This window comes from Crinia signifera, chromosome 4, assembly GCF_055691185.1.
Source record: "Crinia signifera chromosome 4, ASM5569118v1, whole genome shotgun sequence".
In the NCBI taxonomy this organism is placed as follows: Eukaryota; Metazoa; Chordata; class Amphibia; order Anura; family Myobatrachidae; genus Crinia; species Crinia signifera.
Window position 1 is genome coordinate 131772687 of NC_139220.1, and position 72089 is coordinate 131844775.

The 72089-nt window shown below is 43.9% G+C and overlaps 1 protein-coding gene across 1 annotated transcript; it reads left to right on the plus strand.

Moving 5' to 3' along the window:
• Nucleotides 1-9363: 9363 nt before the first annotated feature.
• Nucleotides 9364-41364, plus strand: CAND1 (cullin associated and neddylation dissociated 1). Its single transcript, XM_083182494.1, has 15 exons — nucleotides 9364-9836; nucleotides 15707-15850; nucleotides 17403-17557; nucleotides 28327-28450; nucleotides 30149-30405; nucleotides 30488-30593; nucleotides 31434-31579; nucleotides 33199-33491; nucleotides 34119-34260; nucleotides 34423-35916; nucleotides 36561-36656; nucleotides 37683-37852; nucleotides 37938-38102; nucleotides 38891-38998; nucleotides 39553-41364. Exons 1-15 carry the CDS (start codon nucleotides 9769-9771, stop codon nucleotides 39775-39777), a joined length of 3693 nt encoding a protein of 1230 aa, XP_083038620.1. The 5' UTR covers nucleotides 9364-9768; the 3' UTR covers nucleotides 39778-41364.
• The last annotated feature ends 30725 nt before the right edge of the window (nucleotides 41365-72089 follow it).

Consider the following 72089-nt stretch of genomic DNA (forward strand, 5'->3'; position numbering starts at 1 on the left):
TTGGTGTTGAACACCCTGATGTTGTTGGTGGATTTTGCTCTGTATCTCCTTCCCGATTATCGGGAATGGTGTTCTCAGGTATATCTTCTCCTCCTGATTGATCGACAATTTCTCCCTGTGTGAAATTTTCTGCTGTGCCCCTAGTAATAAACAATTTTTTTAAGAATTGCATTTGGTCATGGAACACATATTTTTTGGTTTTAGATGCCCCTGCTCCAGATCTTTTAGATTCTTCAATTCTTTTAATACTTTTTGCAAAAGAATCACGGATGTTTGTCCATCGTCGTAATACCTCTTTGCCTAAAAAAAGGGACCATAAATTTAGCATGGTTATCAGCTTGTAATATTTTTGAAATACCGAATTAATAAAACTACATTTTTTGCATTTTTCCTTACAGATATTTAGCAAGCGGTTGCACTTTTACAGATCTACACTATACTTTCCGTATTGGGATTTCAACGGCAAGTATGATAATCAAAGAAGTTTGTCGGGCAATTTGGACAGTCATGCAAGCAGAATGTCTACCAACACCTACAACACAACAGTGGCAATCGATTGCTGCCGGTTTTGAAAAAAAATGCCAACTTCCCAAATTGCATCGGCGCAAACGATGGGAAACATATTCGACTAATATGCCCATCCAGAAGCGGCTCAATGTTCTTTAATTACAAAGATTACTACTCTGTTGTATTATTAGCTATTGCCGACTCCAAATACCGCTTTGTATATGTGAATATAGGTAGTTTTGGTAAAGACTGTGACTCTGCTCTCTGGAAACAATCAGAATTATGGAGGTCAATTGTAAGTAACACACACCAACTGCCACAGGCGAAATGTCTACCAGGAACAGAAAGTCCAAAAGTCCCATATGTCTTAGTAGGTGACGAAGCATTTGCACTTCATAAGCACCTACTATGACCTTATGGGGGTACTCAGTTGACGGAGGAGAAAAGAATATTTAACTACCGCTTGAGCAGGGCCCGTAGGTATGTTGAATGTTCATTTGGCATTCTAACTAATAAATGGCGCATTTTCCATCGACCAATTAATCTGAATCCCGATTTTGCTGTGGAAATTGTGAAAGCATGCATTCTCCATAATTTTGTACGTGAAAGAGATAGGGTACAGTTTGAGGATACTACAACAATAACAGGCTTAGAAGATTGCCCACAAGATGCCAGGGCACGAGGAGGCTTAGAAGCAAACAACGTGAGACAAATTTTTGCTAATTACTTTGTAACGGACATTGGAGCTGTGCCTTGGCAAAGGTCACATATTTGAATGCGGGTACTTTCAGTAAAGGCAATTACAAATCTGGCCATTTCAACACTGTTACAAATATGGCAACCGTCAAAAATGCTATACATTAAACTGGTTATGTTTTCATGTGTAAATTGTGTTTTTGGCCTCGGTATTGAATTCTGCATTATTTTGTGGACTCGAAGGGAATCTATGTATCTATCTATGTCTAGCTGCCAAATTGGCGTCAGTCAGGGCTTTGTGAATGCATAAATGGTTTTTATTCCATTTATGTTTTCTAAATTCCCTGAGAGATGCCTATTTGCCAACAGTTATGCAGAGGGCAGCAAGGGCCGAAAGGGTGAGAAAATTATAACCAGCATTAGTGGAGTATAGAAATGAATATGGTTAGGGGGGTCACCAGAAATATTTGTTCATCCAGAGAGGTGAGGATACTGTGACAGCACGGGAGATCCAGGCTGCTGGCACTACATATGTACAGGGATGGCCATCGTACATTACTCATTTGCAATGGTTGATGCTCGATGTTGCAAACTTTTGTCATTGAAGGTGGAGAACCAGACAGTTTCCCTCCATCGATAGAACTGCATTACTCATGTTTTAATTGTGTGTCTCTTTCTAATGCAGGAACATGGATCATATGTAGTTTTACATCTTGATGGTCATCCATTGCATAGTTTAACAGGATCGATGGTCGGTTGAACTATTGGCATCAATGGCAATGGCAACGATGGACATCCCAACATATGTTTAACCAACAAGGGGGGGAAGGCCCACCAAGTGGGAGTGTCAGCGAGATACGGTCTACATGCATTACTTCGACACCACTAAGTCTACATGCATGAAGGTCGACATAAGTGTAGGTCAACATGTGTTACGTCAACCGGGTCAAAAGTTGACAGGCTCATTTGGTTGACTGAAGTAAGGTTGACAGGGTCATTAGGCTGACATGGGTAAGGTCAACAGTGATAAGCTGTGCTCGCCACACTATGTTATTCACCCACGACACCCTAGAGCATGGGTCTTCAACCTGTGGCCCTCCAGATGTTGTGAAACTACATGTTCCAACATGCATTGCCACATTTTTTCCTATGAGAGCATGCCAAAACTGTCAGGGCATGCTGGGACATGTAGTTCTACAACATCTGGAGGGCCACAGGTTGAAGACATGTGCCCTAGAGGATGGTAGGGCATGAAATACCGCCTGCTGCCACATGTTGACTCAAGAAAACAGTAACAAATCCACATTTCCACCTAATGACCCTGTCGACCTAATCCAGGTTGACCTAAAGTCTTGTGAACCTTACTGAATGTCACCCTAAACTCATGTGGACCTAAACTCGTGTCAACGTGTCTACATGTCGACCTAGTGGTCACCTACAATGAGCATATCCCAGGGCAGGAGGGATAGCAGCATGGATCATAGATTCCTGCTGTGGGCCCACCTGATACCTTTGGGACATATTTAGTATGTTTGTGGGTAAACCCCAAGAATGTTGGTAAAAATTAAAAAATGGTCACCATTATGTGCAATATAAATTAGAGCCCTGCAACAATAGGTGAATATGTACATAGGTCACAGGGGATATTCGTCAACATTCTTTGACGAATATCCCTGTGCGGCCGGCAAGGGGGATTTAGATCCTGCACCCTTCTCCTAAACTATGTTTCGGGGGGAGCCTCGCCCTCATAGGTGCAGCAAGGAATCCCTAGAACGTCAGAGCTCCCAGCCGCAATCGCCATTACCACCTTGCTGTGAAAACGAAGCAAGGTGTAAATGGCGAACGCAGGGGAGGGGGTGGGGAGTTGAATACCACCCCCCTGCCCTTGTTGCGCAGCAAATGCTGCCACCATTATGGGCCACATAATCATGGATATAGAATACATTTTAAGAAACAAAATAATTTTAAAAACATAATTACTATAACTAACCAAACACATCTTTATCTAGGTCTGCAAGCTCATTGAAATCTTCTTTTAAATTCATGCAGACTTCTTGCCAGGCTTTTCTAGTGGCATTTCGATCCTTGTAGATATCAAGGGATTTATCCCATAGCACTGGTCTGGCTTCTACTAGACAAATCATTTTCTCCACATCCACATCAATGTCACACATTTTGGGCACAGAAATTGTCATTGTGATATGCAGTGTAGCAAACACAAGTGACTTTTCTGTTTAAATAGCCTGGGTTGCTGTAGTCCCGCCCCTCTCATCACATGGGGGTGTGTTAAACCTGTTTGACTGGCATGCGCAGCCAGACTCACTGTAGCCCCGCCCCTCACATCACATGGGGGTAGGTCCAAACAGTTTGACTGGCATGTCCAGTCTGTCGGGGTGTACGCCCGCCCCACTCGTCACATGGGGGCGGGCGTTAGTATACGGCAATTTCCGTGGTGTGTAAAAGGCGCCCATTGCCTTCCACACCACACTGAATGGGCAGGACAAGATGGCCACGGCACGGCAGCCGGACACTGCAGTGGTAAGATCCGACTGCTACCCGCCGGCCGCGCCGTGACCGTCCCGTGTGAATGGACACAGAGCTGTCCATCACACACTGTCGGGGCTGCACGGCTTTTAAGCCGTGCGGGAATTTCCCGTCCGGCAGGAGCCGGACAGTGTGAAACCGGCCTAAGTGTTTACAGGATGGTAATCATAAATTAAGAGGGAAGTCCAGGAATAGAGTATTCTGTCCCTCCTGCACGGGACGTAAGGGTACACACTTCACTAATTGGTGATCCATGTTGACAAGTATCAACAATGATATATATATATATATATATATATATATATATATATACAAAAATCCAGTAGACCGGCACCCTCCTTCATATGCTGCTGCCGCGGTGCTAGGAAGACAAACTTAGTATATCATCTCCAACATCCTGCACCCACGGTCTTCTTAGGAATAATTCATACCACACAGGCTCTTTTCATCGACAAGCTTTCGGACTTTAATGTCCTTCGTCAGGTCAGCAAAACAGAATAATAATAATAATATTCTGTTTTGCTGACCTGACGAAGGACATTAAAGTCCGAAAGCTTGTCGATGAAAAGAGCCTGTGTGGTATGAATTATTCCTAAGAAGACCGTGGGTGCAGGATGTTGGAGATGATATATATATATATATATATATATATATATATATATATAAAAAGGTAGATAACTGATGTCTATCTTTTTATGTCAACATTGGAATTTTTACCTTAGCCAATGGTTCGATAACTCTTTTGAATCACAGCACCCTATAGTATTAGAATTATTTTCATGGCACCTCTAGGTGTTTTTTTTATTATTAAGAAATGTAAAGATAAATAAATATTAAACCAAGTAAATTGTGTTAATATGTCATCCTTAATATGTCATAATGACTTTTTGTGCTGTAACAAACTCTGCTGGTAACTTGGAATCATACTCCTAACATCCCTGCATATTGATTATTTTATATTTGTAATTATTAGTCTTTATTAAGGCAGGAAATGTTTGGGTATTAGTGGGGGGGGGGGTGTCTATTGTACTTTTCTTATTCACACTTCGCAGCAAGCCTTCTGCTCTGGGTGGGGCTATCAATTAAGTTCCAGACACAGGTCTAAAGGCCCCCTTATACTATGTGATTTGGGCATGATTTCACCCGATTCGGATGAATCAGGTCGTGAAAACGGGCCAAATCACACATGCAGACATCCTGTCCGACCCGATGCGTGGTCCCGTGCGCGGCAGGGAAGGAAGCCTCTGTCGTCAGCGCGCCAGTAGGAGCAGGGGGGGGGGGTGGCGCATGCAACCAGGCAGAAGACGCTGCCAGGCAGCAGCGCAGCGCAAGCAGAGAACTAAAAAAAAAACCCTATACAAATGAATGGGCAGCCATTGATTGACTGAGACCTCTCATTCATTTGTATAAACTGAATATATATTTCTGAAGAGCTCTGCTCCCACCGCTGGTGCCGCGCCGCTACCCAGCAGCTTCTTCTGTTGCCTGGTTCCCTGCGCCGGCAGCTGCTTCCTCCCCTTCTCCCTCCGCCTGGCTCTCTGGTCGCGGGCTTCCCCTCGCTGCCGTCCCCCGCTCCCTGGTCCCCTCGCCGGCATCTGCTGCCTGCAGCTCCCTGAGAGTTGCATGTGATAAATCACATGCAAAACTTGACACATGAAGTGCCTAATCACGTGATCCCTCCGGGGGAGTAGCCAGCACAATCAGGCCACACAAATGTATGGGGCCCGAAGACATTTCTATTTAACCTGAATCTGGATGGCTGGTTGCCTTGTGTGGCTGTGTTGTGTGCAGCAGTGAAGTGTGGTAGCCTAAAGTGTTAGGAAATATTAATTAGATTATTGGAGATATACCGGAGAGGACAGGTGGACTCCCATTTAACTTCTAAAATCCCCCAGACTGCTACAGTATCAATATAACAGTGAGCTAAGGTCTTCACATTCAACACATACTGAATGCACAGCCTGGACAGCTCTCAGTGAGCTCCCTGCCTGCAGTTCCCTAAGACCTAAAGCTCTTATCAATTGCTTTCTGTTCAACCTAATATCACTAGTCACATTTTCTCTGTAACCATTTCAGTGTGCCGAATTCCACATCAATTCTCTCTGCATTGTCCTTCTACACCTGCTTCTCACACTACTTACCCTAATTTTGCATTTATTTTTATTTTCTCTATTTTAACACTCTTTCTGAATTGCACTGTTGTACCAGAGTCATGGCTCTTCGATCCTATGCTATATCTTTTCACTCTGCATGCTTTTGGTCTCCTAGCAGGTGTGTTGTGTCATGGGCCACAGTGCAGGGCTGTTAGGGGTCAAGGGTGCAGGTGGAGCGGACTACTTTGCCCATTCTCTCTACCTGCTGCCTCATGTGCTGACCATCCCTGCCATGATCACATCTTGCCTTCAGGTCTCCTTACCTGCACCTCATGTCACCTGTCTGTCTCCCCCTCCCTCTAGACTGTAAGCTCCATGAAGCAGGGCCCTCTTCCCTCCTGTTCTCCCAGCACTCTTCTTGCATTTCAATTACAGCTCTCTTACACGCTTACAATCTATGCATCTCTTCTCACGTCCCTATATCTCAGCTGTATTGTGTACTAAGAATTGTACTGCTAATTGTTAATTGTGCCATTTTAGTTCTTGTTGCTTTTATGTTTATTTCTGTGTACCCTATACTGTTCTAATGTGTGCTTAATGTACAGCGATGTGTACCACTTGTGGCAGCTTCTAAATAAAATATAATAAAAATCCATAAGGTGCCCATACACATCCAATTTTGGGCCTATTTCGCCCGATCCTGATGGAGCTCGTGTGAAATTAGGTCCAACTTGTCGCCTAATGTATGGGGGCCTCTAGGTTTAATTATGAGGTAAAGGACAAAGTTTGATTCGGTTTTTCAATCTAGCTTATGATTGGCGGCCCTTTTTTCCCCCCCTATTACATTGACCATAAATATTGCTAATTAGTTCTGGACCACCAACCCTATGGCACTCCAGCACACAGTTTGGGAACCATTGATCTAAACACTGTAGACCAGGGAACTTTTTTTACCTTTAACCCAAAAATGTATTTAGATACGCTGATGTTACCCCATTGATTTGAAGCAAAGGAAATCATATAATTGTAATACACATGGTTTATGATATACTCTGCTAGTACGGTACACAGCCTGGCAGTCATTGATGATTACCATGTATGGCTGTGTGTGGTACAAAATTTGTACCACACACAGCCATACATGGTCACCATCATCTTCATTAATGGCTGCTAGGCTGTGTCTGGTATAGCCATTGATAATGTGACATCCAGACAACTATTAGTGTCAGTATTTCAAGATGATATAGTGAGTATGCAATTTTTTTCCCCCTAGACTAATGATGGGTATACCGTGAAAGGAGTTTAGAACCAGGCAAAGAAACTTGGCACCACAGCGGCAGTACATGCTGCGAGCTGCCGTGATGGCGCAGCAACTAGTTGACTCTACTGAAGAAGTGGGCAGACGGTGACAGGGCCTGGGTCATCACACAGGGAAGCATGTCATACACAAGGGCCTGATGGACTGCATCTGATCCTTGTACACTACAGTACTGTAACACACAGCTGGGCATGCATATAGAATCTATACACTGAGTGGAAAAATTATTATGACCATAACTTCACATTTTTGCCACTAGAGGGCGAGATAGCTATAAAAAGGGAATGCAGGAGAAGTGAAATGTCAATTGCACTGTGTTGCTAGCGAAGAAATGGGCAAAAAACATGATTTAACGGAGTTTGAATGTGGGATGATTGTAGGCGCTCTAACTGTTAGAACCAGTATCCGCAAAACGGCTGCACCTGTGAAGTGGAAGGAGTAACTGTAAAAGTCTCTGAACAAACTATTTGCCGCACATTACACCGTAGAGGCTATAAAAGTCTCTACTGTCTGCCTTGAACAACAGTAGACGTCTCCAGTTCGCAAAGGAGCACAAGGATTGGACAGTAGATGACTGGAAAAGGGTCATGTTGTCCGAAGAATCACGTTTTCAATTACACCATGCAGATGGCAGGGTGAGAATATAGAGAAAACAGCACAAAAGCATGGACCCCAACTGCATTGCCATAACACTTCAAGCTAGTAGAGGCAATATAATGGTTTGGGGGATGGTTTCTTGGTATTGTATGGGTCCTTTGATTCCTGTGAAACAACGTCTGCATGGCCAAAAGTATTTAAGTGTTATCACAGATCAAGTACATCCTGTTATGTTAATGGTGTACCCTGTCGGGGATGGATACTTCCAGCAGGATAATGCTCCCCGTCATAAAGCTGGCATTGTCCGCAGATGGTTTGAAGAGCATGACAGAGACTTTACTGAGCTTAGTTGACCTGCACAATCACCAGATTTCAATCCAATTGAGAATCTGTGGGATGAGATCGAACGAGCAATTAGGCAGCTGGATCCAGTACCATCAAATTTTACGGAATTGGAAAGTGCAGTTCATCGGATATGGTCCCAAATTCCTTATACCACCTACCAACATCTCATAGAGTCCATGCAAGAAGAATCCATGCAGTATTAAGGGAAAAAGGTGGTCCAACATTGTATTGAGGGGGTGGTCATAATAATTTAGCCACTCAGTGTAGAGTCTACATGCATTAAAATTTGTGGGGGTAATGGATGCTCGAGCTGCCAAAACACAGCCATAAATGCATATAGATTCATATGCATGCCCGGCTGTGTCTTGGCATGCATGGCTGTCCATTACCCCTAAGAATTTCATTCTTACCCCATTTGGGGTAATTTACCCCTGTTCCCTGACCACTGTTGTAGACCTTTCTATCCACAACCAAACTAGTATCTTTGCTACTACAAGAGTGTGCAGTGTAAATGACTCCAACCCAGGAATATCAGTCAGATCCGCAGTGGAAAGGTCCATTTAGCAACAAGTTTAGCTACTTTGCATACTTTTAACAGTGCTAAAGCCTTTCTGCTCCAAACTGCCATTTGTTTCAAAAGTGACAGGAGCAACATTTATCATACCCATTAATTTTCAAAACTCGATATCAACGGTCAGGACAAACAAAACAAAGAAAGACCCATGTTCATCCATCTTCCAGGGAGGTGGGGTGTCCTCGGACTATGGAGCCCAACAGGGATTTCATCTGTTTCCTTGTGAGCCATCCTGACCCCGGGAGGCTGCAAAGATGCTGCCGGTGCAGCAGGCGGTTCGGCATATGCTCACTAGCTCGGGAGACCCGACTGCAGCAATACCCGTACAGTGGCGGCTGTCACACAGCAAGCATTGCATTGCTCTCCTCAAGATGCTGAAGGCTACTCGGCCAGCGCGCCACACTACTGAGAAAACACAGGGACATGCGCCCCTTCCAACTAGCACAGAAATATGGCAATGGATAAAATACAGACAACAGCATAATTTATCTCCGTCCCCTCAGCCAGACGCGGCCGGCCCCCTACTGGCCTGCATGACTGTGCCGCCGCAGCAGATCCCTTGCCACCCGATTCCCGCCTGCATGTAGTATTACTGGCTACCACTCCAGTGACTGATCTGCCGTAGAGCCAATCAGAGAGCAGTGATCACACAGCGCTGGCAGCGCCACCGGATGCGCCGTAAACTGTGACTCGTCCGGCGTGCAGCGTTCTGCCGCTCTGCCCCGCCCCCCGCTCGGAGAGCCCCGCCTCAGCAGCAGCCGCAGCTCCGGGGCTGTATGTGAGACACCCGGGTCACCGCCGCGTCTCTCCTCCCTCCCCGGAGGCCTAGCCGCCGACAGCTTGCCAGGTGTAGGCTCCGTGGGAGTGGATCGCTAGCTATATCGGCGGGTGTGTGGGTGGGGACTGGCTGGAACGGTCACGCACAGAGGAAGGCGGCCTTCCCGCACACAAGCTCTGCTGTGCGACCCCGGCCCTCTCCCAAACAGCAGCCGCCAGCGCTACAGCGACGAGCCGGGCGTGAGGGTGCCGCCGATCAGGCGGGAATAGCAGCAGGCCAGGAACAGCTCACGGGCTCCATCACCGGCGGCAGCAGCATGGCGAGCGCCTCGTACCACATCTCCAACCTGCTGGAGAAGATGACATCCAGCGACAAGGACTTCAGGTGAGGGACTGCCAGGGGTAGTATCGGGCTGCAGGAAGGAGCGCTTTCTGTGGCGGTGACATCCCGTTGTAGCAGGGGACGGGGTGCGGCCTAGCTGTCACACTAGCATGGCTCTGGCAGTACTAGGCCGCGGCTGCAGGGGTGAGCGCTGTGCCGCTGCCTATGCCTGGCTCGTGTGTGAGCTTACATGTGGGTTAGTTCCTTGCAGTCCCGGCCAGCTATGCACAGATCACTCACATGTGTCACTTACAACGGAGGTTGGTCATATGTGAGGGTGTCTTAAAAACAATTACAGTATAAACACAAATATATATAAACTCTCTGTCACACTCATGTGCCATACTGCAGCTGATTCATGCTGCAGTGTTGTAGATCAGTACTTATATGTGCGGGTGTTGGAGGTGCTGTGAAAAAAAGTTAGATTTTCGATAAATGATTCAACTAACGCTAGGTACTCCCTGTACAAATTTAAAACTATATTGCCTGTATCCTAACAACACATTTTTTGGTACTTGTTTCCTAGCACGGCGCACACTAAGCAAATAGCTTAGTGGGCTATTCTGTATAGGAAGATCGCATCGCATCAGGTACCGTGTATAGTGCTGTGCAATGCGATGTCCATATTAAGTGCACAGGAGTGCTTATACAATGAAATATCGCATAGGATCCCATGTCACCAAATGCGATATTTCATTGTATAAGCACCCATGCCATGTGATGTGATCGGTGTTTACTATGCCATTGCGTCACCCCCAGTATCCACTCCACCCTGAAGCGTGGCGAGCGCAGCGGAACACGTCCTCCGACCTTTTCATACCCCCACTATCTACGTCGGCGTGGAGTTGATTTTATATAGTGTGGCGAGCCACTGAGCCTGAAGCGTGGCGAGGGGACGCGGAATACATGTAAAGTAATGCGCGTCTGCTCGCCACGCTTCGGGCTCGCTACACTATGTAACATCAACTCCACGTCGACGTGGATAATGGGGATATGAAAAGGTCGGAGGATGCATTCCGCCGCCCCTCGCGGGGCTCTCCACGCTTTGGGGTGGCGTGGATAGTGGGGGTGTTTTAGGAACACATTCACACCAGCCATATCATACATGTGAAAATATGGAACATCGCATGTCATGCAAAAAGCGCATGCGATGCGATTTCACTACATTACGTAGAAAATCTGGGCGCTGTGCTAGGAAACAAGTACCAATTTTTTATGTGTACTCACTATATGATGCACGCTCCCATGGGTTGCTAGTGAGGTCATTGATTTCATCAATGTCGTTGGCAATAAGGTGCATATCGTTAAGTTCTTATGCTACAGGTAAAAAAAATTTTTTTTAACAATTTGATCATATTGGGCCATGCATGTAAATGTAAATCGTTTGGTTATTTGTCAAATTGCTCAGTGTCTACATGCAATATCTTTTGTCTGGGACTTCGGGAAGTTCAAAGAAAATTTTTCATCAATATTGTTTTGGTGCATGTAGTTTAGAAGTAAAGCAAGTGACATTTCAGGATGTTTCAGGTAAGAAATATCACTGCTTGGATGAGATGTAGTCAGTATCCAGGGACTCTGCATGCCATTGCTCATACTCGCGTTAGTATGTTTAGGTGGTTAGGATGCGGGAGAGGTGGGTTTGGGTTACAATGCTTATTAAAATCCATGAATGTTAGTTTTCCATTACCGGGATTCTGGCAGTCTTTATGCGAAGCATCAATATATCGTACCCAATCCCCTTAGTTAAGGCAAGTAAAAAAATATATAAAAAACAATAAATGAATGCACTGGTATTGGCGCAGATACCATAAAGAGATGTTTAAGACACGCCCATGTATTATAGGGGGTCAGATACAAAATTCTGTAAAAATTTCCTAGAAAAACATATATAACATTAGATGCATATTGGAGATGCTGGAGAATTTCCCTTTCCTAAAAAAAATAATAGAGTACAGTAGGTACCTCACTCTATTTTGGGGCTGCAATGGGCTATCACTGACAACAGCAAGAAGATGGTCCGAGCCTCAGTGCCCAGCACCACCGCAGTAAGCTTTATGGGGTCCTAGGATCTTGGCCCAGTCCACCACCGATGTTATCTCCAATAAAGTGCTGGTGCATCTGTCCTCACAACTAACTTGACAACAGAATGGGAACTGAAAACGCATCTAAACTAGTGTTTGTATCGAAAATGTTTAATGCCAGTGGGGATACGGTCATTAGGTCGACATGGGTGTAGGTCAACAGTCAAAAGTTTGATGGGGTTTTCACTATTTTTTGAGCCGACAGGCGGTATTTCATGCCCTCCCATCCACTAGGGCGTGGTGGGAGAATAAAATAGTGTGCCTGAAGCATAGCTAGCGATGCACCTTAAACTGTGTCCATGTTGACAGTGTTGACATTTGGGTAAATAAAACAGAAAAACCCCATGTCGACCTTTTGACTGCCTAATGCTTGTGTCGACCTAGTTGTGCGACTTAGACCCATGTCAACCTAGTGGTGTCAACCTAATGCTTGTCTACTTAGTTGCTGTAGACCAAACGATCCCAACCCTGCCAGTGACATATCCAGTGCTAATGCTGAATTCCTTTTTTTGTTTTTGTGCGTTTCTCTGAAAAGCATTTTGGCATGTTTTAATTATATTTAGTCTAAAATTGATTTTATTGAAATATCTGAAATAAATCATATTAAAGAATAATAACTTTGGAGAAAGCATTAAAAAAAATATAGCAAAGTTTCACACTATATTAGAACAATCTTTTTTCCCATTAAAATGTTAATGCAAAAATTGGTTAGAAAAAAAAGTTTTAACAAAACGTTTTTTTTCCCCCCGACACTGGATCTATTATTAAACTTGTATTTTTCTAGGGGGCCATTCATAATTGACAGTGTTGACAATAGTATTGACTAAGGGGTAGATTTATCATTGGTGGTTTAAGGTTCTTTATGCATGCAGGTTCGCTTAACCACTTTATCGTGGTGAAATGAACCTGCCTTTTGGCCGACTGTATTATTGTTTGTGCGCACATTATGGGACTGCGTTATCCCCTGCTGACGGGGATATGTTTCCTCCCATAACGAATGGTGCGTACCCATCCGGCAGCATCATCTGCGCATGCGCTGGATACCTTTGTCTTGCAATGTGTACCTGGCGCATGCGCAGATTACACAGCCGGACGGCGGGGAGTTGGACAAGCAGGCGCCGTGGGTAGAAGGCGGCACTGCTCGTGACCTCAGGCGCCGGCTACTAACTGATGAAACCAATAAAGTTTAATGAAAAGAACAAAAAAAAAAGAGAGAGAGACAACGAAGTGTACAGTGCCAAATCATTCTGGCTATAGGAACAGCAGCGCAGACCCCATCGGAGGGAGATCAATAAGTTTCATAATTTGGGTAGGACTCTGGAGCGCTGTACTAAAACTAGTACATGCGGTAAGTCGTCACCGCCACCGTTAAAGTACCTGCACAGCGGGTTTGATAGATGAGGGGAAGCGCTATCCCCTGCTTTAGCGCAAGGGGATAGCACATATGCCCCACAGTGCCGGATGATAAATCTACCCCTTAGTCACCAAAGGATAACCAGTGTAATGTTTTGTTGTGATCTTTTTAAGTGATGCAAGTAGAAACTTGAAATGCTGGCGGTAGGGTGTTGCTGGTAGTACAGTCAGTGCAATGAAAAACTTGCCATGGTACCACTACTACATGACTGATAAGTTTGCAGCTGGTTATCACCCCAATGCCCTTTGGAATATCACTTTAAAATTAATTCCTCAAATCCCCCAAAGGGCCTCTGACTTCAACAGATTTGAGAATGTGTTTTAAGGCCCCCATACGCTATGCGATTATGGGCCGATTCCATGCGATTTCGGCACTTGGGCCAAGAAATCGGCCCAAAATTGTGTATGCGTGTGACATTTGATCTGATCCGATGCGCGGTTCCGTGACAGTGGGGCAGGCAGCGGTGATATGTCTGTGCGCCGCAGCAGGTGGGTGCCGGTGACAGTGGGGCGGGCGGCGGTGATATGTCTGTGCGCTGCAGTGGCTATTACAACTTTGAAATAACATTGTCAAATGACTGTCCGGCTTCCGCTGGGAAGGAGGCCGCTGATTGGCTGAGAGTGCTCTATCTCAACCAATCAATAACCGGACAGTCATTTGATATGTTATTTCAAAGTTGTAATAGCCGCTGCTCGCCCGCCCGCTGAGGGGCGCACACATGTCACCGCCGCCCACCCCACTGTCACGGCACCCGCCTGCTGCTGCCCACCCGCTGCGGCGCACAGACTTATCACCGCCACCCGCCCCACTGTCACCGGCCCCCACTACCGCTGCATGCCCCCCTGCCTGATCCTCACCGCCCTGCAGCTCCCCGTTTTTTTTTTATTTACATGTGATAAATCACGTGCAAAAAATGGCACATCATGTGCCAAATTGTATGTGACCCTCCCGGGGAGCTGCCGGGCGGCTCACAGGAGAATTGGGTCCGACGTGTCCCTTGGACAAGTCGGCCTAATGTATGGGGGCCATTAGATAACACTAGTGGGCAGATGTATTAAGCTTTAACAAGAGATAAATCCAAGGATGATGAGGAGAGATAAACGTCCAGCCAATCACCTGCTAACTGCCATGTTACAGACTGTGTATGAAAAAAGTCAGAAAGGAGCTGATTGGCTCACCTTATCACCCTTGCATTTATCTCTTGTTAAGGCTTTATACATCTGCCCACTAGTGTTATCTATGTCTGTACTATATTGTATTCCTTCCTAATTTCGCACTTGACATTTTTCAGAATTCTAAAGCATTTAAAAAGGAATTAGTCTTTTAGTATTAGATTTGGATTGTTGATGTAAACAGGTGTGTAAGTTAAGGGGGTTATGCATTCTTTGTATCAACTGGCTAATAATTCATTGGAGTCAATTCAATATGGTGCGCAGTGAATAGCGCTGGAAGGGAGCGCCGCAGCTATTCTAATCAGCGTGTTCCTAATTGTGACTAGTGGATTTCTGCTCGTACCCGTCCTGGGGTCTGAGCAGGAATCTGACAAAACTCTGGCAGCTCAAACAGCATTGCCGCGAATACTGGCATTCTCCAACTATGTAAAGCGCAACGGAATATGCTGCGCTATATAAGAAACGTAACAAATAAGCAGCGCACTGATTAGAAAGCTTTAGGAGCTCCCTCCTGGCGATATTTACTGTGCACAGTATTGAATCGACCCCATCAAGGTGGTATATCTGTAATTTTAATGTCTCCAAAGTTGTATCATTAACAATAAAAATTAATTACATTTGAAATGTTTACATTAATTAAACGGGATGCAGTCAATTGACTTACAATCAAAACCCCAACGGCCAAAATACCGAAAACCATTCATCGACGGCCAAAATACAGACAAGATCAAAATACCGACATTTAACTTGTTCATACTTTACCATCCCAGTGGACATGGAGGGGGAATATAATAGTGTGCCGAGCGCAGCGAGACACTGTCCCCGAAGCATGGCGAGTGTAGCGAGCCATGTGAGGGGACGCGGTACTACATTTGACTGTCCATGTCATACCGGCATGTGCCGACAGGCGGAATTCCATGCCCTACCATCCACAAGGGTGTGGGGGGAGAATAAAATAGTGTGCCGAGCGTAGTTGTACACTCATACGGGTTTCATGTCGACCTATGTCAACATACAGACCAACAAAATATGAATAACATGTGTATACATATTGACCTGTGTACATTTTAAATGTCGGTATTTTGACCTTCGGTCAATGGTTGTCGGGATTTTGACTGTCGGTATTTCATACCGAATCCATATTAAACAATGCACATTTTATACAGTGAAATTTGTTGATATACCTCATTTGAAACTCTATTATAGATTCATGGCAACTAATGACTTAATGACCGAGCTTCAGAAGGACTCGATTAAGCTGGATGATGATAGTGAACGGAAAGTAGTAAAGATGATTTTAAAGCTATTAGAGGATAAGAATGGTGAAGTTCAAAATCTAGCTGTGAAATGGTAAGTATACATTATTTTTAAGAAATTAACAATTTTACAATCTTATACGGCCTACACACAGGCCGATATTAAGGCATTTTCTAAGCGATTTTGCTTAGTTTGGCAAAGTCGCTTAGAAAATGCCCTCACATTGGTGTGTGTGTGTGTGTGTGGGGGGGGGGGGGGGGGCTATATCGACAGCAATGCGTGTTCCCTCGCATCTTTGTCGCTGGCCGAGATTGATGAACAGTGTCCATCAATATCGGCAGGGTTCTTCCACTGGAGAACACTGGCGCTGTCTGCTCGCTTAGCACACAGAGCTGACAGCTTGCTCTGTGTGTGGGCTGTCAGCTCTGTGTGCTGAGCAGAACGGCCCGACATAGCACAGCTAGGTCGCCCTACACACGTCGGCATGTGTGTAGGGCCCATTAAACTTAGTCCCTGATTTAGTGGTTTATGTAGCGGTGAGTGATCATTTGTGTTATAGGTCTGCGATAACTAACTGCTAAAGGTAACAGTGACTGTATATTGACTGTTACATACTGTTGCTTCATTTATTTTCACAGCTCAACTAGTACCTAATTGAATAATAACCAGAATCTGATTAGGTTTGATTGTTTTTTAGTCCATAAAATCATGGATTATTTTTTTCGCAGTTTGCAAGATTGGGATAGACAATTGATCAGGGAATAAGTGTAGGGTTGATTCAATGGTGATAAATCAACAGGCTTGGGAAATTGAAGAATTTGTGTCTTGAACAAATATGCAGCTGTGTGTGACCCCCCCCACTCCCATGGCAGCTGGTACACCTGCTCCCCCCCCCTCCCCGGTACCTGGCAGCGTGCTTGGATCCGGGCAGCGTGGTCCGCGCTGTCCTCATCTTCACTGGGTACAGGGTTAGGTAGGCATAGTAGTCCAGCAGGCGTGCCAGGGCCGGGGTTGCTAGTTGGCATGTGCCCGGCTGATGCTTGAGGGGAGGGGGGGCAATTTACCGTTTAAGAGCTGCAGTGGGAAAGGGGTATTAGGTAGCATTGGTATGTCTATGTTGAAATAAAGACAGCTAGCTGGTCAGATGCAGCAAAGCAGACGATTGATAAGTCGTGTAGAACACCAACAAATGCTGAAAGTGTTGGATGTGCCAGTGGAAGGGAGCATGTCTTGGGGTTAGGCATAGTGAGTGAGGAGGGGTGGACTTTTGCCACCGGTGTGAATTTAGAAAGTGGAGAGGGGTGCTTGTGCCACAAAAAGACCATGTGAGAGTGGAGGGGGGAGTTGTGCCCAAAGAATGCATGGTGATCATGCAGGATTTGGGGGTATGTGCCATTTGTAGGCATGGTGAGAGTGGAGAATTGGGGGGGGTGCCAAATGTAGTGAAATGTCTGATGAGCGACCAGGGTTCTCAACAGTAGCAGGAGCAGCAGAACGTTTCAGCAGGATAAGTGTAGAGAAGTGATGCTACTACTGGGCATCACTGCTCTTAAAGGCATTCTTGGTGTTGGTGAGAGGAGGGAAAGTAAGCCCAGATGAAGAGGTCATGACAAGAGTGAATTAAATATATTTTGTTCTTTTTTAGCCTTGGTCCTCTTGTAAGTAAAGTAAAGGAATATCAAGTAGAAACTATCGTGGACACGCTATGTACCAATATGTTGTCCGACAAGGAGCAGCTACGTGATATATCTAGTATTGGGCTGAAGACCGTAATTGGCGAACTTCCACCAGCTTCAAGTGGTGAGTCCGTTTCTATGTAACATCTAAACCACAAACAACTGCATTTTAGGAATGGATTTTTTCATTGTGTAAATAATACTACTGCATTCCTGGATAAAACCTATTAGCTCAGGCTATTTTGTTTTCTGGGTATTGCCTCCAGTCCTTGAGTATATTGTTTTGGATTTTAGAAATCAACAAATCTAAGGAGGGAGCTAGCATATATGCCCTTTAAATAATTGGTGTTCAGTGTGATCGTTTGATGTACCCCATTTTGCCTTGCTCATTCATAATGCATTACAGTTTAGGTTATCAGTAATACCCCTTTTACACCTACAAGCCAGGTTCGGACACAGGATTTTAGATCTTGGTGCGACCCAGCCTGTAACCCCTTTTACTCTGCCCTCCACATTTACCATAAATCCGGGCGGGTGATGTCACCGGAGGTGGGGCTGGGAGATGAGAGCATCTCCCAGCACCGGCTTTTCCAATGCAGTGAACGGGTTCAGGGTCGCATCAACCCGCGTTACCTGTTTACACAGCACCTTTTACCTGTGTTTATCCCTGGTCAGGACTCGGGTAGGATTCCCGGGAACACGGACACTTTTTTTGTTGTTGTGCCGTTTACACTGAGTGCTGACTTGAGTCAACATGGCAATAACTCGGGTTATTGCGGCAGTGAATAAGTCTAATTACCAAACTTGTTTTGGTTTGATAGTCTCAAACACTTAAATATACATGGGTATACAGAAAATGTCTCCTACTTTTGTAAGGCTTTATAATCTTACTAGCTATATTACTTTTAAATCTTTTATTTGCATTCTGCAGCCAGTAAAGTAGTAACCTATTAATATAATTTTATATATAGGGCAGTATTCAATGAGAAAAATTCTCCGTGTTTTATGGAGAATGTGTGCTTTGTTCGCCTTGGACGGAGCATTTTGCTCTCCAAAAGCGAGCAACCCTATTCAATGTGAAATATTCTCCGTCTTTCTAAGTGATTTTCTCCGTCTCTCTCCGTGTAGAAGTTCTCCATCTTTTGATGGAGATCTGGAATGTAAACTAAAAGGTTTTTTTTTTTTTTTTTTTGGTGTCAAAAAATCAGGTTTTTTTTTTCTGTGAAGGGGCATGTTATTTTTATTCATGTGCTTTATAGCACATGAATATATATTTAATTTAAAAAATATATATTTTTTTTAATTTTTTTTTTTTTTTTTTACACAGTGCAGCCAGCAGGGGGCCGGAGCGCTCGAGCCGCTCATTAGATATTCATATATTCACTGCACCCGATCGTTAATATGCGCAATCGGGTGCAGTGAATACTGGGTCCCCCGCTGGCTATAGGGGGGGGCAGCCTGTGCTGCCTGGGTCCAGGGGAGCCCACCTCCCCTCCACATTCCTCTGGAGCAGCCAGGGAGACTTTAATCTCTCTGGCTGCTTCCGGCTCCCTGAAAGCTCCCTGCTGCGGACGCTCGTCCGCTGCAGGGGTTAAGACTCGCCGCGAGGGGCGGCGAGCATCAGCCACATTGAATAGTGGATAAAGTGCCGTGACGGAGAATCTCCAAACATGGAGAATCTCCGCAAAAACACGGAGAGTGCATGGCGAGCGAAATAAAACGCTCTCCATGCACGGAGAATTTCCTCATTGAATACTGCCCTCTGTGGTATCTCCTGTATTTCCATTCTAATGTATACTTGTCCTCAGAAAACAGCTTTTGGTAATTGAGTGGCATTAGCTATATTTGAGTTCCCTATCTGGAACTCTCTCCCATGCCTAGTGAGACTTTCCGCCAGTTTCTAACTCTTCAAAAAGCAGGTAAACAAACTACAGGTCCCCATCCACTAGTCAGATTGTCAGATTCAGATAGATAGGCACCCTTACACTTACACTTATTGGATTTGGCACAAATTGGATGCGTTTGACACCTCATCCGACCCAATGCGTGGTCCCGTGCACATCGGGTCGGACCCTACAGATTGAACCTACTGCAGGTTCAATCTGTCGGATTGGGCACATCACTGGTGCTTTTTAGCACCCGCGATGATTCCTGTCTGATCCTGAGGTGTGTGCGGTGGGTACTGAGTGGCAGCAAGTGGTGAGGAGCAGTGGGGCAGGTGGTGATCAGTGGGACCGGCAGCGGGGGGTATTAGAATATAAACTAAACTTCTTAAATGACTAGCCAGCCTCTGATAGGTTGAGAGTGCTCTCTCTCAGCCAGTCAGAGGCCGTCATTTGACACTTAAAAAAAAAAAAAAAAAATTCTAATGCCGGAAGTGCCCATCCCGCTGATCACCGGCTCACTGCTGGTCCCACTGCTCCTTACCACCCTCTGCCGATCAGCACCCACCGCCCGCTGCAGCTCCCCGGTTACATGTGTTGAATCGCATTTGATTTATCACATGTAAAAAAAATGCTAAGTCGTACATGAGCCTCTCGAGGTGCTGCCAATTTTCACAGGAGTATTGGGTCCGACTTGTCCTTAGTACAAGTCGGCCTAATGTATGGGGGCCTTAAGCTCTTGGGGGAGAATGGAAAAGCGTGGTATGGGTGCTCAAACAACCGACCCTTCTCTTATTACAGATATATCAGCTTGCATCCTCTGAAAGTAAAATATGTCTGCCGCAGATAATGGCTGTCTGATCGGAGCAATATTGAATAGCTCTGATAGATGCCCCTTAGTTTAGATGCCTTAACAAACTCTTTCATTTTGCCCATTGAGTGCTAATCAGCTTTCCACTCTCCGTAACTAACCTCCGAATTCCTGTTTGAATAAAGTGAGTCTCCCAACTGTTGCCCCATCCGCATCATACCTAGTCCTTTCCAATGCTATGTCATTTTACATTTACTTTTACTATTGATAGGTCGATTTTCAAATAAAGTACAAATGTAATGCCTTGATGGCTCTTGTGTGTGGAAGAACCATTCCTCCATTGGAAATCTTATCAATGCCTTTTCTACCATAAGACAATTTTACTTGACCATGTCAGTGGTTTGGGAATCGAGCCACAGTTTAGGTGTTATGGTGAACTTTAATTTTTGTTGACTTTCTGGAGCTTAGAATAACTTCTCTATTATAAAATGGGTGCGCCTTGAAGGGCAAAGCAGTATAGTGCTGCTGCTATGACAAAGATAAAGTAGAAAATGGCCTTTGCAAAGGGGAAAATGATGGCCGTATTCACTATTTACATCCAGCCTGACCATTTTTTTTAAAGCCTATTCTGTCTTCTGAATTAAGCAGAGGTGTGTCTCCCAAAGCTCTCTGCTCAATTTATTACACACTAGAGTTCCGTCATCTGTTTAATGCCCTGTTGGCAAGGTTATGGGCGGGATGTATTAAAATACATCGCCGCCCTTCGCGCCCCCCCCCCCCCCCCCCGCCGCGATGCCGCCGCATATGTACTAACATATGCGGCTGGCATCGCGATGCGGTGACGGAGGTCCCCCCCCATACCTGTACTGTGGTCTGCGGGGGGTCTCCATCACCTCCCAGCCGGCTTCTGCTGCTTTCACGCCGTGGACAGCTAAGCAATCTGTCCCCGGCGCTTCCTCCTCCCCCCCCCCCCCTGCAGCCGGAAGGACGTCCGGCTGCGTTGCTAGGGGGAGGAAGGGCTTACCTTCCGGGGTCCAGGAGGACCTGCAAGAAGGTAAGCCCAAGGCAGGGGGGGAAAGGGGGAGTTGGCGAGGCGGCGGGGTTGCTGCAATGCGGCGAAAAGAAGCCCATAGGCTTCTATAGGGTATCTCCACCCAAAGGTGGCGATGCCCTGCGATATCGCTGCGAACGGGTTTTAGTTCATAGGAAAATGCGGTAAAACAGGGGTTTTACCGCATTTTCCCTTTAGTACATCTCGCCCTATATGTGACTCTATTACAAAGACTCCTTTGTTGACTGCACTTCTGAGGGCATTGTGGTAGGTGGTGGCAGTAACCCTAGATATTCTAGTATCTACAGTCCTTGTTACATGGCTTTCAAAGTTTTTCAAAGTATCAGCATTCAGCTAATGATGGGGAAAAAAAATGTCTGCATCTGCCAAATTCCTTCTCTACAAGTAGCAATTGGAACACTTCACCTTTTCTCTTCGATATATTGTAATATGTAAACTTGCAGGCATTGGAACCTTTTGATTTTGTTTCTGGTTATTTATCTTCTCCATTTTTAAGGGATTATTTGTGTTTGCCCCTCTTATAAGTTTGTTCTTAAGACTTCCAATTTTCACTGACAAGCTCCCCCCTGTCAACCACCTAAGTTTGTTTATGGGCTCCCATGCTTCTCTTTCCAATTTCTTTGGTAATGTGGTCCTTTTTCCCCCTTAATTTCTGAATGTTTTCTCCATGTGAATCCAAGATCAGCATGACTTCCTTCAGGAAAATATCAGCATTCTATTTAACTGTTTTTGCCTTTCCTGCCTTTTATTGATTACTCTTTACAGCAATGTGCTTCCCTTCTGATCTACTTATCAGGGATACAAGTCGTTATGGAACCTTATACAGTGGTGAAAGTGTACTGAAAGCAATTGGCCATAATCTGTTAGCTTTGGCTGTTCCCATCAGTAGAACTGTATCCATTCGTGGTTGAAAGAAGCGGCTTAATGCTTTGTGACCATTGTTTAAATTGAGATAACAAACAAGATACGTGAAAGGCATCCATGTCATCAAGTGACTAAGTGGGGAACAATGCGTTTTTAGCCATACTTGACTAAATTGTGTGAATCATTTTTTCTCCTACCGCAGCAGGGGACACTGCAGTACTGACGTATGAGATAGAGTGGGTGCGTAGGAGGAGTCGGCACTTAAGTGAAAATTTCGTCTGTGGCTGGCTCCTCCCCCCTCTATCTCCCTCCAGACCCCAGTCTTAAAAAAGTGCCGGAGGAGTCGGTCTCCTCGGCAAGGTCTCCTCAGGGAGACTAGGTTTTTATTTGATTACCATATATACTCGAGTATAAGCCTACTTTTTCAGAACATTTTTTATGCTGAAAAAGCCCCCCTCGGCTTATACTCGAGTGAGGGTCCCACTTGAGTGAATACGTTTTCCCAGTTTTTTTGTTGTAAAATTAGGTGTCTCGGCTTATATTCGGGTCGACTTATACTCGAGTATATACGGTATTTTATTTTAAATAGTTGCGTTTTTTAGTGAATATACAGGCAGTCCCTGGACAGGGTGCCTGCTTTACTGGAGGCTCTGGAGGGTCTGGTCGGTACTGCATGCAGCTCCCTTCCAGTACCCAGCCACCGGAGCATCGGCTCCGGGGACCCGCCGCAGCTGCTTGCGGCTAGCGTTACGGGTCCACGGCGTTTTCCCCAGCTGTCCAGAGCAGGAGGTGTGAGGCACCATGCAGGGGGCGGCCATGGAGCGCGCTGGCCGGGCAGTATCGTCGCAGCGTCAGCGCGACGTTGACGTCATCAGTCTCCGGCGGGCGCGGGAAGAAAGGCTTGTGGGAGGTCCTTCTTCCGCACAGACGCCATCGCAGAGGAGAGGTGACTGCTGCTACAGAGGTCTGCAGGCGGTTTTCTACTTTCCTGTGCAGTCTTCAGTGAGCGCTGTCTTCCGTTTCTACAGGGGTACTGTAAGTGACGGAGGATTTTACACACACACGCATTGGGAGGGTTGTGGCTCCTCTCTCCCTATTGACAATCCAGGCCCTAGGCTTTCTCATTCAGGAGATTGTGCTCTAAGGGGTGTTGTTTGTTTCTGTGTGTGTGTGAGGGTGAGCCTGTGTATCTTTGTGTTTCACTGGGACACCTGTACTATTATGGCTGGAAAGGGTACTTCTTCCAAGGCAGCTGTTAAGCTGTATGCTTGCAAGAGCTGCAAGGGGCAATATACACAGCACATGAAGGGTGTTTCACTCTGTGCTCCCTGTTATGATTTATCAAGGGCTTCTGCATCTGTAGTTTCTCCTCAGGCTCCACAGCCTCCTGTGGATCCCATTCACAGTGTGTTAGCAAGTTTAACTGCTGAACTGGTGGCCTCTAGGAAGGACAGGGAGCTGATGCAGTCTCAGCTTTCCAGCATGGCTGCAGCAGAGCCTGTTTGGGCCAAGACACTTATTTCTTCTGTGGATTCTCTGTCACAGTCACTAGCTGGCACTTCACAGAGGAAGCCTCCTTCACCGGTAGCTACCAAAAGGAGGGCAGGGGTGTCTTTGGCTATTCCGCATCATTCAGATGATGATGATGGGCTAGAGGTTTTAGAGGATGGTGAGTATGTAACTCCACAATTTCAGGAGTCTCCTCAGGAGTTTTTAGATGAGGAGGACGCTCAGGGTGTAGACGGCCTAATCAGGGCTGTTAGGTCTACTTTAAATCTAGAAGAAACGAGGGCTCCGCCTCAGGTTTCTATTTTTGGCCGTGTGCAGAAGACGCCAGTGTATTTTCCAGACTCGGCCGAGCTGGATAACCCGCTGTTAGATATCTGGAAAGTTCCTGATAAGAAATTTCAAATTTCTTCTCGCATTAAGTCTCTCTATCCTTTTTCCCCTGAATCCAGGGAAAAATGGGAGGCTCCGCCTACTCCGGATGTGTCTCTTTCTAGGCTTTCAAAGAAGTCGACTCTTCCAGTCCCGGGGGCGGTCGGCCTGAAGGAGGCGCCAGATCGGCGGTTGGATACTACCTTAAAGTCTATCTTCTCCACAGCGGGGGTTTTGTTAAGACCAGCGTTGGCTTCCGCCTGGGTGGCTCGGGCCATGGAGGTATGGGCCTCTCAGCTTGTGTCTGGCTTAGGGAGGATTTATTGTCCTTGGCTGAATTCATCAGAGACGCGTCCACTTATATAGGGGAAGCGTCTGCAGACGTGGCGTCCCTTGGAGCAAAGGTTTCGGCTTCAGCTGTTGTGGCCAGAAGGGCCGTTTGGCTACGGCCGTGGCAGGCTGAGGCTGAGATTAAGAAGGCGGTTGAAGCTCTGCCTTTTTCAGGTGATATGTTGTTTGGTGCGGAACTGGACAAACTTATCGCCCAGGCTACGGGGGGCAAATCAGCGTTTTTACCCTCCTCAGCTCCGCCTCCAAAGCGCCAATTTGTGGCACCTTCCTTTCGTGCCTTTCGTGGCCCATCAGGTTTCAGAGGTAAGGCAAGAGGGGGCTTCTCTTCCTTTAGAGGCCGTAGAGGAAGAGGTGCCAGAGTGGCCCCTACTGCGGCCGCCACTGCCCGCAGGCCAGATCCCAAGGCCACTGAGAAGCCAGTGGCATGACGGTCTCGCAGCCCACGTGGGGGATCCCATTGTGGGCGCGCGTCTGTTGCAGTTTGCGGAAATCTGGAGGTCCCACTGCAGGGATGCATGGGTTCTGGAAAGCATCTCCCAGGGATAAAAACTGCAATTCGCGTCGTCTCCCCCCTCAAGATTTTTTCGGATAGGTCTGCCAAGGAAAGAGGAGGAAAGTCAGGCTCTGCGTGGATCCATCCAGGGTCTTTTAGACGCAAGAGTAGTGGTTTCAGTTCCTGCATCACAGCAGGGCAGAGGTTTCTATTCCAGCGTCTTTGTGGTGCCCAAGCCGGACGGCTCGGTGCGTCCTATTCTAAACTTAAAAGACTTAAACCTCCATGTTTGTTATCAGCGGTTCAAAATGGAGTCCATTCGGTCCGTGGTGGCGTCTCTAGAGAAGGGAGAGTTCTTGATGTCGTTAGACATCAAGGATGCATACCTGCACGTTCCAATTTGGGAACCCCATCAGTGTTTTCTGAGGTTTGCATTAGACGATTGCCATTACCAGTTTCGGGCTCTTCCATTTGGCCTGTCCTCGGCTCCCAGAGTTTTTACAAAGATCATGGCGTGTATGATTGCAGCACTCAGACTCCAGGGAATAACAATTATTCCGTATTTGGACGATTTCTTGATCAAAGCGCCAAGTCGGGAGAAGCTGGTAGAGCACGCCATGGTGACTTGCAAATTTTTGGTAGACCATGGTTGGGTTCTAAATTTCAAAAAGTCTCATCTAACTCCGTCAAGGAAGCTAAAGTTCCTGGGGCTCATTTTGGACACAGAAAACGAGACTGTCTCGCTTCCCTTGGACAAGGTGCGAGCAATTCAAAGGATGGTGCGACACGTTTTGTCTTTGAGAAGGGTGTCAGCACACACGTGCACGCGTTTACTGGGAATGATGGTAGCCTCTTTCGAGGCTCTACAGTATGGTCGTTTTCACACAAGAACTTTCCAAGAAAATCTTCTGTCCCAGTGGTCGGGGTCCCACTTGGAGATCCACAAGAGAATTCTGCTTTCAAGGGAAGCGCGTCTGTCTCTGAACTGGTGGCTCTCAACTTCTCATCTTTTGAAGGGCCGAAGTTTCAGACCCTGCACTTGGACTATTCTCACAACGGATGCCAGCCTGAGAGGTTGGGGAGCGGTGACCCAGGGCTATACTTTCCAGGGCCGTTGGTCTGTCCAGGAGGCCAGGTTATCGATAAATATTCTGGAGCTCAGGGCCATCAGGTTGGCACTCCTTCAGGCCCAAGTCCTGCTCAGGGGTCTGCCAATAATGATCCAGTCGGACAATGCGACCGCGGTTGCTTATATAAACCGTCAGGGCGGGACGAAGAGCAGGGCAGCAATGAAGGAGGTTCGTCCAATTTTGCAATGGGCAGAAGCTTATGCGTCCAATCTCACAGCAGTGTTCCTTCCGGGAGTGGAGAACTGGCAGGCAGACTACTTAAGCCGCCAGGATTTCCATCCAGGAGAATGGACCCTAAATCCGGAAGTTTTCCAACTCATCACGCGTCGGTGGGGGACTCCTCAGATCGACATGATGGCGTCCAGACTGAATCACCAACTTCCTCTTTACTGTGCCAGATCGAGAGATCCGGGAGCCTGGGCGGTGGATGCATTCTCGATCACTTGGAATTTCGACCTCATCTACATCTTCCCTCCGTTTCCCTTGTTAGCACAGGTACTTAAACGGATAAAAAGAGGGTCAGCTTCAGTGATACTAATAGCCCCAGATTGGCCGAGAAGGGCTTGGTATTCGGACCTGAAGCTTCTTCAAGCCGATGTTCCATGGCGTCTTCCTTTCAGGGAGGATCTGCTGCAGCAAGGACCGTTCGTCTACCCAGGCTTGACGCAGCTACGTTTGACGGCGTGGCTGTTGAAGCCGACCTGTTAAAAAGGCGGGGTATTCCAGTGACAGTAATCCCCACCATGCTCAGGGCTAGGAAGGAGGTGACTTCCAAGCATTATCATCGTATTTGGAAGTCTTATGTGGCATGGTGTCAGAGGAAGAAGGTGGAAAGAGCGGTTTTTCAGCTGCCTCGCCTTTTGGAATTTCTTCAGGCAGGTCTGGACAAGGGCCTTCGGTTAGGTTCTATTAAGGTCCAAATTTCCGCCTTGTCTGTTTTTTTCAACAGAAAATTGGCACTCATTTCGGAGGTGCAAACGTTTCTTAAAGGAGCGTTACGGTTGCAGTCTCCGTTTGTTCCTCCGACTGAGCCTTGGGATTTGGAGCTCCTGTTGGAGTTTCTCAAATCTGAGTCTTTTGAACCACTGAATTCAGTGGACTTGAAATGGTTAACATGGACGACCCTGATGCTCTTGGCATTGGCTTCGGCCAGGAGGGTTTCAGAGCTGGGGGCTCTGCTTTGTCGTCCTCCTTTCTTGGTTTTTCACAGAGACCGTGCAGAACTAAGGACTAATCCTAAATTCCTTCCCAAAGTAGTCTCTTCCTTCCACGTGAACCAGCCGATCGTGGTTCCGGCCCTGTCTGGGTCTTCAGAGGATTTGGATGTCGTAAGAGCCTTACGCATTTATGTGGATAGGACTGCTTCTTTTCGGAAGACGGAATCTTTATTTGTTTTGTTTGGGGCAGAAAAGAAGGGTTGGCCAGCGTCGAAGCAGACTCTGGCCAGGTGGTTGTGCCTTACTATTAAGGAAGCGTACGCAAAAGCCCGCGTTCAGGTTCCTCCAAATATCACTGCCCATTCTACCAGATCGGTCAGTACTTCCTGGGCGGCTGCCAGGGGAGTGTCACTGACTCAGGTTTGTAGAGCTGCCACGTGGGTAGGCTCCAACACCTTTGCTAGGTTTTACAAGTTTGATAGGTTTGCCAGGGAAGATTCTTCCTTTGGCAGAGCTGTCTTACAGGATCCTCAGCGCTCGCCCTCCCGGGTGTAGTGGCTTTGGTATCATCTCATACGTCAGTACTGCAGTGTCCCCTGCTGCGGTAGGAGAAACAAGGAATTTGGTACTTACCGATAATTCCCTTTCTCCGAGGCAGCAGGGGACACTGCACGCCCGCCCAGCGCTTTGGTCCCGTTTAGCAGTCCCGATCCTGCCATGATTGTTTGGGGGTCCTGCTAGTTCTGTATTTTTACAGATTGTATTATTTATCTGAGTGTTTGGTTTCTAGAATGCATGACTGTTGGTTGAGGTGTTTACCTAGTATTCTTTGTTTTCCAGTCTGTGGTTCCGCTTTGCCTGTCCCCTTCCTCTCTCGGTCACGTTTTTTAAGACTGGGGTCTGGAGGGAGATAGAGGGGGGAGGAGCCAGCCACAGACGAAATTTTCACTTAAGTGCCGACTCCTCCTACGCACCCACTCTATCTCATACGTCAGTACTGCAGTGTCCCCTGCTGCCTCGGAGAAAGGGAATTATCGGTAAGTACCAAATTCCTTGTTTTCCATTTATGTTTAATGTGCACTGTAATTCGTTAATGGGAATGACTAAGTTCTATTTCTAATGGATGACAAATTACAGATTTTATTCATTTTAAATTAACATTGATATGTAACTTTGCCATATATTTCAGAAGACCTGTCCTTTTTTTTAGTCTTAACTTCTGAAGCCCATTATAAAGAATTTCTGATTTCACAGGCTCTGCATTGGCTGCAAATGTCTGCAAAAAGATTACTGGTCGCCTTACGAGCGCTATTGCAAAGCAGGAAGATGTGTCTGTCCAGCTGGAGGCCTTGGACATTATGGCTGATATGCTGAGCAGGTAATGTAAAATGCTGGCGTTGTAGTATACCATTGCATATGGTTGAAATGAGTAAATAAAGACTCTACTAGTAATGTCTACTGAAAGGTTGGATTACTGAGCTGGGCAATATACATGACATAACCAGCATGTTTATACTAGGCAAAAGGTGTCTCATGCTTTGTTCACTCCATTCCAGAAGATTGGGAAGGCGGAGCCAAACACTACCTAACAGGCTTGCTTTTATGCAGAAAGGCAAGCTAGTAAGCCTACACTTGGTCTCCGCTTTGTTACTGGTATTGGATACCATGAGGATCTAGCACTAATGATGTGGAGTGGTAATGTTTGCATATGCGGAAAAATGTATTTTAGTAACGGAAAGAAGCAACCAAATTTGTTTGCTTGTCTATTTGTCAGTAACACGGGCATTTGCATTGCTGTATACTTCTAATGGTGTGTACACACGGGGGAGATATATTGCTAGCAATATATTGCTTGCAATATATTGCTGAGTAATATATTGCTCAGTGTACTTGCAATATATCTTCGCAATATTTTTCTCAGCAATATATTGCTCAGTTTCCAGTTTTTCAGAGGGACCAGCAATTTTCCCTGAAAATTGCTTGCAATTTTGACTAGATTTTTTTTACCCTCTATTTAAATTCATTTATGATTGACATGGGTTGTGGGAAGTCCTTCTGGAAGGGAGTAAAAGTAAAATTTTATTTGATGCCACGTACTATTGGTGTGGGGCAGCATGGTAATGCTCATGCTGCCCACCGATGGTGCAAATCACCATCGATGGGCAGCATGAACATAATCATGCTGCCGTACACCAATGCCCCTTCATTTTATTTGATGCCACGTACTATTGGTGTGGGGCAGCATGGTAATGCTCATGCTGCCCACCGATGGTGCAAATCACCATCGATGGGCAGCATGAACATAATCATGCTGCCGTACACCAATGCCCCTTCATTTTTTTTTGATGTCACATAGTATTGGTGTGGGGCAGCATGGTAATGCTCATGCTGCCCACCGATGGTGCAAATCACCATCGATGGGCAGCATGAACATAATCATGCTGCCCAACACCAATGCCCTCTACTACAGCCTATGCACTTACTGGATAGTGCGGCTGTGCAGGACTAGCGTGCTGATGGGGGGAGATGCTGCTGTAAGCGCGGGCAGAGAAACAGAGCGGAGGTAATGAAGAAGCAGGGGCTGGCTCCGTGACACGGCGGGTGGGCGGTGACAAGGCGGGTGGGCGGTAACACGGCGGGTGGGCGGTGAAACGGCCGGCGCTGAACTAGTAGCTGTCGCTTGTCGCTGGTGCACAGTGCTTTGTGCACCAGCGACCTGCAATTTTGGGGGAGAATCGGAGGAGCAAGCTCCTGCGACCAGCGACCATAAAGGGCTGGCCGCGGGAGCGCGCTCCCTGTCATTTATCGCTGGCTGCACATGAAATAACTGGCAATATGGTCACTGAGCGACCATTTTGCCAGCGATTTCATGACTAATTGCAGCAGTGTGTACACAGCATAAAGGGTAATGTGGCATTTATGTGATAGTTCTTTAGTTTTTGCCAGGCTTTCATTCATAGTTGATGGATTTTTTTAATTCCATGTTATTCCAAGTCTAATGTATACTGACAGTAGATTGTAACTTTACAGTTGCTAAATCACACATTCATTATCATAATTTTGTTTTTCTTTTCAGACAGGGTGGATTGCTTGTTAATTTCCATCCTTCAATACTGAGTTGTTTGCTTCCGCAGTTAACAAGCCCAAGATTGGCTGTAAGAAAAAGAACCATTATTGCTCTTGGTCACCTGGTTATGAGTTGTGGAAACATTGTTTTTATTGATCTCATTGAACATCTGTTGGCAGAGCTGTCTAAAAATGATTCAATGTCTACGACTAGGACCTATATACAATGCATTGCTGCTATCAGTAGGCAAGCCGGTCACAGGATAGGTGAGCAAACCACTACAATGCTTTGTTGTCCTCTGCACATGACTGAGTCCGTTATCTAAAATGTGTGCTGAAATTCTTTTAGGTGAATATTTGGAGAAAATTATTCCTCTTGTAGTTAAATTTTGTAATATTGATGATGATGAACTGAGAGAATACTGCATTCAAGCATTTGAATCTTTTGTTAGACGGTAAGTGTTCGGTAACGCAATTGATTTTGATATTTGTACAATGCATAGCTCAGAGCTTGTTTGCATTTCTAGCTCCTGCTGAACACAAATAGAGAATTTAATGGGGGAAAAACAGAAATTGGCCTTTTTGGGTCACAAATGCTTTTGTTTGATTTCTCGTTTAATATTTAATTATTGTTCATGCCCGACTTCCTGTCTAAAGTAAAAGGAGATTGGCCGAGAACACTTGTGTGAACAGTGCCGTTAATCTGTTGGATGTCCGGAAGCTTTCAGTGCTTCGAAAAACAGTTGAATATCACTCTTATGTTGTGTATCGATTTTGACTATAAAGTCAAAATCAATAGCAAGTTAGTGTAAATTGCACCGTGTTTAATTGTGATCACTATTCAATCCCGATGTGCGGCATTGGAATGGAAAGTATAAATGGACTGCACAGTCTTTCTGCTATCTTGGAACAAGGGCCATTCTGCTGAATGCAGCATGGCCACCGCTACCCCTCACCATTCCTCCCCTATCTACCTGCGAGCAAATGCCAGTTCCGGCGGGTGCTGGTATAAAATGGATATCGGTCGCTGCTGGATCTGCCTGTGTGTACACACCTTTTAGTGTGACTAGGATCTACACTTGGCAGTGATATTTTATATTTTCTAAATATACCTTTTATTATTTGGTGGAAGGGATATCGGTAATTAAAGGAAGGGATTATCCTCATTAGCTGTTTATCTACATGTGTTAACCTGAGCAGGTTGCTGGAAACAGGCATATTGTATATTTGGGTTGCAAACTTTTTCTCCATATTTCTGAATGGTTACATTTTAACAGTCTAAATATGTATTCTAGATGCCCAAAGGAAGTGTATCCCCACGTATCAACAATTATAAATATTTGTCTCAAGTACTTGACTTATGATCCCAATTACAATTATGATGATGAAGATGAAGATGAAAATGCGATGGATGCTGATGGTGCAGATGATGATGATCAAGGTATTTTAATTATGTTTTAGTTTCACCAGTTCAAAAAATGTGCCTGGTGTTTGAGTGACTGGTGACTGGTGGCTGTTTCTTGTTTGTGCCATAGGCCTCTTGCTCTGCAACAGCGGTATGTGGATGCTGATCAAAAACATTGTCCATAACCAATTATGGTAATTTCTTTACTGGTCATTTTAGCACTGCAAGGCCTTTCAGCCTCTGGGCTGTATTCAATATGGCCAGCGAGGGGGTTAAACGGCGGGGATTGACGAAAACAAGCGATGCTCGCTGTTTAACCCTGCACGCCGGCCACTCGCCCTATTCTACGTTCCGGGGGAATTCTTGCTGTCAGAGCACAGCAGCTAATGCAGAGAGCCCACTGAATTTAGCCGCGAGCCTAGCTGTTGTAGTGGCCGCACATGCAGTTTCCCCGTTGCGACAAAAACCTAGCAAGGGGGAAAACTGTGTGTGCAGGGGGTCATTTGAATACTGACCCTGCGAGCTGTGACAGCGAGCAGTCAGCACTTCTCACTGTCACAGCTTGCAAAACACCCCTCTGTCTATCCTTATGATAACCATTTAATGGAATTCTTTTTTTTTTCACTGGTTCCCAAACTTTTTTAAATCTTGGCACCCTGGACTAGCAATTATTTTACACGACACTTCTAGGCCTTAAGTTTCCTATTGCCTGGTTTTGGGATGGTAACTATGCGAGCTTCCAATAATTCTGGGGGGGGATAGCCTGTGGAAGATAGATCATTAAAAATATCTGTTAGGTATGGGGACAGAAGGTCTCTAAAGGTAATATAGAAGTCTGTGATAAACCCATCGGGTCCAGGAGCTTTATTGCGGGGGAGAGATTTAATGGCCGACTGAACCTCTGCCTGTGTCCATGGGGCGTTCAGGGAATCGAATTGTTCCGGGGTAAGGGAGGGAAACTGTAAGCCGTCTAGGAAGTCAGAGATGGTGTCACTGGTGGGCTGTGGAGTGGAGGGGTCTGAGGATAGGTTGTAAAGTTTGGCGTAATAGTCTGCAAATTGGTTAGCGATGTCTTTAGGGTTGCTGAATTTCTCTTTAGTGGGGGAAATGATGCATTTAATTCTGTTCCTAGCTTGTTGGGCGCGCAGTTTGCAGGCGAGCATTCTGCCTGACCTATTACTAGAGAGATACAATTTGTGTCTTAACCTATTCAAGGCAGACTGGGTGCATGCTAGGAGGAGTTTTTGAAGCTGGCCGCGTACAGTGGCCAACTTTTTCTTCAAAAGGCCAGATGGAGATGTCTTGTTCTGGGATTCAAGGGCGATCAGTTTAGTCTCTTCGGCTTTTTGAGCCATGATGGTTCTACGCTTCATGTTAGCGCCCGCTTGTATGGCCGCACTTCTTGTGACCACTTTAAAGGCACACCAGTGATTGGTGATGGAGGTGTCATTTAAAGCTGCAATGTTTTAACCATTAATATATATATTGCCTTAATGTTTTCTTTATAAACATTTCGACTTTCGTTATGTGTAAATTCATAATTTGCTAAATATTCATGGCAGTGGTAATATAGGCTTTGGCTACAGTATGTAACTATGAATATTTTTAGTTTTTGTTTAGCTTTATACTGAAATCATTTTGATCTTGTTCTATAGGTAGTGATGATGAGTACAGTGATGATGATGATATGAGTTGGAAGGTGCGACGTGCAGCTGCTAAGTGCCTGGATGCTGTGGTCAGCACTCGTCATGAGATGCTGCCAGAATTCTACAAAACTGTATCTCCTGCGTTAATAGCCAGGTTTAAAGAACGTGAAGAGAATGTGAAGGCTGATGTGTTTCATGCATATCTGTCACTTCTAAAACAGACTAGACCTGTACAAAGCTGGCTCTGTGACCCAGATGCAATGGAGCAGGGAGAAACCCCCTTGACAATGCTGCAGAGCCAGGTTGGTGTAAGATCTGATTTAACATGTCAACCCATATAAATCTGCTCAGTTAACAATGACATCAGAAGAAAGTAGTGTCTGTCTTGGTTTAGATAGTCACAGCCTCATACACATCATTGATCTTACCAGTTAAAATAAAAAATGGCTCCATTAGCATTAGCAGTGCACATTTTTGTACCTTGGCTAAACCTCATGCTACAAGCTGGGTACACATTAGATGATATCGTCCATGAACAATATAGTTAGCTATTTCCCTTGAACTGGCTGGAACTCCCTGAGCAAGCAATGTAGTGCAGTCATATTAAACAATATCATTAACCATATTGTTCCTTGGCCAATATCAAGGAGCATGCTGTCATTATTATCTAGTCGGGATTTGGCTGCGTGTACAGAAGACAGAGGGAGTCATTAATGACCCACGGGGACATTAGTAGATATGCACAAAAATGGGCTTTGCACTGAGCTGTCAATTAAACACATCTTTGTTCATAATAAGGTGTACACAATACAACCAATCTGGTGTTTTTATCCATTCTAGAAAAGGCTAATGATTTTTGTTTATAGATTTTTTTTTTTTTTAATTTGAACCATGTGTGCCTCACTAGACTTACTCTAATACTTTTGTAGGTGCCGAACATTGTAAAAGCACTACATAAACAAATGAAGGAAAAGAGTGTGAAGACGCGCCAGTGTTGTTTTAATATGTTGACCGAATTAGTTAATGTTTTACCCGGTGCTTTGACCCAACACATTCCTGTCCTTGTACCAGGTAAGGGAAGAAAATGTGTCCTGATTTTGTGATTTAACGTAAAAAACGCCCAGTTAATTACACCCCCACGGCTTGTGACGTGCCTAGCTTCACCAAGAACCATCTGCAGTGATCTTGTTGGTAAGGATTATACATTTTAATGTGTTTCTCTTCTGCTTTTAGGGATCATCTTTTCTTTAAATGACAAATCAAGTTCTTCTAACCTGAAGATAGATGCGTTATCATGTTTGTACGTCATCCTCTGCAATCATTCTCCTCAAGTCTTCCACCCACATGTACAGGCATTGGTTTCCCCTGTAGTGATATGTGTTGGAGATCCATTTTACAAGATCACATCTGAAGCCCTCTTGGTTACACAACAGCTTGTAAAAGTGATTAGACCGCTGGATCAACCTTCTTCCTTTGACGCAGCCCCATATATAAAAGATTTGTTTACATGTACAATCAAAAGGCTAAAAGCCGCAGATATTGACCAAGAAGTGAAAGAGCGTGCAATTTCCTGCATGGGTCAAATCATTTGTAGTCTGGGTGATAATCTGGGAAGTGACCTCCCTAGCACCCTGCAGATTTTTCTTGAAAGGTTGAAGAATGAGATCACCCGTTTGACCACTGTGAAAGCCCTAACATTAATAGCTGGTTCTCCACTGAAAATAGATCTGAGGCCAATCTTGGGGGAAGGCGTACCGATTCTTGCCTCCTTTCTCCGGAAAAATCAGAGAGCCCTAAAACTTGGCACACTTTCCGCTCTAGATATCTTAATAAAAAACTATAGTGACAGCCTGACCGCAGCAATGATTGATGCGGTGTTAGATGAGCTACCACCTCTAATTAGTGAAAGTGATATGCATGTGTCTCAGATGGCAATTAGCTTTCTGACAACATTGGCTAAAGTATATCCATCTTCTCTGTCAAAGATTGGTGGATCTATCCTTAATGAACTTATTGGGCTTGTGAAGTCACCGTTGCTTCAGGGAGGAGCACTTAGTGCAATGTTAGAGTTTTTCCAAGCCTTAGTGGTTACTGCTACAGCCACTTTGGGCTACATGGACTTACTCCGTATGTTGACAGGTCCAGTATATGCGCAGAATACTGCACTTACCCACAAGCAATCCTATTACTCTATTGCCAAATGTGTAGCAGCACTGACTCGAGCATGTCCTAAAGAAGGACCAGCTGTGGTGGGCCAGTTTATCCAAGATGTTAAGAACTCTAGATCCACAGATTCAATTCGCCTGTTAGCTTTGCTATCTCTAGGTGAAGTTGGACATCACATTGATCTCAGCGGACAAATAGAGCTAAAATCTGTAATACTGGAAGCCTTTTCCTCTCCTAGTGAAGAAGTTAAATCTGCAGCATCCTATGCGCTTGGAAGCATTAGTGTAGGCAACCTTCCAGAGTATTTGCCATTTGTCTTACAAGAGATAACTAGTCAGCCTAAGAGACAATACCTTCTACTTCATTCCCTGAAAGAGATAATAAGCTCTGCATCAGTAGTAGGCCTTAAACCATATGTTGAGAATATATGGGCTTTACTACTTAAACACTCAGAGTGTGCAGAGGAAGGAACCAGGAATGTAGTTGCAGAATGCTTGGGCAAGCTTACGTTGATTGATCCGGAGACACTCTTACCGCGGCTTAAAGGCTACTTGATTGCTGGTAAGTACTATTTTGTATTTTTTCAATGTAGTGTGTGTTCTGACTAAGGAATAAAGTTTTGGAATGGGATTGCATACTTTTATTTTTCATCGTTCGTTTTTTTTTACCAAATATTTTTTGCAATTGAATAACATGTCTATAAGTTGACCTAATGATTTGTCTAGTTGTCCTATGGTTAACTATTCACTTATTTCAAGGACTCCTTTTACATTTTTCTATGTTGGAACTTCGTTAACCTATTTGATAACTAGAACAAATTTATTTTATTGGCCAAACATTCAACCCTGATCAATCTGATGTTCTCAATGGTTTTGTGGCTGTCCAACGTCAATTTGGCCAATAAATGTAACCTGTCCATGTCACCTGTGGGGTTTGGTCTTGGCTAGTGATCAGATATGCTCCTCTGTGGGCAGATCCGTTTGCATATATTTTTTAACAGGATTGCAATGCATGCATTGTTGTTTAACGTTATTTGATAGAGGTTATTTCCATTAGTGCGATTGATAAAAATTAGTTCAAACTGTTACAAAATTATGGCTTTAGGTAACTAAAATTTCTTTATTGAAAACTTATTTCACAGTATTAATGCAAATGAAGACCATGCCTTTTTTACTTTGGAAATTCTTTTTGTAATCGTTCTGTAGGTTCATCATATGCACGAAGCTCTGTAGTCACCGCTGTTAAATTTACCATTTCTGACCATCCTCAGCCTATCGATCCTCTGCTGAAGAATTGTATCGGTAAGAATAATATGCATATAACTCCACAATCTACTTTAAAATGAACACATCTCCCACACTTCCGTCGAAAGAGCCATTGTATGGTGTAAGGCAGTGGTTCCCAAATATTTTTGAATTGCTGCGCCTTAGAGTGTAAATATTTTTAAGTCACTCCTAGGCCAAACGTTGCTAATTAAGAAATTCAGAAACAAATATTAAATTAATATAGGGAGATTTGCTGAGCGATGCTAGATCACTCCGAACCCTCACCACAAAATGATGTATCAGATCGCTCAGCACACAGTGCTGACGGGGCCAGTGTTCTCTGGCGATCATAGCAATAGCGGGGCCACACATTGCTATCGCTATGACCCCTACACACTGAGTAATGTATCAGCATTTTCTAAGGGATCTAGTTAAATTGCTTAGAAAATGGCCTTAAAATGGCCCATGTGTAAGCCCTAATAGTCATTAATGTGGTTGAGGGTCAGGACCAGCTTCTATTTCTACAATTATGTTACGATTGGCATCTACCAGGCTGGCTTTGCCTATTACGTTGACCATAAATAATTTGATTTGTCCTTGGACCACCGACCCAGGGCACCCCTGTAAGTGTCTTGAGGCACCCAATGGTGCCATGGCATACAGTTTGAGAACCACTGCTGTAAGCATGTTCTTCCACTGTTCCTATTGATATTATTGAGGTGGGAGACTTTTACTGGCTATTAACAGGTGAATGAGACTGGTATACAATGACTTGCAAAACTAAGACTTGTCAGGTATTTACCCCTATGTTGGTTTCTCCAAATTCCAGATATCATTCATCCTGTATAGATAGATAGATAGATAGATAGATAGATAGATTTATTTTTTAATTTAATTTGCATACATTATTTTTTATTTTTTTTGGACTGTTTATAGCTCAAGCTCCACAAATGAACCCTAAAATAGTTTTAGGATTGAATGAATTCCAGACAATTGTCTTAAAATAAGTCTGAGATGCCTCGTTTTTTGTTGAAGTTTTATTCAGCCTCTGTTTTACAACAGGTGACTTTCTGAAAACGTTGGAAGATCCGGACTTAAACGTGAGACGCGTAGCCCTGGTGACATTTAATTCTGCTGCGCATAACAAGCCATCGTTAATCCGAGATTTGCTCGATTCTGTGCTTCCTCACCTTTATAATGAAACTAAAGTCAGAAAAGAACTCATAAGAGAGGTTAGTGGAGAATTTATTTAGTTGTTTTTCTATTTGTTTTTTATTTTGATAAATATTTTTACTAAATAATTCCTTCTAATTTCAGGTGGAAATGGGGCCCTTCAAACACACTGTTGATGATGGGCTAGACATCCGGAAAGCTGCCTTTGAGTGTATGTACACTCTTCTTGACAGTTGTCTGGACAGACTTGACATATTTGAATTTTTAAACCATGTTGAAGATGGTTTAAAGGATCACTATGACATAAAGGTATATTTGGAGTCAATTTTGTTATTGCCCTTGTGATCAGTACTGTATTTGAATGTTACCAGAGAAATGGGTCAATAGAAATTGCTGGCGCTTAAAAAATTTGTACCCTTCCATGAACACCCAGTATGTCATGCCATGTGGCAGCACTTTGGAGGCTCGACATATCTGCATCTCTATATGTCTCTCTCTACATGAGTATCTGGCTTTGTGTATGGGTACTCTGCACACTTGCTTGCAGGGATGTCACAACTAGGTGGGTAAACCCAAATGCTCACCCAGGTGTCATGTGGGGATAGACATTAAGTGGCTGATCGGTAAGTATATATGCTTATGTTGGGTCTGTCGACATCTGTCTTGTGTGTGCTCAGCCTAATGGTGTGTACACATGGGTCGATGTTGCGCCCGGTGTTATCGGGGTGCTGGCATGGTGGGAGGGGCGGCATTGGTGGGGGGGGGGGGGTATGGAAGCGTGGGCCACACTGTATTGGGCAGCATGGCCCACGGTCCAAGATAGTAGAAATAGACTGTGCAGCACAGTCTATTTATACTTTCCATTCTGATGCCGTGCATTGGGATCGAATCGCGATTGGGTACAGCAAAACACTGTGCGATTTGCACTAACTTGATACCTATTTTGTCTATATATTCAAAATCAATAGGCCAAATCACACTCTGTGTACAGGGCTTATGTTTAGTTTATTTTCCTGAATTGTGTACTGGTTTCCACTTGATTTTCATAAATATATATATGATATATCTGACATAAATATTTTTTTTTGACCTCACAGATGCTGACCTTTTTAATGTTGGTAAGATTGTCAACCCTGTGTCCAAGTGCCGTACTGCAGAGGTTGGATAGGCTGGTAGAACCATTGCGTGCCACATGTACAACAAAGGTATGTTCTGTTCCTATAGTTACATATACAATTGTATGGGTCTCTGCATAAAAAAGTTGATATGTTCTACTTTGTTACCCATTTTATACTGTTGTATTTCCAGCTCTAGCCTTTAAGAGTGGGCCATTGTAACATGCTAATTTCACACAGGAAAGAGTAGGGTCAACCTACTCCCACATCCTCCCCAAATGCAAACCAAGCTTTATATTATGATGCACACTTTAAGCACTAAGAATGCTAATAATAACAAATCCAATAATCTACAAGTTTATAGGGAGTGATAAGGATTCTTCGTACTGGTTTGGCCAAGGAGATAGGTGGATTTACACTGTTGGCCAGGCATGTTAAATTGTAGTTTATTATAATTGTTCTGATAATTACTATTCTTAGTGCTTGATGTTTGCACCTGCTCTTTCTGTTTTTGCTGAGTGGTGCTATGAGCACTGTAGCACCTCCTATGTTTGTATTTTGTGTGCGCAACACCCCCCTCCATAGTTTTACATTATTTTAAGTTTATATTTCAACGTGAATTGTAAATTTCTACGTATTTACAGGTGAAGGCAAACTCTGTGAAACAGGAATTTGAGAAGCAGGATGAACTGAAGCGCTCCGCAATGAGAGCAGTGGCAGCACTTTTAACCATTCCTGAAGCAGAAAAGAGCCCCTTGATGAGTGAATTCCAATCTCAGATCAGCTCAAATCCTGAACTGGCCGCCATTTTTGAAAGTATACAAAAAGATACTTCCTCTGCTAATCTGGACTCAATGGACACAACTTAAACATTCACACTGGAGTGGGACCATAACATTGAACCATATAATGCACTGAAATTGACCAGTTCTAAGAATGAAATATCTTAAGTTTAAGCTTCACAATGTTCAGACTTTCTTTACAGTTTACGGAGATGGTTTGGCTTAATTCCATTGTTGCTTTTTGTAGCATTTATTCCAGGAATAATCTGTTTCCATAATCAAGGCTACTGGTTCAGCCATTTTAAATATGGTTATAGTTTCTAGAACGTATGATGTTTGGGAAGACCTCCCAGCATCCATTTCCCCTGTAATGTTTAGGATTAAAGCTTTCAGAATTGGACCATGAAAACCCTTTTTTTTATGCCTCCCCCCCCCCATCTATTTTCAATCAGGTGAATTACATGGCTTTTTGTACAATTTATCTTCTGTTCTTTTGATTTAGCTACATAAAAAGCTTCTGGCTTGCAGATCAGTCTTTGTAATATTTATTACACCAGACATGTTTAAAAAGTAAAGATTCCCCTGATCTGTGGTGTTAGAACTCTTTCCCTAATCTGCACTTCATTTGCATGACTGGGTTCACAAATATATAATGGCTGTAATATAGCATGCATTTTTAGAGTGCATAAGGACCTCTCTAGTACAGTAACACATTGTTCTACAGCATCATTGCAGAACACTTAAGCAGAGTACAACAACTGCTCTATTGCTTCTCTTCAAGATTTTTAAAACTTGTATGAATATTATGGCTTTTGTTGAACAGTTGGCCAATTTCTTTGAATGGCTGGTAACAAGATAAATTGCCATTTTGAAAAATTAAATCCATGAGATTTTGTTCAGTCTACACACTTTTTTTTTTCCAATGAAAACAAATAAGTGGCTCGTGTGGCTTTTATTTTGCTTTACACAATGCACCCAGATTTGCACTACTGTTGTGTACATTTAAAAAAAATCTAATGTGAACATAAGAACAATGAATTTAAAAAAAGAATGAGCGTTTAACTTGTATTAATCATCAGAGCGCCGGCTGGTTACGTCCGTTTTCATGTCTAAGAAAAGTCCTAGCAGAATTAGACTTGTGTTATCGTTGACATAATCTGACTTCAGGTTCTAATTGGTAACTACTGCCCAGCGTGTTGGCCTTCTTATGTAGATTCCTTTTAGCAGTGCACCTATACTAAATTAATTAGCTACATCTTGGTTTTTTCTGAGACATATCTGAAATAAATACCTTACTTGCTGGGCTTTGCCTGTGGTGTGCCTGCATGTTAAATAAGACCTAAGTTACATTTTTATATATCATTGTTAAAGAATGATCACAAGGCAATTTAATCTGCCATGTGACTGCTGTAAATATGTTATACACTTAAAGCCATTTAGTTTTGTAATGTATCCATTAAGTACCAAAAATCCTGCAGCACTTGTCTGATGCTTAATGCTCCTGCTGGTAGAGCGATTTCAGTAACCTTAAAATATTTGTTTTTGGCCCGAATTCTGGTCTTAAATAATTATTTTGTAACTTGGGTCAAATGTTTTGGATTTTAATTTGGTTCTGTAACATAACCTGTCAGAATTGTAATAGTTCTCCCACTATTAAAGGTGTGTGTCTAGGAATATTGCATTCTGAAGTTTGTGTGGAAAAAATCTATTCTGTGTAGATTATTCTATTCAGCTCCAAATCGTCTCCTTACTCCGTTGCAACTATTTTGTGGAATAGGCAGTTTGTATTATAAATTTAAATCCAAAAACATTTTTTAAATTTCTGAAACACCTTCAAATCTATCATTTCAATAGGTTGACCTCTGTTGACATGGTCTAGGTTGACATGGTCTAGGATGACATTGACAAAAGTCAACATGATTTTTTCATGTTTTTTTTCTTCCCAACCCCGACTTAATGTTCATACAGTGGGCATCGTGTTAGATAATAGTTTGCGAGCGCAGCAAGACTGCGCAAAGGCATGTGGTATACTTTCACGGTGTCCATGTTGGCATAACATAAAAAATATATATATGAAAAACTCATGTCTGCCATTTCTTTGTCGACCTAGACCATGTTGCCCTTTTTATCATGTCTGCCTGTGGACCAATAGTGGTCGACCTATTAACTGTCGCACTAATAATCCACATCCATTTGTTTGTAAATGACTTGACTTATCACTGCTGTTATTGTTCTGTAAGCTATAATGATAGATTTAAAAATGCCCTTAACCAGAAAGAAAAAAACTAATGATAGAATGATACAGGAATCCAGTTTCTAAAACTGCTAAAGAGAAATTCACGTTTCTGTGACAATGTGTGAGACTGCGAATTACAGAGCTGAATAATCTATGTAAAATAGGCAACCTTTTTATAGCTACATAAATGTTTATCATTTGGCGTCACACTTCTCCCATGTGTTGGCATAGTAAAGCAGTTTGGAGATGCTGGTAAGGGATTTGTTCCTTTTCCGCAATGCTTAATACAATTTTTTTAATTGACTAATACTTGTACAGAAGACAGGGCCACTGTGCCCACAACAGTTCCAGATAAATGCAGCTTCACCATTTTCACTTGTCCTGTGAAACCTAGGGGAAAAGCTAGTAATAAAAATAAAAAAAATCTTTAAAAATATAGGTACAATACAATGTTTCTTTAATAGATCACATATTTTACCTCCATGGGTCATATAAGAATTACAACATTGGGGTACAGTGCACCTTTAGCACCTATCTTCATTTACTAACTCTCAAAAACAAACTTTGTGGGATTGATAAAAAACAATTGTAAGCTGCCATTGTATGAGTAACTGTAGTGCGAGTTAGATGCTGCAAACAGGTGTATGTGTATGCAACCATGTGTAATAGTTGTACAGACTTTTCAGTTTATGGTGTTTCTTGTGGCATTCCAGGACATTTTTGAAAGACCATTAGATTCCAAGTTTTCAGAGAGGCAATTTTCCATTTCCCGCCAGAGATTCTCTAGTTTTTTACAGGCCCAAAAGATATGTTTAAGATCTCCTCTTTCTTCACACCAACATACATCTGGCTGTTGAGGGAAAAATCTATTGATCTTTGCCGGGGTGTAATACATCTGGTAAAAGATTTTTAAGTATCTTTCTATGTGTTTTGTGGACTTAGACATTTGGTGGACCGATTTTTAAATGCGTCCATTGCGTTATTTCCAGGTTGAAGTTCAACTCTCCTTCCCATTTCTTTTGCCAACTAGTTTTGGCTTCCTCTCTCTTGTGACAATTTCTTATACCAAAACGTGATTCCTCCCTTCCTACTCAGCCCCGAGATCTGGTTAATCATTTCCCTTGGCAATGTGCCCATTTCTTTTATACCGTAGGCACTAGATTGAATCCAATGCCTAATTTGAAGATATTTATGAAATTCTGTATTTGGGATCCTATATTTACTTTTAATCTGTTCAAATGACATCAATTGCCTGTTTTCATAGAGATCTGCTAGTGTTTGTATTGCTAACTTTCTCCATCTATCTAAGTGCAAATTTCTGGATCACCTTAGTTATAGCTTCTAAGGTGATCCCAAATTTGAACTTAGATAGGTACCGAGATGAGATCCTCAGATCCCATGTGAGACCATATGCTGGTTCGGTTGGCCATGGGATTTTCCTAATGCAAGACAATGCTAGACCTCATGTGGCTGGAGTGTGTCAGCAGTTCCTGCAAGACGAAGGCATTGACGCTATGGACTGGCCCGTCCATTCCCCAGACCTGAATCCAATTGAGCACATCTGGGACATGTCTCGCTCCATCCACTAACGCCATGTTGCACCACAGCCTGTCCAGGAGTTGGTGGATGCTTTAGCCCAGGTCTGGGAGGAGATCCCTCAGGAGACCATCCGCCACCTTATCAGGCACATGCCCTGGTGTTCTAGGGAGGTCATACAGGCACGAGAAGGCCACACACACTACTGAGCCTCATTTTGTCTTGTTTTAAGGACATTACATCAAAGTTGGATCAGCCTGTAGTGTGTTTTTCCACTTTAATTTTGAGGGTGACTCCAAATTCAGACCTCCATGGGTTTATAAATTTGATTTCAATTGATAATTTTTGTGTGATTTCGTTGTCCGCACATTCAACTATGTAAAGAAAAAAGTATTTAACAAGAATATTTCATTCATTCAGATCTACGATATGTTATGTTAGTGTTCCCTTTATTTTTTTGAGCAGTGTATATAGACAGACAGATATTTAAAACAATAGATATGGAAAGTTTAATCCCTTGTATATAAGTAAATACAATATAGGTAAAGGCAATAAATTTAGTTCTGGTAATTCATTATTTTCAGATTATAGCTATAATCTTGCAGGTTTACAAGAGGTATTATATGGGTTTCCAAGGGAGGAAGAGAAAGAAACTCTGGGTGGGGGCACCCTTAAATCATAGATCAAAGTGTACAGAAACTGTATTTAAAAAATTATTTTAATGGGTATGCTCTAAAATAGTATGGTGCTTTGTCCTCAAATATAGAATAATGCGCATTGAAAATATATAAGTGGTATTTGAGAGGCTGGTATTGCCTTCTGCAAACGACAGGGAACAGCAGCTTGTCACAGTGTGATCCTCATATGTCCCCGTTCCTACCAGTATTGAGGTAAAGAGGGTAGTGGGAATATAATCATGGGTCACAGTTTTATGTAAAAATTAAAGACAAGTGCTGGTATTAGCCAGGGAGCAGGGGCGCCCTTGAGCAGTGTGTTCTCCTATGTATAATTACTGCTAAGAATAAGCAAGGAGTTGCTCGCAACACTGAGGACAATAGATAGTGATACAGTCGTTGGTAAAGTGGAAACAAATGTATCCGCTGAACGAGTCCAGCGGTTACCTCACTGCCGGCTTGTATGTGTCAGATTCCTGTGGCTGCGTGCTGGCGTCCCCGCTAGGCGTCTGTTCCCTGCTTGAGATGCCCGGTCACGTGGTGCACCACGTGTCCCGGGGAGGTCCCGACGTACGTTTCACTTGCGCTTGGTAACGGGAGGTTTACAAGAGGAATGGATGTAAGTTGCAGGAAATTTGAAACATATTTTGCAAAGACAGCTAGTCAACTCTTATAATGGGTATATGTCAAACTACTAATGAGAAGTTGCCCATAGAAACCAATCTGCTTCTTGCTTCCATTGATCCCTTTTCTTTATATGGTCAGTTTTTCCACATGTCCTCTTTAGATGGTGTTAGGACTCTTTAGAAGGTCAGCAAACCGGCTCCCTGACTCTGTTGCCCCAACCTGAAGTCCACGAATACGTGCAGAGCTAGGCTTCACCTTTAACCGTCCTGGCTGTAAGGGCGAATTAGGTCTCCGTTACAGTCAGGTCTTAGGAGGGAACAATGTATTCTTGGAGACGGACCAGTAGCAAAAGGATATCTAACTAACCCCGGAATGTGCAGGCCTATGACCCCTAAGGCAAAACAATATGCAACAATGCACAGTGGTGGAATATAAAAATACAAAAGGCAACAATGCTCAAAGAGTGGTATGATATAATAACCAATAGCAACAATGCACTGAAGATGGAACAAACCGTAAAATTGTAGCAACAATGCTCAGACGATAGTACCAAATATACAACAACCTCTACTGAACTACCCTGCACTGCTAGGTACAAGCCCCACAGTGCAGATACCCAAGATGGTAACTGGATAATCAGGAGACAGGAGGATAGCAGGAATGGAACTCATAACAAGAACTTTGCTGCAGCAGGAACAGAATATCTGGGACAACAGCAAGGGAGTTCAGGAACCAGGAACACCACTGGAAATGCGAGGCAGGGTCCAAATAGATATAACCGACTTCTGTGCCCAGCAGGCGCTGGCTATTTATTCAAATCTCCCGCCCCCGGCGGCTGCTGACGTCAGCCGCACTGGGGGACACTCGCCGGGCGGAAGTTCAGGGACGTTGCTGAGCAACGCCCTGACGCCCAGCAGCAGGGAGAATGAGGGCGGAAGTTCGGGGCGTTGCTTGGCAAAGTCCCCGACACCTCCACTGCGCTCGCAGCCCGTCCCGGACCTGCTAGCCGCAGGAGAAAGTCTGGGACGGCGGCGGCTAACAAATGGTAATGGGGATATGTATGTGTTATTTTGGTATAAATAAATACAAATACAGTCAAGTCAATTAATTGATGCTCAGTTAAATATTGCACCCGCTGTGGCATTTCGGGCGGATATTTTGAAGATCTCTCACAGCAATGTTGGCACTCAAAGGCATAGGCCAGGCATTCCCAACCACGGTCCTCAAGGCACACCAACAGTGCAGGTTTTGTAGATATCCAGGCTTGAGCCCAGATGACTTAATTAGTACCTGAGTGATTCTGATTAAACCATCTGTGCTGAAGCCTGGACATCAATAAAACCTGCACTGTTGGTGTGCCTTGAGGACCGTGGTTGGGAATGCCTGGCATTGGCTAACACAGGGGGGTTCTGTTTGCCCGGAAACCCCCCTCCTGTAAGGGACAGAGCAGAGCTGCTGCACATGCCTAGTGTTCCAGCTTCTTCTATCACATACTGTATGTGTGAATTTGAGCCCTCAAACATCGCAATGGACCAGAGAGCAGCTGCCAGGAGGAACAGACCGGAGTCTTACCATGTGGTGGGAGATTGTGAGCTTAGAAAGTGCAGTACTGGTTCTATTATGTTTGTGTATTTATATATTATATGTTTTTTTCCCTAACCATTTAACCTTTTTAAATGTTCGTAATAGGGTGCGTTTTTTAGACTTTTGCGATTTTGTGTCAAAATTGACCAAAATCGCATTTTTTCTAAAAATCGCACATGTAATAGGATGCGAGTCGCGGTAAAAATCGCATTTTTTACCGCGAAATCGCACATTTTAAAGATGCGATTTTCAGGCACACTGAAAATCGCATCCAGATGTTTTCCCATAGTAAACTAGAACTCGCATATGTAATAGGATGCGAGTTCTAAAGTCGCATATGGGAGCTTAAAAAAAATTGCAAAAAAAATAGACCAGCTTCTGACTGGCGAGTTAGGCAGAAACATGCACAGATCATTGAGATCTGTGCATGCTTCTGCTGTAAAAAAATAGTTAAAAAAGAAATTTAAATAAAAAACTGGCGTGCGGTCCCCCTCCTAAGCATTACCAGCCCCGGGCTCAAAAAGCCGGTGCTGGTATCATAAAATCAAAGGAACAATCAAGTTGGGGTTCCCTGGATTTTATAAAACCAGCACCAGGCTCAAGGTCCGGCGCTGGTTCCCAAAATACGGGGGACAAAATGACTAGGGGTCCCCCGTATTTTAAGAACCAGCACCGGACACAACCAGCCAGCAGGGTAATGCCACAGCCGGGGGAAACTTATTATATAAGCTCCCGCGGCCAAAGCATTAACCCCCTGGCTGGTCAGCATGGGCAGGGGTCCTGGGGAAGTGGGGACCCTCCCAATGAAGGGGTCCCCCCCCCCTCCAGGACTTACCAGCCCATACCGATAGTCCGGGGCTGTACCCGATGCCCCTGGCCGGTGGGCATCGGGCTGATGACTTGTGTAAAAAAAAAGAATTAAAACTATTGTTTTACACTGGCGAACTATGAGTCCCAGCAAGCCTACCCCGCATGCTGGGACTTGGGGAACCACAAGTCCCAGCATGCGGGGCATTAAAGGGCCCGCTGGCACTTGTAGTTCTGCAGTGAAAAAAATAGTGCACAAAATCACACTGACACCCTGTAAAATAAAACTTTAATACACACAAAACACACACACACTGATACTTACCTACCTTGAGCCCGTAGGTCGGTCCCTGGATCCTGGGTCCGTCCTCCGGGGCTCCAGGGCAGAAGAGTCCGGTTCCAGGGCCTTGGTCCTGGTTCCGGGGCTGGTCCTGGGGTTCCGGGGCTCCTGGGCTGCAGAATCCGGGATCCGTGGTACTCCCCAGGGGTACCTAAGGAGGCAAATCCAACTCACCTGCTCCCCGGCGGCGACCTCCGGTGACAGCGCTGCTCCACACTGGTACCCGGCTTGCAGGACTTTGACCGGCGCTGAGATGTTTCCTCCTCGCCGTCTTTGCACAGAATGATTTCTTGGCCAATCAGGAGCCGAGAAAGTCGGCTCCTGATTGGCCAGAAATCATTCTGAATACAGACGCCGAGGAAGTAACATCTCAGCGCATCTAGAGCAGAGATGTTACTTCCTCGGCGTCTCTAGTTGCGGGTTCCACTATTGTAAATTGTGCTGCCGCAATCCCAATTTATTGCTGCCGGCTGAGCAACTTGTATATATGCTGAAGGCAATTGGTATTTCTAAGGTCGTATTTCAATTTGTGGCAGGTTTCAGCAGAACAGATTTGTACAGATGTTACACCTTTATTGGAAAACACAGGAGGCAATTATGGCTGTTACTGCCTTTACTTCGGCTTTATGTGTGCCGCCGATACGCTGGTGTATATTCTGTAGTTGAGTACGTTTGTGCCCGGGGCTGGTTATGCTTAGGGGGGGGACTGCACGCCGTTTTTTTTTTTTTTTACACAACACAGCTGTTAATTCCGATTAAATATGACCAAAGAAACAATAAGTGAAAAGCGCGAGTTACGTATTATGTCCGTAACCTGCGTACCCTTTATACCTAACTACGTGCGAACAAAACGTAGCGCAGCGTAGCGTACCTTTATTGTATATTATACACCCAAGAACCAATACCTTAATAAGAGATTCCTTCGCAGTAATTTGTCTCTAATCTGCGAATATACCTTTAAGGACAGTGTCCGTACTATACCTTTATCGCTAATTGCGAATAACAGACACAAACCACAATATAGAAGTAAGGAGATAAGAACTCCGTAAAAAGGTTGTATTTAAGTCCCTAATGGACAAAAGGGGGTTACAGAAATAGAAAATACAGGTTTAACAGGTAATGCAATAGACTAACAATGAATACAATAATTAGGCTCTACTAAGGGGAAGAGAAACAGATACAGGATACAATCAGCCAACAATACAATAAGAATAAGTACCGTGAATGCAACCATTACCGTCTCATCAAATATGCGAAGCGCAGTCCGGTCAGAGCTCGCTATCGTTCAGGGTTGAACTATAGCCCGGTTGAAGCTCAGGGAAAGAAAGATGTGCCGAAGTGACCGTGAATGCTCTGGGTCGCCTATCGACTTCCACAGTCCACCCTTTAACAGTAAATATAAAACTGTTACAATACGACTGACATCGCTGGATGCATTCTTCTTCCATTTTAGGTTGACAATATCTACAGACACAGTACTCACCAGACAATAACCCATCACATAGCCCTTGAACTACGTTTTCCTCATACCTTTTACCTTCTCCTGTCATGGGCAAAGTATCAAGCTGGTTTAGGGATTCTACCTCACCCATATCTGGGTCCATAATTACACTGTCAGAACTCCGCTCCGATCGCTCTAGTATGTGGCAGCCACCGAGTATCCTTGGATGAAGAAGAGGGAACAGAAAGAAAACAAAGAAATAGAGGCATAACTGTGAACCTGTTGCTTGGAGTCCTTCCATCATCTCTACCAGGGGACTTTTATTTGCTCTGCTCTTGGACCTTTGCTCGCTCAGGTTGCTTGACCTTGGCTGCTTCTCAGTCTTCCCGGAACAATGCTTCTAGCGGGACTTCTTCTCTTTCGCTCTCTGCACACTGGGACTCTGGGTTACTGGCTTTCTTGCAGTGGGACAAATGTATCCAAGTCTCTCTCTCTGCGACTTTAATTGATGTATTGCTGGTCAACAAAACTTAGGCCCTTATTCTGATCGGTGCGGATATATTCGCGTGCGTTCGGGCCGCCGATGTTTTGTGTCTGCGCATGTGCAGAGGCGTCTCTGCGCATGTGCGAGCGGGGCGTACGGCCGAATCCCGCATGATATGTAAACACTCCGAACAGGGGGTGGAGAGGGGCGTGAAGGGCTATTTGGGCTCATTACCATATGTATACGCCCCGCGTTTCATGGGCGTTCCCATGAAAACGCTGGGCGTACGTATGGTAATGCGGCCGGGACGCACATGTAGGGGGCGGACATATGACATCGCCGGATGTTAGCTGCCCGCCCAGATCCCTGCTTTTGAACGGAAAAATGTCCGTGTGGTCTGAGGTTGCGGGAGCTGGTGGAGCACTCGGTCCTGCATTCGATGGTCTGCGACCATCGAATGATGGGGGAGGTTCCCTTAGATGGAGGAGGCGTATTCCGTGAAAAATACACGTGCGGTCCGTTCGGCCAGCTTCTTACCGCATACGGACGGAGTTGGCGATCCGTATGGAAGGCGGGGTTTCGCACGCACGGTCCTGGCCGCATAATCGGCTCCGGCCGCACCGATCAGAATAAGGGCCTTGGTACGGTCCTTCCCAGCGGTCTATCAAACAACCTGAGCGTAAAAAATTTCGGATCATAACAAAGTCTCCTGGTTTAAGATTATGACAATTCTCGGTAGGCATATCAGGGTTCAGTAAATTCAGCTGCTTTTGTTGTTTCCTTAGCTGTTTGTTTAGCTTTAGGATATACTGTACAGTTAACTCATTATTACATTTGAGATCATCCTGTGGGTCTATCATGATGTGTGGCTGCCGACCAAACAATATCTCGAAGGGGGACAAGTTGAGCGGAGTCCTGGGAGTGGTCCTAATGCTATACAGCACAATAGGCAGTGCCTCTGGCCATAACAACCCTGTTTCAGCCATAACTTTACCCAATTTGTTCTTAATAGTACCATTCATTCTCTCAACTTTGGCGCTCGCCTGGGGACGATATGGAGTATGAAGTTTACTATTAATCCCCAGGAGTTTACACATGATTTGGAAGACCTCTCCTGTGAAATGAGTGCCTCTGTCACTCTCAATGACCTTTGGGATACCATATCTACAGACAAACTCCTGACATTTTCTTTGCTGTAAAGGTAGCAGTGTTGGAGGCAGCGGGGAAAGCCTCCACCCAGCTGGAAAACATGTCAACACAAACTAATACATATTTCAAATTTCTACAGGGTGGTAACTGTATGAAGTCGATTTGTATTACCTGGAAAGGGCCTTCTGTAGGAGGGATGTGGGATGGCTCTGTTGGGATGGCTTTTCCAACGTTCTTCCTCAAACAGGTGAGGCATGACATTGCCACTCTACCTGCTTGAGAAGCGAACCCTGGTGCACACCAGTAGGCCTTTACCAGCTTGCACATACCTTCCTTCCCAAGATGTGTCAGCCCATGGGCCGCCTCGGCTAGACTAGGAAGGTATGCCCTGCGGGCCACTGGTTTCCTGTGTTCATCTCTCCAAAGTCCGGTGGACTCTTGGCCACATCCCTTCGACTTCCATACTGCTCTTTCCTGTGGGGAACACAAATTCTGCATGTCTATCAGTTTGGATGTGGATACCATGTTCAGTGTACAAAGGTTTGTAGGATGGGTAGAAATATTTACAGGGCATGTGGCCCTTTTCGCCGCCTCATCAGCGCGGCTGTTACCAAGTGAAACCGGGTCCTTCTCTGATGTGTGAGCTTTGCACTTGATAACAGCCACTCTGTCTGGAAGCTGGATAGCTCCCAGAAGTCTCCTAATGTATGTCGCATGCGCCACTGGTGTGCCAGTCGCCGTCATGAAATTTCGGAGGCGCCATAGGGCCCCAAAATCATGTACTACTCCGAAAGCATATCTGGAGTCGGTATATATGTTAACTGATTTTCCTTTGGCCAGTTCACATGCTCTGGTCAGTGCCACCAGTTCCGCTACTTGTGCTGAGTGAGGTGGTCCCAAGGGTTCAGCTTCCACAATACCTTCTCCATCTACTACCGCGTAGCCTGTGCACAGCTCTCCCATCTCCGTCTGTCTATGACAGCTACCATCAGTGAATAAGGTTATGTCTACCTCACTTAATGGGCTGTCGCTTATGTCAGGACGCGCTGTAAAGGTCTGATTCAGGTAGGTCATGCAATCATGCTTATCCTCACCATCACTAAACTCTGCTTTACCATTTTCAGCAACATTCCCATCACCCTCCACCCTTTGTGCCTTGGAGGGCACATGAGGAAGGAATGTGGCTGGGTTTAGTGTGTTGCATCTTTTGATGGTAATATTTACTGGGGCCATCAGCGCCAGTTCCCACTTGGTGAACCGTGCTGAGGACACATGACGTGTTTGGGCAGAATTTAGGATGGCAGAGACAGCATGGGGAGCATGAACAGTTAGATCGTGTCCCAACACCACGTCCTCACTCTTGCTTACTAGTTGTGCTATTGCGGCCACACTTCGTAAGCAAGTTGGGAGTGAGCGTGCTACTGTGTCCAGCTGGCCACTGTAGTACGCTACTGGTCGGTTGGCATCACCATGTTTTTGTACAAGTACTCCTGCCGCACACCCAGCTGATTCAGTTCCGTACAGTTCAAAGGGTTTCCCATAATCTGGCATTCCCAGTGCTGGGGCCTTTGTTAGGCTCACCTTTAGTTCCTCGAAAGCCAGCTCAGATTCCTCAGTATGAGAGACCCGGTCTGGCTTAGTTGAGGAAACCATCTCTTGTAGTGGTAATGCCAGAATAGAGAATCCTGGGATCCAATTGCAACAGTATCCACACATGCCTAGGAACATACGGATCTGGTGCTGGGTCTGTGGCAGTACCATGTTTTGAATCGCTTGGATTCGGTCGTCGGTGAGGTGTCTCAGCCCTTGGGTAAGGCAGTGGCCCAGATACTTAACCCTGGTCTGGCATAACTGTAGCTTATCCTTTGATACTTTATGTCCTGTCTCTGAGAGATGCATCAGCAGCTGTCTAGTGTCATCCACTGATGACTCCAGTGACTCAGAACACAACAATAAGTCATCGACATATTGTATTAGTATCGACCCACTCATGGGTTGAAAGGATTGCAAACAATTATGCAAGGCCTGGGAGAAGATGCTGGGGCTGTCTATGAATCCCTGGGGGAGTCGTGTCCAGGTATACTGTACTCCTCTGTAGGTAAAGGCGAACAGATCCTGGCTGTTTGGGTGTAAAGGGACAGAGAAGAACGCTGAACACAAATCAATGACTGTGAAATGAGTACAGTGAGGTGGGATTTGCATTAGGATGACAGCTGGGTTTGGCACTACGGGGAATTGGCTCTCAACTACTTTGTTTACCCCTCTTAAATCCTGCACTAGTCTGTAGCCCCTCCCCCCGCTCTTTTTCACAGGAAAGATGGGACTATTGGCCGTGCTGGAAGTTCTAACTAGGATTTCCTGTTGGAGCAATCGTTGGATCACTGGGAATACTCCTAGCTCAACTTCAGGTTTTAAAGGGTATTGCGGTATTTTTGGGGCTATCCTGCCTTCTTTTAAGCGGATCTCTACTGGAGCTACATTTGCCATCAGCCCAGCATCCTGTCCATCTTTAGTCCAAAGGGAACCCGGTATTTGTGCTGTAATTTCAGCTACCCTAGATGGATTTGACTCTACAACAGTGGAATACAACATTAGCCTCTGAGGACTGTCCAGCATATCTTGCACTTCTTGTGTAAGATTTCTAGGAGTGTCCAGAAATACCCCATCGGGGGTGCAATAGATGACACATCCCATTTTACATAGTAAATCTCTACCCAGGAGGTTAGTCGGGCCGCTGCAGCCAACAGAAAAGAGTGTTTGGTATGCAGAGGCCCTGTAACCTCTGCTGGTTTCGTCAGTGGGTAATGTTGTATTTTTCCTGTTACCCCAATTGCTGCTACTGATTGGTCAGTGAAACCCAAGTGAAGAGGAGTGTTGAGAACAGATCTGGCCGCCCCTGTATCAACCAAGAAGGTTTGCCTTACTCCAGCTATATCAACCTTCACCTGAGGTTCCTCTCTAAGGTGTTGTGTTAGTCTAACTGGCTGTAGGATACAGGTATGACCTGTTTCCTATTGTCTTACCTGGGTTGCCCTTAGTACCGTGTCAGCCATCAGATGGGGAGGAGGCATGTTGCGTGACCTGTCTGTCTCCTCCCATTGTCTAGGGGTTGGGTATTTCCTTGTCTCACCCTGGTGAGGCTCCCATTCTCGCCTATGTGTTTTGTAACTCCTGGGGTTTCCTGACTTACAATGATCTGAGTAGTGACCTTCCCTATTGCAGTTGTAACAGATAATTGGTTTTCTACCTGTGTCCCTGGTGTTTCGTTGGTATGCAGCTTTATTTGGGGCATTTGTAAGGGCTTGGATGCTAACCATCATCAGTTTGTCAGTTTGCAGTTCCCTGTGCTTCTTAATGTTGCGGTCGTGGTCCACAGCAGATTCCCGTAGGGCATCCACTGTCATTCCACGCCAATTTGGGAAAGAAGTTTGGACTCTAGCTCTCAGGTTTTCCCTAAGCCCTTCCACCAGCACAGAGACAATCATCTCCCTCAGGTGGGGGTCGTCCTTAGGCTCGGAGACACCAGTGTATTTTGATACCTCCAGTAAGGCCTTAGTGAAATAATCAGCAGCAGTTTCGCCATCCTTTTGTTTGATGGTGAAAATCTTGCTATATTCCACTGCCGCAGGAAAATATACTCCCAATTGTAAGTTGATTAGGCGTATATTTTCCTGGTTGATCTCATCATTTATCTCCTTGTCCACTTTCAATCCACTATCCTGAATGAATTTCGGGATGTCTATGTGAGTGGGGAGACAGGCCCTCAACATGATTCTCCAATCCTTGTTGGTGGGTTCGTCAGAGTTTCCCAGATCCCTTACAAATTTCCGGCACAATGCCAGATCTTTCCTGGGATCAGGGAAATCTGAAATGATGGACCGCAGCTCTAACCGTGTCCATGGGTTTAGCATGGTCATCTTCCTGGTAGGTATCACACCCTCTCTGTCTGCCTTACCATAGGGAACCTCCAGTGTGCGTACAGGGTATGTTTGTACCACATCCGCATTACTGGGACCTGGTTGGGAGTCGTCTGTGTCTGTGCTGTGTGGTGCTATCTTACCTGAGTCCATGACTATGCTGTTGGCATCAGCCGTCTCCTCTCCCTGTGCAGGGGCCCCAGCAGCAGGTTGAGCCGGTTCAGCTTTTCCCTCACGCATGTTAATTGCATGGGAGACGGCCAGTGCCAACAGTTGCTCTTTTTCCTCTTGTTCCTTATAAGGGGATAAGACAGGGTACAAGTTAGCAACGGTTACATTATTACTCATGTTTTGCTTATCAGTCATTAACCCCTTCGGCACATATGGGGGTGGGGGAGCTGATTCTATTGCGGCAGCATTTTTATTGTGGCTGATTGTATCTGGCACTGTCAGACATCTGATTCCCCATTGTTCTTGTCCTTCCTTCTGCCACAATTTAAGAATTTCTATGTGCTTCACTCTCTTCTTACGACTGGAGAGTAGACATATTTCATCCTTTACTGCCGATAAGATTTCTGGATCGAAGCTACCAACACTGGGAAATTCTAACTTGCTGCCTTGTGTCATTTTTCTCCATTTATTTTGGTAAACAACTGCTCGTTCACCGTGCTTACAGCACATAATAAAAGCCGCCGATCCTTTTGGTCGGCTTGCTTCCTCCCTAACATGCACGTTATCACAGCGTGACCCGTTATTACCCATAATTACAGGAATATACGTTCACAGCTTAATAGATACCGGTGGGTTATTACTTGTCTGAGAGCTCCCCAAACACTCACTTCTTCAGCTTCCTAGAACAGTCCCACAATCAAGCGGGTGCGAAGGATACGAGGTATGATACTCAATCACCAAGTCTTTCAACTAGCAGCGAACTTCTAGTCAACTTGCAAGGTGCGGCCTAATTTTTCCAGGGTACAACAAACTTGTTTTCCTGTACCCCCAAAAACTGGATTTTCTAAAGTAGCTAATCGGATCACTGGGTTCCGATGTATCTTCTTGTACCCTCCTAGCGGATCAGTTCCACTGAAGGGGCAGTTCCTATGTGCACGTCGTCACGTGCACCCTGTCCTACCTGGACTGTCCTACACTGGACTACACTGCGCTTGAGTCGTGCCGTCACACACCCGTTCGCCTCAGTTATTTTTCACACTGGGCGCTATTTACACCTTGGTCTTATGCTTATATTTGAAATATTTCTGTACAGAAAATCTTCCCAGGCTGGTAGCTTTTCACTAGATACTTATGCAGGTATAAATCCCTTATAATAAGCTATAGGAATCTATTAAAATAATGCTTGAGTTGCTTGTTTTTGGAAAATGAACAAAAAGAAAAAAACTTATTTTCTTTAATTAATCACCGCCTTATCCACAGTATATTACTATACTGTTTTAAATAAAGCTAGTGGTTTAATACTGTTCACCTTTGAGTTCCTATGTGTGCTGCATGTGCAGTGCCAATGAACAGCCACGTGTGTACATGCGTTGTTCACAGGCCGCCGATGAATCGGCCACCCACGTGTTCTATAGTGTATTTGCAAGGTTGCGCTCGAGTTTTGCTATACGCAGTAATTGCGCCTAAGTGTGGAATAAATCCTTTAACCTTGTCCGAAAGTTACGTATCAAGATGCGAAATAAATCCCGCACTTAATCCGTAAATCACGTACAAAGATGCGAAAATTTCCCGATATGGGCACGTGCGCGCGCACCTTGCGAAATACACAATAGACACTTTACGTTACTGTAAAAGGCTCAGAACTTATCGCCACGTGGCGGAGTCCCTGGCCCTGCAGTAACTAACAATAAAAGTTATAGTTTTGCACAGAAGGGATCCTCTATGTACTATAATAAAACACAGGCCTTTGTTTCCACGTGTGCGAACTTTATCGCACGTGGCACATATACTGTAATAAACAAGCAACTCAAGACACTATACCCCGTTAAACTACTTGTGGCAGGCAGAAGTACAGTTTACTAAACACTTAGATATGATTTAAAACACGTGGCTTACTGTTTCACTTATTGTATTTCGGGTTCAACGCTAGCACTTCTCGAACCCCGCACCGCCGCGGACCTGGCCTATCCAGCAATGGATAATAAATAAATACTTCCACCCTTTTGCTGGTATAGGTCAAGCCGCGCGCCTGGTACTGAGCTCCAGAATGTGTAACGGACGGACGAGCCCCCAATTGTTAATTCCGATTAAATATGACCAAAGAAACAATAAGTGAAAAGCGCGAGTTACGTATTATGTCCGTAACCTGCGTACCCTTTATACCTAACTACGTGCGAACAAAACGTAGCGCAGCGTAGCGTACCTTTATTGTATATTATACACCCAAGAACCAATACCTTAATAAGAGATTCCTTCGCAGTAATTTGTCTCTAATCTGCGAATATACCTTTAAGGACAGTGTCCGTACTATACCTTTATCGCTAAATGCGAATAACAGACACAAACCACAATATAGAAGTAAGGAGATAAGAACTCCGTAAAAAGGTTGTATTTAAGTCCCTAATGGACAAAAGGGGGTTACAGGAATAGAAAATACAGGTTTAACAGGTAATATGCGAAGCGCAGTCCGGTCAGAGCTCGCTATCGTTCAGGGTTGAACTATAGCCCGGTTGAAGGTCAGGGAAAGAAAGATGTGCCGAAGTGACCGTGAATGCTCTGGGTCGCCTATCTTATAGGGTCAGAAAGGGGAGGTCAAAGGCCATTCCCATTGGTCAGAGATCGTATGTCAGGTCCACTGTGATTGGGGGTTAGATGAGGCACCTGGTTTGAATAGGTGCAGGGGAGTGAACTTTAGGAGTCCTTTGTTTGTTAGTATCGTCGTCAGGAGTTGTAAATAGCTGTAGAAACCGGTTACATCTAGATTCCTTTGTTATATACTTTCAACCGAAACTGTCTTGGGATTATGGAATTATGTCCATAACTATCGGGCCGTGTCTATTGCGAAATATTCGCAATGACCGGAATACTGCGCATAAGAAACGGAACGGAACGGTACTAAACACTATACAGATAGATGTATGCAATGCTAACTAAGCTATGTGTGGCGTTCTAAACCTTTAACTATATTTCATTTAGTGTAAGTATGTTATTATGAATTTATGTGTGATAGTATGGCTACTCTTCTGGTCCACTTTGTCACACATACTCGGGTATGGAAACTTTATTTGCGCAACTCTGCGAACCAAAATGGCGGCCATACTATCCTAAAATGGCGTGTGTGTAACTCGACTTCCACACAGCGCACAGTACTGAAAATGTGCCGATTTTCATGACTGAAAATCGCACATTTTCAGGACTAAAAAAGCGCCCGAAATCGCACCATATCGCACTTTTTTTGCCGCAAATTCGCATCTCATTACATATGCGAATTTGCGGCAAAAAATGCGATTTGGAAAGGTGCGATTTTGTGCGATATGGTGCGATTTTTGGACTAGTCCAAAAATCGCACCCTATTACATATCGGCCCATACTCTTTTCATTTCCTAGATTGGTATGCGAGAATATGGCCCCTAATGACTGTTTTGGATGTGGCCCAGAAAAGTACTGGGTCATCCCAATGTTCTAGATTGCCATTAGTAAATACTTGCCATTTATTGTTAAGAAATTGGGTAAAGTGCTCGGATTTATGTAGTGCCGTTGGGAATCTCCACGATCTGGTCAACGATGTGGGGGTCGCCGACCAGAGGTAAGTGGAAATGGGAGCATGGTTGGAGATCAAGATATTGTGTATGTGTGTCTAAATTATTTTGGAGAATAGGGAATTGGAGAATAAAAGGTAATCTATTCGAGAGAAGGTATGGTTAACGTGGTAGTGGTAAGTATAGGTTTTGTCGGTGGGATTGAATATTCTCCATGCGTCATGGAGGCCGTGTCAATGTTGTAGGAGATGAAATCCCTTGTCTCCGCCCGAAGATGACGTTGTAATGTGGTTTGATCGGTCCAGGGAAGAGTCAGCTACGCTATTAAAATTACCCCCTACTACCAAGTTGCAGGTGGTACGTTGCATTAGTAAGTTAGATGGTGCTTGGAAGAAGTCAGTATTTGGGGTGGGTGGGGCATACAGGTTAAGTAACGTGTAAGGTATGTAATTTATTAATCGTTCTATTAGTAAGAATCTGCCGTCCTCGTCTTTTATCCTATCTACAATGGTGTATCTCAGTCGTTTATAGAAGAGGACTGCCACCCCCCAAGATTTTGAGGTGAAGGGTGCCGATATGCATTCCCCTATCCATCTATCTCTCAAAGACATATTCTGTGATGATGCCCAATGTGTTTCCTATTTTTAATGTGATATCAGGGGAAAGGCGTTTCAGGTGTGTGGATATCCTCTTCCTTTTTACAGGGGAATTTAAGCCATGGACATTCCAGGAGACTATGTGTAGTTTATCATGTGTTTGCTGGTTAGGTGTAGTGAGCTGTGTTGCGGGCATTAACCAATACCTTTCTTGATTTGGTAAGGTGCAGAGATCTCTGTGAACAATTTACAGGAGTCCCCAGCCCAGCCTCCAGGGAATCCTTTCCGTCATGACACACGGACCCTCCATCCAAGTCCATCCTTGATAAAAGAGTAACACAGCAACGAGGTCATTGTGTTTCAATAACACTACATTCGTACTGCTCTAATCCTTACAATTTTCATATTTTTCCAACTTTCTATAAGAACAACCTGTGGCAACCAGCGCACAGGAGTGTCAGTCACTTATTGTGCTCAATTGAAAAACTAAGAAATACAATATCAAGAACAAAAAAAAATGTTCAAAACAATAAACAACTATTGTGACACAGAGGAATTCGTTATCATTGTTATTTGATCTAAGTCGTTTTTGATTTAGTTTGCTTCATAATGGAAACCTCAGGACCCTCTTAGCCCGCTCCCATAGGAGAGTGAGGGGGAGGGGGAAGAGTTCTCAGATACAGCCAAAGAGGCCACGAAAGAAAAAATTATATATATAATATAAAAAAAAAATTGGAAAAATTATATACATTTTTTTTTTTTTAAGAATTAAAGTATGAGAGAAGTACTTATCTAAAAACGAGGGAGTCAGCAGGCAACGTCAACGCATTTCGTCTGATTGACTTTATCAAGGGGATAAAGTCAATCAGACGAAACGCATTGGGACTGCCTGCTGACTGCCCCCTTTTACTTCTCTCATACTTTCATTCTTAAAAAAATAATAATAATTGGTACTTGTTTCCTAGCACGGCGCCCACGATATTCAGTCGTATGGCATTGTATTCAATTTAAAATTGTATACCATTGTATATGGCATGCAATGCGATGCGATTTTAAATTGTATAAGCACCCTAATGGTTTTTTTTTAATGTTAAATGGTCCCCCTATATGATTTTTAATTGTATAAGCACCTTAATAGGTGCTTACAATATTAAATCCACCCCCACGCCACTATGAACGCCGGAGGTACGCGTCCTCCGACCTTTTCATACCCCCACTATCCACGTCGGCGTGGAGTTGATTTAATATAGTGTGGCAAGCGCAGTGAGCCACCGAGCCGAAAGCAAGGCGAGCGCACGCGCATAACTTCACATGTATTCCACGTCCCTTCGCGGGGCTCGCCACGCTTCGGGCTCGGGTGCTCGCCACACTATTTAGAATCAACTCCACGCTGACGTGGATAGTGGGGGTATGCAAAGGTCGGAGGACGCGTACCGCTGCGCTCGCCATGCTTCGGGTTGGCGTTGATAGTATGGGTGGCGGGGGGGTGCTTTTAACATTGTAAGCACCTATTACAGTGCTTATACAATTATTTATCTTATAGGGGGCACATTTAACATTGAAAACACCCATTAGGGTGCTTATACAATTTAAAATCGTAAACCATTGTATATGCCATACAATGGCATACAATTCGATGGTATACAATTTAAAATTGTATAACATTGGCTAGCATCGCATCGCATACCATCGTATGCCTTATGGTATGCGATGTGATGGGCGCCATGCTAGGAAACCAGTACCAAAAAATTATAAAATTTTCCTTAAATTTTTTTTTATTATATATATATATATATATATATATATATATATAGTTTTTATATTGGTTCTATCGTATACATTGTTTCTATCCTAGGTTTCCAAGTACTGTTTGAATCATTAAAATCCATGCTGTGCTATTGTGCACATTTTTAATAAATATTTATTACTTTTTATAAAAAAAAGTCTGGTGTATGTTCAGGATAAAATTTGCTAAACCCCTATTCCTCATTTTTGCAATTTGCATAAAAACACCCATTACCTGGGTGTTGATACTTAGGGGATAGCTGACGCCCTAAAGCCAAAAGGGCATACCTACACGTCGCGGTGGTCACCCTCTGTAAAACTACCCAGAGAGGATAAACAGCCATCTTCGGACATAAGTGGCGCCTTATATTCTCTTCTTTTTCATATATATATATATATATATATATATATATATATATATATATATATATATATATAATCCCAATATTCCAACACGCGCTATGCTCAGATATATGACACAAAGTAGAAATGTTAGTAATGACTTGACTTATGGCAGCCTTTCCACTGAATTCCCTGAGGGAAGGGAATAAAACAACCAAGATACTACACAATAGTGGAGTGGCGCCTTTCACACAAATGTAAGATAGTCCTGATATAATATCCAAATTTCAGATCCAAAGAAGCAAGAAGGGAATTCTTCCAATATTAATTTATTATTCTTCAGTGGATAAGAGTATAAAACAACGAGTAGATAACATCCCAACGCGTTTCGTCTCACAGAGACTTCATCAGGGGTATATGTTGTATCAATCTTCTATAGGTGAATTCTACTGCTTAACTGCGTAACTCCTATTAAAGTATATGATAACGATGGTTTTAAGAGATAATCTCCTTGATCCTGTTTAATTTAAGGATTTCCCATATATATTGCGGATAATTTTTAGTTAGAAATGCCTAAGTGTCCATTGAAAAAAGGAAATTCTGATGGCCTCCCAGGTTGATCAGAAAATAGTGACCTCCAGAGAGCTTCCTTTTCCTTCTGAAGAGACCAGCAGAATATATATATATATATATCATATGTCCTCTTAGATTCCTCTTTTCTAACGTAAACATACCTAACCTGGCTTACCTTTCCTCATAACCCAATGATTCTAAACACTTAATTCATTTTGTCGGTCTTTTCTAAACCTTTTCAAGTTCCAAGATGTATTTTTTATGTACTGGTGCTAATAACTGTACATGTTATTCCAGATGAGGCTGTACATACTGCATTATTATTATTACTAGTACAGGATGAGGGTGTCCTAGTGACTGTAAGTACTCAAAGTTAGATATTTCTATTTTCCCTTTACTCACACTGTATTTATATATATTTTTTCTTACAATACTGTTTGCCTATTATCAGCTTTCAGACCAGCATTGAAATGTCTCATATTCTGATAATATGGGATATACTTTAGTTATGCAGACTTAAGCAAGCCAAAATTACTAAGTATTCTTTTTTTCACAGCTCAGAGTCTTGAAGTCAGGTAAATATATACTAAATTTACTAATTCCTGAATGTAATAATCCTCCAGACTCTTTTTACTATCATCTTATTCTGTCATGCGGTTTTATTCTTCATATACAGTTTTGTTGTTGTTGTGTAAATCATTTATTTTACTCTTATCAACTTTTTATGAACATTAGATAGCGGTTGGGTGGTAAGGGTCTGGAAGCTAATGACCATGAACCAATAACTTAATGTAGATGCCTATAAAGGTAATTTTATGAAATGGACAGGCAAGAATTATTTGACACTTTTTGTGGTACTTATATGTTAGTTGGACGCCCACTATAGTTAGTACGCTCATACCCCCACTATCCAGCATGGAGTTGATTTTATATAGTGGGGCGAGCACAGCGAGCCGCCGAGCCCGAAGCATGGCGAGTGGATGCGGAAAACTAAGCAAATAGCTTAGTGGGCGCCCAACTGACATATAAGTACACTTTTTGTAACTTTTAACATTTTTCAAATAGGTTTGTTGAAGACCAAATAAAAAATGTTGAATGGGAAATTGCTTATGTATTTAATACACATATGTCAATACATTTCCCTACTATTGCAATACATTAGTTTGTTACAGTTTTTCTCCCAGGAAGCAATTGATTTATCTCTTTTGGGTGTGATTATTCCCCAAGGCTTACGCAAAAGTAGGGACTAATGGGATGATTTAGAAATGGATGCTAATCACTTTCAGCTGCGTCTTTGTCTGATTTGTATCTGAACCGATATGCAAGTGTATGTCTGCAAGAGAAAGCAGACTCTTTTGGGAATGTACTCTTATAGTTATCTTTTTCTGTGAATCTATGTAAAAACAATAAAAATAAAACTAGCACACATTTGAGAAATAGTATAAATATGGTTTAAAATGTATTAATAGACAGTGAGCATGGACTATAGCATAACAGCGAGTTAGGATGAGATTTGGCTTGGTTTGGTGAAGTGGGTCTTGAGAGCCGGTTTGAGGTTTTGTAGACATGTGGAGAGTCTGAGGGAAGAGAGTCAGAAAATCCAAGAGAAAAAGAGCTGCACATGAAAAATCTTGGAGGTAGGAGTGGGAGGAAATAATCAGTCAGCAGGTGAGGTGGCGTACATTAACAGTGCAAAGAGGATGAGTGTGAGTGTAAAGGAAGATAAGGTCAGAGATGTAAATGGGAGAGGCGTGGGTGACGACTTTTTAAGTGAGTGTGAGATGGGCAAAAGGGAGGAAGGAGATGGGTCAGTAGATGGAGAGTTTGTTTGCATCATGGGTAGTTTTTTTAAGAATAGGGGAGATGAGAGCATGCTTGAAGGCAGACTGGACAGTGTCTGACGATAGGGAGAGATTGATGAGATGGAACAGGCAGAGGGAGAGAGGTGGTGGAGGAGGCAGGTGGGAATTAGGTCAAATGGGGAGGAGGTGGGAAGAAAGGAGGAATGCAATAAAGCCATGCCCACATACATGGGAAAAGGATGTTAGAACTGGTAAGAGGGATGGGGAGGGATTGTAAGGGAAAGGAGGTGGCTGGTTGGTGATGTTCTGGTGGAATGTGATGTCCTGAACTATTTAGTCAATTTTGTATGTGAAGTATGTGTCAAAATCAACCACAGAGTTAGGAGGGGAGGTGGGAAGAGAAGAGAGTTGACAGTGGTAAAGATGTGCAGGGGGATTGGAAGACTGGGATGAGATTAGGTTTTTGATGTATGACTGTTTTGCAAGGGAAAGTGAAGCCCTAAAGCATAAGTGTGACAAGGAGGAAGTCTGCCTTAGGGCACAATTTCCTCCATTGTCGCTCACCAGTACATAAAATATCCGGTGCGTTGGATGTGCCAGGGTTGAGGTGTTAATCTGCAAGCATGAATAATGGTCGGTGGAGCGATAGAGTCAAGAGCTGAAGAAAAGAACACATTATATACAGAAGTGACTTTTTTAGGGCATGAGAGAGAATAGGAGAAAGAAGTGAGTCGAAGAGGTAGGATAGGGAGGCATTGTCAATAGCTTCAATGTAATGCTCAGTGATGGTAGCCTTAGGAGGTGGAGATCTAGAATTAGAGAGAGAGAAGTTAAAATAAAGCAGGTGATGCTCAGAGAGGGGAATGGGAAATTGAAGAAATATCACAATGGTAGGTGAAGTCCAGATCAAGCGAGCTCCTTATTCATGGGAGGGTGAGGAGGTCCACTGGGAGAAACCTAGTGAAGATGTGAGGTTAGGAGGTTAGAGTCAGAGGATTTTGTGGGGATATCAAGGGATGTTGAAATCAACTAAGATAATAGAGAGAATGTAAATGAGAGGGAGCAAGGAAGCCAGAAAGCAAGATATACCATGAAATATATGTTTTACTCATATCACACCATTTATTCAAACTAAGACATGAAACCATGCTTTAGGCCAGTGGTCGCTCGCGAGCTACTGGTGGCTCGACCGCCACAACCACCCGCCTGTCCCTCTCTCCATTGCTAGCTTTTTTTTTTTTAGTAGCTCTTCAGGCGGTTTCTTTTGTCTTGAGTCTCTCACGCCCCCAAAAAGGTTGGAGACCACTGCTTTAGGCACTAGGAGGAACTTAAAGTTAGGCTGCAGAGGGGGAGCTTCGGGTTAGGATTTGGGGTGGGCATTATGGGATACAGGGGTTAGGGTTATGCACTTGTGGGGAGGATTAGGGTCAGGCTGGCGGAAGAGGGTAAAGTCACAAACAGAGGCCCTGTGTACATATCAGGGTGCTGGGGTCTGTCTTTAGTCCTCTGGTATCCCCACTGCCTGGATATCGCATGTATCCCTCTGCTCGGACAGCAAACAAAATGCTAGCATCCATTGGGGTAAATTTACTAAGATGTGTATTCTAATTCACATGTGATGTTGCTATGGGTAACCAATCAAAATCTACTTATTGATTTAGCACCCTCTAGAAGATAGTAGACAGGATCTGATTGGTTGCCCATAGCAACATCACATGTGAAGTATCATACACATCTTCGTAAATTTCCCCCACTATGTTTAAACACTTTGGAAACTGTAAGCCAAACCTTTGACTCCGTCTTCTCTATTTTACTAGTAGAGGAGGAATAGTTACAATCTTGGCTTACTGACTCCAGAGCCCTTTAATACAAACACACTTGCATACTTGCCAATGATTTATTTATGCTTTTAATTATACATGGACACTGGCCAACAGAAAGACTGCTTGTACTTCTGTTTTATCTGTTTTATGTGTAGTTAACTGGAACACTCTTGAGATTAACAAATTTATGTCCCTCTAGATCTATCTATAGTTAATTTATTGGCACTAATATCAGACGCTAAGAACACTTGGTCTAACTGAATAAGCCAAAAGCCTTAAAATAAGGCTACACAAATCAGCTATATTTCTTTATTTGATTTCTGAACATGCTCCAATCATTTATATCTCTGAAAATTAAAGATGAGCACACATGATACAAAAGTTTACCGCCAACAGGTTTTTTTTATTGCACGTGTGCAAAGACATCACTTTCCAGTTCTGGTTACTTTGCTGCTACACCAAGGGCCTTATTCTGGTTAGGTCGGTGAAACGGACGTACGGTCCGTTTCACCGTACGTTTCCCGTACGCTCTCGGTGAGCGGAAGTCCGCCCACAGAACAGCCGCACACGGATGGTCACAAAACACCGACAATGGGGAGTGGCGTACACTTGAGCGTACGCCACCATGCACGGACGGATCTCCCCTCAGCCACCGATAACTGGCGTACATCAGAGAGTACGCCACAATGCATGGACGGGTCTCGCCTTTTTTCAATGGAAAACTCAGCGTGTGTCACCGATCGTGAGAGTGAGCGTACGTCTGTGCACGGTGGCATACCCTTCACATATATGGCCCTGCAAATCTTGCCTTTGAACTATAATTAAGACAATTAATTAATTATTCTAACTGTTATTCAATAATTGTTTTCTATTAACTCAATTGTCTACCTTAATAAACACCCTAATAAAACAACATTTTAACCCTCATTACATTTATGTTTATTATGTTCTAATGTGGCATTTTAATCACTATCTATGTGTCCCCACATTAGTTTAACTTTTAAATAAAGTTATGTTGGTGTTACAGTGAAAAAGTTGACACATGTCGACTTCTGTGAATTGAGTGTCCTGCTTTTTAAAGTATACAAAAACACTTTCTGAATGGGTGTAGATGGTTATAAAATAACTACCTTGACATATATAAGCAGGTCTTAGAATGAATCTTACCTAAAATTAAACCAACCTTTACATGTTGAAGTGTAGAAAGATAAGGTTCCAATGTGTTTGAGGGCTGTGTGTGGCTTGCAGGTAGTGAAATAATGGTTTTCATTTAATAGGCTGCAGCATTGCTTATTACATTCAGGTGTAGTAATCAGCGTTAATTAGCAGACCCAGGCGTCCGCTCTCATACAGTATCTCTAGAGGTGTTCTGGAGCTATCTTTGGCGTCCGCCTGTTTTTGGGCCAAAATGCACGGTGCATTCGCCGATCGAGGCGGTTGTAGCACCGTACATTTTATGTGCACACCCCCGTGTACGCCCATGTTTACACCCAGTTTTCCTCATTATTCCGGCCACTCCCCTAAATACGACCACATGCCGCCCACAATGACTGTGTTCTTGCGGACAGGTTTTTTCACACGGAGAGACCCGTCCGTGAGCGATGTGCGGTCGCCGCACTTGCGCATTGGGAAAGCTACGCATGCGCAGATGAAAAAACAAAACGATCCGCCCGTATACGGTCCCACCGTACCAAGCTGAATAAACCCCCAAATGTTTTCTGCATTCAATTTGTAAATCTGCTCTTAGATCAATTTATGGTTTGGTATATGTTGTCGACAGGGATAACTGATGAACTGTTGAAATGATTAGAATATCTACAAAACATTCTTGGAAGTCCAGTAATAGGAGATATAGGGGAATTTGCGACACAAAAAAGCACTATATTGCAATTTGTCTGTTTTTTTTGTAAGGCAAATTACCGCAACTAATAGGATACTCCTTTAGTTCTGATTCTGAGACATAGTAAATGTTTTGGTCAAATATGGAATGTTTGTATTAAGTTCAGAAAAGGGATTAGTGTAACTAAATTGCTTCAGAACATCATTAAACCTGTTCATGATATTAAAATGTGTACCAATGAAGGCTTGCTTTACTCACCAAGCGCGGGAAGAGCTTCGGGTTTTGAAAACACTGGCCACACGCTGATTGGCTGAACCTCAGCCAATCAGCGTGCGGCCAGTGTTTTCAAACCCAGTAGCGCTTCCCTGCCGCAGCCTGGCGGATAGCGCTAGTTGTTTACTAATCACTGCAAGGACCCCGCCGCCGCCAGCTTAATACACAGCGCCGCAGGTACCCCCGTGGCATGGACCCCCCTGCCCGTTCCTGCCAGCTCCAGTCTCTGCACCTCCACTCACCTCCATCCGGGGGGCGGGGCGAACTGCCGCCCTCTAGTGGCCGGCGCCCTAGGAAAATGCCTAGAGCTGCCTAATGGTGGCGCTGACCCTGGTTCTATGCAAATTGGACTAGATCGCATCACATCGCATACGTTTTTAAATGCAATGTAGTACAAAGGAGTATGTGCAACATGGTCCCTCACTCTGCTCTGCTTCACTTACTAAAGGTTACTACTGTCAATATTCGGAGAGTAAAATTGCTATCGGGGGGGGGGGGGGGGAAGAGATGTCAGCACTTGTGCTGACATATTTCTTGCAAAAGTTTTAAAAATATGTCACCTCAATGTAATAAGTTATTTCTGTATCGTAAATCAAACAAGATTTTACCAGTCACTGCTTTAGAATGATTCCAATAGCTGCCCCGTTTGATCATTCAGATGGATGCCTGGGCTGTCTTTGTAATATGTCAGTCAATAAAGTGATTTAATGAGTCCATACATTAAGTGCTGGAAATGATAAACCTTATGTGATAAATAATAAAGTAGCTCTGGATTATCACTAATAGTCCTTGGTCTGTAACCAGACTCATCTACCTTGTGCATTGACTTAAGTGTACAGCAACCATGAAGAGAAACCACATTCATTTCTTTGTAGTCTGCTTCTGGCTTTACTAATCATGCTGTCTCCTGGCGGACTGTCCCATCGGAGCTATTAGATGTTTAGCTGTGGGGGGTAGTTAATGTTTCAGTAATTCTGCATTAGTAGGAAAAGTTTGGTAAAAACACATTCTTCTATAGCCCGGGTTGTTAAGAGCAAGAGCATACAGCATGCAATTGCATACAATCACAGCCCTATACTGAAGAACCAGACTGGATATCTACATGGTGAGTTTTCATATTAGAAGAAGGTGTTTGTTTTGGTTGTTTGTTTGGTCGGTTTAACCAATTGAAAGGCAAATTTAAATGTAGAAGATAGTACACAATAAGTATGGAAACGTTCTTAGCTTAATGGCCCTTATTCTGATTGACGCGGACTTTACCGCGTACTTACGGATCGCGTCTTTACGGCGTCTGCGCATGCGTGGAGAACGCTACGCGCATGTGCCACGCCTTGACTCGGTACCAGTTCGGCCAAATCCCGTCCAAAACTGTTCACCGCTATCAGTCGGGAAATAGGGGCGTATTATGGGCGTCATGCGGAATGACACATGGGCGTAGTTTCAAAGTGGGCAAAACGGGGCGGAAACATGGGCGGACACGGGGGAGTACACTTATGTTGGGGGGCGTACATTCGGAAACCACTCCGAATGCACGCAATCAAAAAGGGCAGAAATGTGCGGTGTCCACAAGTGTACTATTGCTTTGCGGACACCACTCGTTCATGCGGTAGGCGAACGTACGCCTAATGACTACAACCATTAACACCTGAACCCAATAGAATCTACTCCTTTACTCATTACTCACTAATAGGACGCTTGTCAGTGCTTTAATTGAAACCATTGCACTTCAATTGCTGTAAGGGTTAATGTGTGCAATGCATGTGTTAGGCATGCTTGTAAGGATATATTGGCATCTAATTGATTCCAATTCCAAATAAGCAGTTTTTTATGAGGATAGGTAATTGAATAAGTGGGTCATGTGATGTATTGCAGAAGATACTTCATAGTGGGTTGTTTGGCGTAAATACTCCGCTTACGGGCGGTAGCACCGCTTGGCTCCCGTTCGGATGCGGTATTTCCGAGCATACTCTGTAATACTCTGTAATACCGTGCAGAATCGGAGTGTTTCTCCCGCACACGCATGGTTTGTATGTCGTCCGTAAACACGCCCTGTTCTTAAAGAGTGAGTCCGTCCGAATGCGGAGGACACGTGGGCGTTTCTACGGACGATGGCCGCATGCGGCAAAACACCGTGGCGTGCGGACCGCTCCGTAAGAATGCGGGAATATCCGCACCGATCAGAATAAGGGCCAATGTTTGGAGCTGTTATTCATCAAGTATTAACTATATATTTTTATATAGACTTATTTTTTCCATATCATTAACATGAAAATCTTATTTATGTGCATTTTAAATGACAACTAGCATTCAATGTTTATTTTTTGCATATGTTATAAATAATCTGCTGTAACCGTATAGCAATTCTTGCATTATATTTTATGTTGTCAAACTCAAAGTTTTAACATTTATTTATTCACAGCAATGACAAATTTGGAAAGTATTTTTATGGTAATTTTATATATTTCTATGCCAGAGGGCCATATCTAATTTATGAATTTGCACAATGTCCTCTGGTAGCAGAGTCATACTTGTACAACTGCAGCTATTTATTCGCTTGTGTGCACTGACAGGCATTCCAGCAGCCAGGATAACAGAGTTTAGTATACAGGGAGACCAGCACTGGAATCTTGACATAAATTAGAATGCCGTCCCGGAGTCACGACTACTGGAATGCCTAACATAAGGATGTCGGAGCAGGTTAGCGTCAGGTTAGGAAGGGAGGGGAGGGGGGTAGGTCTAGCCACTAGTGGCGGGACATAGGGTTTGGTTAGGCTCTAGAGGGGGTTTAGAGTAAAGGTGCATACACACTGTACAATTTTTTTGACCAATTTGGTTGAAAGACATTTCCATTGAATCCAGTGTCCTGGACGAAAAATGTTGGCGAAAGATATTGACGACAGACGAAAGATCTAGCTACAGTTTATAGGCTCTTTTTGAAAGATATCCAAATTGAGCTGCATGCACAGTTGACGAACAATCTAATGGATCACTTAGAAGTGGGGGCTAGGGTTAGGCTGTGTGGTGAGTTAGGTTTAGCTGGCATGGGGGTTAGGCACTAGTGGGGAGCTTTAAGGGGCTGGTGGGAGGGTAAGTATACTTTCCTGACCCCTGTCATGATTCCCTGCTTCAGAATGCCATCATGGGTATTCTAACTGCCTACATCCTGACCGCTGGTCATCCATATGTATCCCATTCCAGTACAAAACAAGCTAAGTTTACTACTAAAATTATGCTTATTCCAATCCCATTTATTTATGTAATTCATCATGAGACTGAGAGAAACATCAATACATGTCTCAATATTATGTGATTAAATATTTTCATTACAAACTGAGTATTTGTGAACATATACAAACCATTTATCATATTTGACTGATTCATATAAATCAAATCTCATTAGTATAGGGCAGTGGTTTCCAAACTGTGTGCCTAGGCACCCTGGGGTGCTGAATGGCTTTTGTACGGGCGCCTCGATTTGGTGGTACAGGACCGAAAAAAAATTATTTATGGTCAAAGTTATTGGGAAAAAAGTTCTAGTGGCTGCCAATCTTGGAAAATGGGGATCAGAAGCACAACTGTACGCCGCCACATAACTGAGCCTAAGTATGATAGGGCAAGACAATTTACAGAATTTTATATTTTATTTCCAGATTTATCAATAATTTTTTTTATCCTGGGGGTGACCTGAAAAAATTACTGATACTCTAGGGTGCTGTGTTTGAGAAAGTTTGCTAACCACTAGTATAGGTTGACCCACAGCTACTGGAAAATAGTTATTTCCGTTCCCGGAATCTCATCCTAATATATTATTATATTTGTGCAACAAAATTTAGATTTTGCCATTTGAGCATAATTCGAGCTTTAGGACAATGCTCATTCCATGCAATGGTGTATAATGGGTGCAGGGTGTGTGGCACACATTAGGTATACTTAACATCTGCAGAATATCACGTCAGCGCTGTAGAAATCATGGCCATATTCTCAGAGATATGTGAATGCACAGTACAGTATAGCTGTTATTTTTCTGCAGATCTGCACATGCGTTGTAGACTCACTGCCATACTCTACTGGCAAGAATGCCGTGGAGAGAGAACTTGAGCCATTTTAGGCTTTGAGGTGCCGACTGTTCCGTTTTACAGATTGTTACAGGATGCGTCTCCGATATCCAAAATTCCAAAATACAGATATGGAGACATTTTGTTTCTAAATGATCAATTTTTTCCCGATTTATACACCAACTTATTACAAATATTTTGTACAATTCTATATCCATGTAGATGCGGTATATTGCAAAAATTCCCAAAATATAAGGGTCAATTTACTAATATGGGAGTTTTATTGACAATTGGATGTTGCCCATAGCAACCAATCAAATTCTATTATCTTATAGAAAGTGCTAAATAATTAAGAAATAGGGCAACATCCCAACTTCAATAGAACTCCCATCCTTAACTTACCCCATCATGTTCATGTTCCACGGATTGCCATATAGGTCTGCAAATGTAAAGTCTATAGAACTGAGGAACTGAGACAGTCAGTTTATTATGGTCTGAAAATGTTGTTAAGATAGGACTGGGAACAGTTACGTCCACATTCCACAGGCGACACCAGCATTTCACAGTCACATGGGTTTATAGCATGAGGCTAATATTTGTGGAAAGGTTTTGGAGATTTCTTTCATCTCCATTTACATCCTTCTCTCTTTCTAATTATAAGGATAATGCTAACACATTTCCAAACTTTACATTTCAGTGATGTAAACTGTTAACGTGTGCCAATATGATGCCAACATCTGATATCCATCTACCTGCAATCCAAACGTCTGGGGCCAGCAAAGATAAAACTGTGACATTGTCGGCA

What these genes read in the sequence shown, in the direction of transcription:
- CAND1 (XM_083182494.1), top strand. Translation starts at nt 9,769, where the DNA reads ATGGCGAGCGCCTCGTACCACATCTCCAACCTGCTGGAGAAGATGACA. An exon ending in TTTGAATCTTTTGTTAGACG is followed by an intron (nt 30,594 to 31,433) that starts GTAAGTGTTCGG and finishes TATGTATTCTAG; the next exon opens with ATGCCCAAAGGAAGTGTATC. An exon ending in TAAAGGCTACTTGATTGCTG is followed by an intron (nt 35,917 to 36,560) that starts GTAAGTACTATT and finishes ATCGTTCTGTAG; the next exon opens with GTTCATCATATGCACGAAGC.